The 72,089-nt window shown below is 44.0% G+C and overlaps 3 protein-coding genes across 4 annotated transcripts; 1 reads left to right on the top strand and 2 right to left on the bottom strand.

Annotated features, from left to right (window-relative positions):
• Positions 1-43,958: 43,958 nt before the first annotated feature.
• LOC125550780 (uridine kinase-like protein 3) lies at positions 43,959-54,651 on the top strand. Of its 2 annotated transcripts, XM_048713869.2 has the most exons (16): positions 43,966-44,401; positions 44,994-45,176; positions 45,301-45,392; positions 45,621-45,690; positions 45,790-45,905; positions 46,278-46,374; positions 46,927-47,006; positions 47,217-47,411; positions 47,523-47,606; positions 47,679-47,739; positions 50,445-50,505; positions 50,877-50,970; positions 51,043-51,115; positions 53,570-53,652; positions 54,116-54,306; positions 54,448-54,651. In XM_048713869.2, the coding sequence occupies exons 2-16, from the start codon at positions 45,014-45,016 to the stop codon at positions 54,455-54,457; spliced, it is 1,470 nt and encodes a 489-aa protein (XP_048569826.1). In that variant the 5' UTR covers positions 43,966-44,401; positions 44,994-45,013; the 3' UTR covers positions 54,458-54,651. The 2 variants fall into 2 exon arrangements, with proteins under 2 accessions (XP_087373988.1, XP_048569826.1); XM_087517862.1 differs by lacking the exon at positions 54,448-54,651 and having other exon boundaries at positions 43,959-44,401; positions 54,116-54,310.
• Positions 54,652-55,738: 1,087 nt separating this feature from the next.
• Positions 55,739-59,000, bottom strand: LOC125550781 (uncharacterized). Its single transcript, XM_048713870.2, has 2 exons — positions 57,900-59,000; positions 55,739-56,269 (listed from the first exon to the last, which is right to left on the bottom strand). Exons 1-2 carry the CDS (start codon positions 58,829-58,831, stop codon positions 56,203-56,205), a joined length of 999 nt encoding a protein of 332 aa, XP_048569827.1. The 5' UTR covers positions 58,832-59,000; the 3' UTR covers positions 55,739-56,202.
• Positions 59,001-59,735: 735 nt separating this feature from the next.
• On the bottom strand, positions 59,736-60,616 carry LOC147974941 (uncharacterized). The gene is made up of 2 exons (XM_087520212.1): positions 59,973-60,616; positions 59,736-59,871 (listed from the first exon to the last, which is right to left on the bottom strand). The coding sequence occupies exons 1-2, from the start codon at positions 60,614-60,616 to the stop codon at positions 59,736-59,738; spliced, it is 780 nt and encodes a 259-aa protein (XP_087376338.1).
• Positions 60,617-72,089: the final 11,473 nt, after the last annotated feature.

Raw genomic sequence — 72,089 nt, 5'->3', positions numbered from 1 at the left:
TTTAAGCACATAGAGAGGAAACTTGATATTATTGCAATTCCTGCGAGCATATATTCCTCCCTCATAATAATTTTCAGTAGCATCATGAATGAATTCAACAATATAACCATCACATAAAGCATTCTTTTCATGATCTACAAGTATGCAAAGTTGACACTCTTCCAAAATAGTGGGATTAACATTAACTAAAGTCATGAACTCTCCAAACCCACTTTCATAATTATCACAATAAGATTCAACACCCTCCAAAATAGTGGGATCATTACTTCCTAAAGTTGACACTCTTACAAACCCACTTTCATCAATATAATCATCATAAATAGGAGGCATGCTATCATCAAAATAAATTTGCATATCAAAACTTGGGAGACTACAAATATCATATTCATTAAACATAGCATCCCCAAGCTTGGGACAAACATTAATTGCAGCAAATATATTTTCAAACTTTTGATTCTCATCAAACATAGCATCCCCAAGCTTGGGCCTTTTCATATCATAAGCATAATCACTCTCATCATTAATAGTATGCATAGCACCAATAGTATAACAATTATCATCATCACAATGAGTAATAGGAGCAACATCATTTGGGAGGGATACATTTTTACCTTTGCTTCTCCGTCTTTTCTTTTTCTTCTTCACATCATGCGTGGGGTTAATCCTCTTTTTGGAGCTCCTTATTAATGAGATTGGTTGAATAGGAGGCTCCTCCTCGTTACCTGAGTCATCATAAGAAATAATAGGAGAATATTGGGAAGTCTCTTCCCTTTCATTAGTATTCTCTTCATATTCTATTTGTTTTCTTGTCTTTATGTAATTGGCAATATAAGGATTTTCAATGCAATTCACCGCACAATACATAAAAATTTCTTCTAGATCAAAATCAAGAAATCTATCAAGATTAAATTTTGGAATACCCTCAGTTATACGTTTCATTTCTTCATACCCGAAAAGAAGACTAAGATCTTTATGGTGCTCAAGGGTAATCAAGTTATCACAATTTTTGGACATGATTTGATCATGAAACAAATAGCATTGGAGCTTTAAATGACCATGTTCATTGCAAAGTTCACAAGGATGGCGATAAATATTGAATATTTCAGCACAATCATCTAGCCTTTCTTGCAACCATTTAGTTTCCAAATACTTATGCCTCTTGCAAAATCTGTCTTCCCTATTTGGTGTGTGCTTGCGAGCTCTATGTATTCCACAAAAGTTGACATGCTTATAAGAGATATTTTCATCATGACTGGTCAATCATAATTAGTACCATGGATATTCAAGGAATTCATACTAACAACATTGCAATCATGCTCATCATTCAAAGATTTAGTGCCAAACATTCTAATGCATTCTTCTTCTAACACTTTGGCACAATTATCGGAATCCTTATTTTTCATGAAAGACATTAAAAAGATGAAGCATATGAGGTACCTCAATTCCATTTTTTTAGTTTTCTTTTATAGAATAAACTAGTGATAAAACAAGAAACAAAAAGATTCGATTGCAAGATCTAAAGATATACCTTCAAGCGCTAACCTCCCCGGCAACGGCGCCAGAAAAGAGCTTGATGTCTACTACACAACCTTATTCTTGTAGACGTTGTTGGGCCTCCAAGTGTAGAGGTTTGTAGGACAGCAGCAAATTTCCCTCAAGTGGATGACCTAAGGTTTATCAATCCGTGGGAGGCGTAGGATGAAGATGGTCTCTCTCAAACAACCCTGCAACCAAATAACAAAGAGTCTCTTGTGTCCCCAACACACCCAATACAATGGTAAATTGTATAGGTGCACTAGTTCGGCGAAGAGATGGTGATACAAGTGCAATATGGATAGTAGATAAAGGTTTTTGTAATCTGAAAATATAAAAAAAATCAAGGTAACTAATGATAAAAGTGAGCACAAATGGTATTGCAATGCTAGGAAACAAGGCCTAGGGTTCATACTTTCACTAGTGCAAGTTCTCTCAACAATAATAACATAATTGGATCATATAACTATCCCTCAACATGCAACAAAGAGTCACTCCAAAGTCACTAATAGCGAGAACAAACGAAGAGATTATTGTAGGGTACGAAACCACCTCAAAGTTATCCTTTCTGGTCGATCTATTCAAGAGTCCGTAGTAAAATAACATGAAGCTATTCTTTCCGTTCAATCTATCATAGAGTTCATACTGGAATAACACCTTAAGACACAAATCAACCAAAACCCTAATGTCACCTAGATACTCCAATGTCACCTCAAGTATCCGTGGGTATGATTATACGATATGCATCACACAATCTCAGATTCATCTATTCAACCAACACAAAGAACTTCAAAGAGTGCCTCAAAGTTTCTACCAGAGAGTCAAGACGAAAACGTGTGCCAACCCCAATGCATAAGTTCACGAGGTCACGGAACTGGCAAGTTGATCACCAAAACATACATCAAGTGGATCACGTGATATCCCATTGTCACCACAGATAAGCACATGCAAGACATACATCAAGTGTTCTCAAATCCTTAAAGACTCAAACCAATAAGATAACTTCAAAGGGAAAACTCAATTCATCACAAGAGAGTAGAGGGGGAGGAACATCATAAGATCCAAATATAATAGCAAAGCTCGCGATACATCAAGATCGTGCCGACTCAAGAACACAAGAGAGAGAGAGAGATCAAACACATAGCTACTGGTACATACCCTCAGCCCCGAGGGAGAACTACTCCCTCCTCGTCATGGAGAGCACCGGGATGATGAAGATGGCCACCGGAGAGGGATTCCCCCCTCCGACAGGGTGCCGAAACGGGTCTAGATTGGTTTTTTGTGGCTGCAGAGGCTTGCGGCGGCGGAACTCCCGGTCTAGGTTTATTTCTAGAAGTGTTGGGTTATATAAGAGGTGTTGGAGTCGGGAACAAGGCAGGTGGGTCTCCGGGCTGTCCACGAGGCAAGGGGCGCGCCCCCCACCCTCGTGGGCAGCCCGAGAGTCTTCTGTCCCAGTTCTTTTACTTCCTGGCATTTTTTTGGTCCAAAAATAAGTTCCATGAAGTTTCAGGTCAATTGGACTCCGTTTGGTTTTCCTTTTATGTGATACTCAAAAACAACGAAAAAACACAAACTGGCACTGGGCTCTAGGTTAATAGGTTAGTCCCAAAAATCATATAAAATAGCATATAAATGCATATAAAACATCCAAGGTTGATAATATAATAGCATGGAACAAACAAAAATTATAGATACGTTGGAGACGTATCAAGAGGGGGTGGGGGAGGGGTGGGGGGCTTACAGAGAGGGGAGAGACGGTGGCGGGGAGGTGCTCGGCGACAGAGGTAGGGGCGGCGAGGGCGGGCTCTGATACGTCTCCAACGTATCTATAATTTTTGATTGTTCCATGCTATTATATATTCTGTTTTGGGTGTTTAATGGGCTTATTTATACACTTCTATATTATTTTTTTGGGACTAATTAACCGAAGGCCCAGCCCAAATTGTTGTTTTTTGCCTACACACATTGTTTCGTAGAAAAAGAATATCAAACGGAGTCCAAACGGAATGAAACCTTCGGGAGCATGATTTTTGGAACAAACGTGATCCAGAGGACTTGGAGTGGACGTCAAGCAACCAACGAGTAAGCCACGAGGTAGGGGGCGCGCCTACCCCCCTGGGCACGCCCTCCACCCTCGTGGGCCCCTCGTGGCTCCACCGACCTACTTCTTCCTCCTATATATACCTACGTACCCTGAAAACATCAGAGAGCACCACGAAACCTAATTCCACTGCCGCAACCTGTTGTACCCGTGAGATCCCATCTTGGGGCCTTTTCCGGTGCTCCGTCGAAGGGGGCATTGATCACGGAGGGCTTCTACATCAACACCATAGCCTATCCGATGATGTGTGAGTAGTTTACCTCAGACCTTCGGGTCCATAGTTATTAGCTAGATGGCTTCTTCTCTCTCTTTGGATCTCAATACAAAGTTCTCCTCGATTCTCTTGGAGATCTATTTGATGTAATTCTTTTTGCGGTGTGTTTGTCGAGATTCGATGAATTGTGAGTTTATGATCAAGATTATCTATGCACAATATTTGATTCTTCTCTAAAATATTTTATGCATGATTTAATGTCTTTGCAAGTCTCTTCGAATTATCAGTTTGGTTTGGCCTACTAGATTGATCTTTCTTGCAATGGGAGAAGTGCTTAGCTTTGGGTTCAATCTTGCGGTGCTCGATCCCAGTGACAGTAGGGGAAATGACACGTATTGTATTGTTGCCATCGAGGATAAAAAGATGGGGTTTATATCATATTGCATGAGTTTATCCCTCTACATCATGTCATCTTGCTTAAAGCGTTACTCCGTTCTTATGAACTTAATACTCTAGATGCATGCTGGACAGCGGTCGATGTGTGGAGTAATAGTAGTAGATGCAGGCAGGAGTTGGTCTACTTGTCACGGACGTGATGCCTATATACATGATCATACCTAGATATTCTCATAACTATGCTCAATTCTATCAATTGCTCGACAGTAATTTGTTCACCCACCGTAATACTTATGCTATGTTGAGAGAAGCCACTAGTGAAACCTATGGCCCCCGGGTCTATTTTCCATCATACAAGTTTCCAGTCTATTTTATTTTGCAATCTTTACTTTCAATTTATATCATAAAAATACCAAAAATATTTATCTTATTATTATTATCTCTATCATATCTCACTCTTGCAAGTGGTCGTGAAGGGATTGACAACCCCTTTATCGCGTTGGTTGCGAGGTTCTTATTTGTTTGTGTAGGTACGAGGTGACTCGCGCGTGGTCTCCTACTGGATTGATACCATGGTTCTCAAAAACTGAGGGAAATACTTACGCTGCTTTGCTGCATCACCCTTTTCTCTTCAAGGGAAAACCAATGCATGCTCAAGAGGTAGCAGGCTCGAGATCGGGAGGCGGCGGTCCTGGGCGGGCTCGGGTGGCAACGGTGAGGTCGAGGGTGGCGGCGGTGAGGTCGAGAGCGGCGGCGATGAGGGCAGGCTCGGGCTCGGGCGGCGGCGATCAGGGCAGGCTCGGGCTCAGGCGGCGGCGACAGAGGAGGTAGGGGAACAGGGGGAGAGGGGAAAGGAGGACTTAGCAAAATTTTGAGCCTGCGGGTGGTTAAGTAGAACTAGCAGTAGCGCTTTTTCAGAAATGCGCTATAGCTAAGTTAGCTATAGCGCGTTTTAGCAAAACACGCTACTGCTATAGGAAGAAGTTGTTTCTTTTGTTTATCCTAATATTTTCTTTTTTCATTTCTCTGTTTCCTACTTCTTTCATTTTCATTTACTTTTCTATTTTCTATTTTTCTTTTCTTTCTTAGCAGTAGCGCTCTACGCAGGAAACGCGCTGCAACAACGACCATAGTGGTAGCGCGCTTTGCGCGGAACCGCTACTACTATTCCTAGCCTACCGCCAACATGGTGGGATTTATAATGGTAGCACTTTTTGCTGCACACGCGCTACTGCTATAGTTGTAGCTATAGCGCGCTTTCCTGGAACGCGCTACTACAAAGTAGCAGCAGCGCCCTATTTTAACCAGCGCTACTGCTATACCTCTGTGTATAGGATTTTCCCTACTAGTGTACTCTTCATCTGAAAGGTCCGCAACATAATACGTTGCAGCCCGAAACGGGTCAGCACATGGAATATGCTAGTAATATAACACCGTAGTGCAATTAACATGTAATAGCTATAACTATATGCATATTTGGCCGGTGGAGGCTCTACGGTTATTTTTGCACAAAGCTAGTTTTTCCCTACAACAAAGAATTATATTTTATTTAACTATAAAGTTTGTTGAAAACATTGAGAATGGTAACCCCATCTCAATCCCAAATTAATAATCATTAACCCAACAAGTTAATTAAGTAAAGTGATGAGATCAACATAATAATTCAAGCACCAGATACTCAAGATGTCCATAACCGGGGACACAGCTAATCATGATCAGTTTGTACACTCTGCAGAGGTTTGCGCACTTTTCCCCACAAGACTCGATCTCCTCCGTTGAATTTCTCGCACTGCATGATGTTTGAGAAACGGATGACCGAGACACAGTCTTTCCGAAGAGGTCCCCTTAACCGATAGATAGGCCTGTACGCCTACAATCCCCTACATCTGCTAGCCCATCATGGAAAGGATTCCCACAACTTACTCAACTATGCTAGAGCCCATAATGGCATGTGGCTGCACACGGAAGTTTCTAGCTTGAATAATCTTATGATCCCTTTGAGCCTGGGTGACAAACCATAGGAAAAATCACACGGATACCCCGGGATTCTCCTTTGGACAGCACTGGATTACTCCAGGTGTCCACAAACCAATCCACCCGGATGTGTGTTAAAGTAGCCACCTTAAATAAACCCTTAGTTCATAATAATACTCACAACTGTCATGAATCACTCGAACCAAACCACGTCTACGAGCATAGCATAGCAGTATAAGCATAACGTAGAAGTAACTCCCATGGTTTGAATGAAAAGGGCAATAGGTACTACCTCAACAACTACTTCCCAATACCCACATGTTAAGCAGATCCTACTCATGCAATGTTTGAGGGTTGAGACTAATGCATAAAAACTAGGTAATAAGGGATATGATCAAAGTGTTACTTGCCTTGCTGACGATCTGAAAACCCTAGTGACTCGTAGTAGCACACTTCGTTCTCCGGAAACTCTATCGTAAACAAACAGTAACATACATAAGCACTCAAGCAATATATGCAAGGGTAAAACTCAAATGAAAAGATCCAACCTGAAAGTACAAGTGAAGAGCTTCGATTTGCAAAAAGATACAATCGAATCGGAGCTACGAAATACAAACTATGATCAAAGAAGTTCAAAAATCAAATCTGCTTGCAACCAAATTTTAAATTGTCAAAACCATGTTCAAGTTGGTTAACTAGAAAGAGGGGTTCGAGACGAAGAATTTGGCGTTGGTTTCACTGGATTTGGACAAGCGAGCAAAAAGTTGCGGAGGTTTGAAAATCAGGGGCTAATCTGCGATAAAAATAATTGTGAATAAGTCCCTGGCCGAAAATAAAATAAAAATAAAAAACTAAGGAATGAAGGTTCGTTACCAGAGGCTAACGAACGAAAACGTTCGTCGAAACGATCTAACCAGCAAGCATTCGCAAAATAACAAACCTAAAAAAACCGACCTAATTCGAAAAATCGAAAAAAAGCGAAAAGCGAATTGGATGGTTTTATACCGATCCAACGCGGCGGCGAGGTCAACGGCGGCGGCGACGACTCCGACGGAGTGGGCGAGGCGGGGCTCCGGCAAGTGGCGGCGCGGCGGCTTGCGGCAACGGCGCGCAGCGGGCGGCGGCAACGACGGCTGTGGCGGCGTGGCAAGTGGCGGGGCGCGGCGTGGCTCGGGAGGCGGCAGCTAGTGGGGTGAGGAGAGTGGGCGGCGGCGGCGAGTACTTGTAGGAGGGGGCTACTTGGGGAAGGGGGCGTCGGGTCGGGGTCGACCTCGGGAGGCGTGCCCCGGACGGATTCGAACGGCGGCGGCGGCGCGGACTCCTCGCGCGGTAGGGAGGTAGCGGTGTCAGGCGGGCTGGCCTGCTCGGCTGGGCTTCGGCCCAGTCGGGCGGGAAAGGATTTAAAAAAAATCGCCGGAAGAAAAAAAATCCTAATAAAATCTAAAAATGCCAAAAACAATTTTCACCATCTAAACCTATTATTTAGAATAAAGTGAACATTTTTCTAGCCTAAAAATGCAATTTCCAAAAAAATGCATATTTTTCTAATTCAAATAAAATCCAAATAAGATATAATTTGATTTTAAAAAATTTCCTCCAATATTCCTCTCTTTTCAAAGAAGTCATATTATCTTCTCTCTTTTAATTTAAATATTGGAAATAATTGGAGAGGAAAATATTAAAATCAAAATGATCCTCTTTTCAAATTTGAGAAAAATTCAAATATGAAAATTTGTGAAATCCCCAACTCTCTCCTTGGGTCCTTGAGTTGCTTAAGATTTCTAGGATCACAAACAAAAATGCAAGTAAAATATGATATGCATATGATGACCTATGTATAACATCCAAATTGAGAATTGGCATGTTACAAACCTACCCCCTTAAGATGAATCTCGCCCTCGAGATTCAGGTTGGCTAGAAAATAGGTGTGGGTGGTCTTTCCGTAGGTCTACTTCTCGCTCCCAGGTGACTTCATCCTCGGTATGGTGGCTCCACTAAACTTCGCAAAACTTAATAACCTTGTTGCGTGTAACTGGGTTGGCAAACTCGAGAATCTTCACAGGTTTCTCCTCGTAGTTCAGATCACTATCCAACTGAATTGCTTCTAGGGGCATTGTATCTCCTAGAGGAATATCAGCCATCTCTGCATGCCACTTCTTCAACTGGGAAACGTGAAACACAACGTGAACTCCTGATAATCCTTCGGGTAACTCCAATTTGTAGGAACTTCTCCCATACGTTTCAGAACTCGGTATGGTCCTAAAAATCTCGAGGCTAACTTTCCCTTAACTCCAAATCGTTTAACTCCTCGGAGTGGTGACACACGAAGATATGCTCGGTCTCCAATTTCATAGACTACCTCCTTTCGTTTAGTGTTGGCATAACTCTTTTGCCTGGACTGAGCTGCCTTCAGCCTATCTTGAATCAACTTGACCTTCTCTTCAGACTCCTTGATCAAATTTGGTCCAAACAAATGACAGTCTCCAACTTCATCCCACATTAACGGTGTCCTGCATCCCCTTCCATACAAGGCTTCAAAAGGGGCCATCTTCAAACTAGCCTGGTAACTGTTGTTGTAGGAGAACTCTGTGTAAGGCAAACTGTCATCCCAACTAGATCCATAATCTAACGCATAAGCTCTCAACATGTCCTCCAGAATCTGATTGACTCTCTCTGTCTGTCCATTGGTCTGCGGATGAAAGGTTGTACTGAACTCTAGCCTAGTACCCAAAGTCTGGTGCAGCTAATTCCAAAACTTCAAGGTAAAGTGTGTTCCTCTATCTGATAAGATGGTCCTCGGAACTCCATGCAGACATATGATCCTGGTCATATATATCTTGGCCAACTTCGTGCTTGTATAAGTGGTTTTCACTGGGATAAAGTGAGCTACGTTTGTCAAACGATCAACTACTACCCAGAATGAATCATATCCCGATCGGGTCCTGGGTAATCCGGTGATGAAATCCATGCCAAGTTTGTCCCACTTCCATTCTGGTATCGGCATAGACTGTAACAATCCTGCTGGCTTCTGATGTTCTGCCTTCACTCTTTGACATACATCACATACTGCTACATACTTGCTACCTCTTGAGCATGTGTTGGTTTTCCCTTGAAGAGGAAAGGGTGATGCAGCAAAGTAGCGTAAGTATTTCCCTTAGTTTTTGAGAACCAAGGTATCAATCCAGTAGGAGATTATATGCAAGTCGCCTAATACCTACACAAACGAACAAGAACCTCGCAACCAATGCGATAAAGGGGTTGTCAATCCCTTCACGGTCACTTACGAAAGTGGGATCTGATAGAGATAATAAGATAAATATTTTTGGTATTTTTATGATATAGATTGGAAAATAAAAATTGCAAAATAAACGGCGCCAGAAATAGCTAGTTGACAGGAGATTAATATAATGGAGAATAGACCCGGGGGCCATAGGTTTCACTAGTGGCTTCTCTCAAGATAGCAAATTATACGGTGGGTGAACAAATTACTGTCGGGCAATTGATAGAAAAGCGAATAATTATGAGAATATCTAGGCATGATCATGTATATAGGCACCACGTCCGCGACAAGTAGACCAAACCGATTCTGCATCTGCTACTATTATTCCACACATTGACCGCTATCCAGCATGCATCTAGAGTATTAAGTTCATAAGAATAGAGTAACGCATTAGGCAAGATGACATGATATAGAGGGATAAACTCAAGCAATATGATATAAACCCCATATTTTTATCCTCGATGGCAACAATAGAATACGTGCCTTGCTGCCCCTGTTGTCACTAGGAAAGGACACCGCAAGATTGAACCCAAAGCTAAGCACTTCTCCCATTGCAAGAAAGATCAATCTAGTAGGCCAAACCAAACTGATAATTCGAAGAGACTTGCAAAGACATTAAATCATGCATAAAATATTTTAGAGAAGAATCAAATATTGTGCATAGATAATCTTGATCATAAACTCACAATTCATCGAATCTCGACAAACACACCGCAAAAAGAATTACATCAAATAGATCTCCAAGAGAATCGAGGAGAACTTTGTATTGAGATCCAAAGAGAGAGAAGAAGCCATCTAGCTAATAACTATGGACCCAAAGGTCTGTCGGTAAACTACTCACACATCATCGGAGAGGCTATGGTGTTGATGTAGAAGCCCTCCGTGGTCGATTCCCCCTCCGGCGGAGCACCGGAAAAGGCGCCAAGATGGGATCTCACGGGTACAGAAGGTTGCGGCGGTGGAAATAGGGTTTCATGGTGCTCCTGGATGTTTTCGGGGTATATGGGTATATATAGGAGGAAGAAGTACGTCGGTGGAGCTACGAGGGGCCCACGAGGGTGGGGGCGCGCCTAGCCCCCCTAGGCGCGCCCTCCTGCCTCGTGGCCTCCTCGCTTCTTTCTTGACGTCCACTCCAAGTCTCCTAGATCACGTTTGTTCCAAAAATAACTCTCCCAAAGGTTTCATTCCATTTGGATTACGTTTGATATTCCTTTTTTGCGAAACACTGAAATAGGCAAAAAAACAACAATTTGCACTGGGCCTTTGGTTAGTAGGTTAGTCCCAAAAATAATATAAAAATGTAAATTAAAGCCCATTAAACATCCAAAACAGATAATATAATAGCATGGAGCAATCAAAAATTATAGATACGTTAGAGACGTATCAAGCATCCCCAAGCTTAATTCTTGCTCGTCCTCAAGTAGGTAAATGATAAAAACGGAATTTTTGATGTGGAATGCTACCTAGCATAATTCTCAATGTAATTTTCTTTATTGTGGCATGAATTTTCAGATCCGAAAGATTCAAGACAAAAGTTTAATATTGACATAAAAACAATAATACTTCGAGCATACTAACAAAGCAATTGTGTAGTCTTCTCAAAATAACATGGCCAAAGAAAGTTATCCCTACAAAATCATATAGTCTGGCTATGCTCTATCTTCACCACGCAAAGTATTTAAATCATGCATAACCCCGATGACAAGCCAAGCAATTGTTTCATACTTTTGATGTTCTCAAACTTTTTCAATCTTCACGCAATATATGAGCGTGAGCCATGGACATAGCACTATAGGTGGAATAGAATGGTGGTTGTGGAGAAGACAAAAAGGAGAAGATAGTCTCACATCAACTAGGCATATCAACGGGCTATGGAGATGCCCATCCATACATATCAATGTGAGTGAGTAGGGATTGCCATGCAACGGATGCACTAGAGCTATAAGTGTATGAAAGCTCAACAAAAAAACTAAGTGCGTGTGCATCCAACTCGCTTGCTCACGAAGACGTAGGGCATTTTGAGGAAGCCCATCATTGGAATATACAAGCCAAGTTCTATAATGTAAAATTCCCACTAGTATATGAAAGTGAAATCATAGGAGACTCTCTATCATAAAGATCATGGTGCTACTTTGAAGCACAAGTGTGGTAAAAGGATAGTAGCATTGTCCCTTCTCTCTTTTCTCTTTTTTTTATTTTTCTCTTTTTTAGTTTTTCGTCCGGAGTCTCATCCCGACTTGTGGGAAAATCATAGTCTCCATCATCCTTTCCTCACTTGGGACAATGCTCTAATAATGATGATCATCACACTTTTATTTACTTATAACTCAAAAAATTACAACTCGATACTAGAACAAAATATGACTCTATGTGAATGCCTACAGCGGTGTACCGGGATGTGCAATGAATCAAGAGTGACATGTATGAAAAAATTATGAACGGTGGCTTTGCCACAAATACGATGTCAACTACATGATCATGCAAAGCAATATGACAATGATGTAACGTGTCATAACGAACGGAACGGTGGTATGTTGCATGGCAATATATCTCGGAATGGCTATGGAAATGCCATAATAGGTAGGTATGGTGGCTGTTTTGAGGAAGATATAAGGTGGGTGTATGGTACCAGCGAAAGTTGCGTGGTACTTGAGAGGCTAGCAATGGTGGAAGGGTGAGAGTGCGTATAATCCATGGACTCAACATTAGTCATAAAGAACTCACATACTTATTGCAAAAATCTATTAATTATCGAAACAAAGTACTAAGCGCATGCTCCTAGGGGATAGATTGGTAGGAAAAGACCATCGCTCGTCCCCGACCACCACTCATAAGGAAGACAATCAATAAATAAATCATGCTCCGACTTCATTACATAACGGTTCACCATACGTGCATGCTACGGGAATCACAAACTTTAGAACAAGTATTTCTCAAATTCACAACTACTCAACTAGCATGACTCTAATATCACCATCTTCATATCTCAAAACAATTATCAAGTATCAAACTTCTCATAGTATTCAATGCACTTTTTATGATAGTTTTTATTATACCCATCATGGATGCCTGTCATATTAGGACTAATTTTATAGCCAAAGCAAATTACCATGCTGTTCTGAAAGACTCCCAAAATAATATAAGTGAGGCATGAGAGATCAATGATTTCTATAAAATAAAACCACCACCGTGCTCTAAAAAGATATAATTGAAGCACTAGAGCAAAATTATCTAGCTCAACGGATATAAGTGAAGCACATAGAGTATTTTAATAAATTCCAATTCATGTGTGTCTCTCCAAAAGGTGTGTACAGCAAGGATGATTGTGGTAAACTAAAAATCAAAGACTCAAATCATACAAGACGCTCCAAGCAAAACACATATCATGTGGTGAATAAAAATATAGCCTTAAGTAAAGTTACCGATAGACGAAGACGAAAGAGCGGATGCCTTTCGGGGCATCCCCAAGCTTAGGCTTTTGGTTGTCCTTGATTTTTACCTTGGGGTACCTTGGGCCTCCCCAAGCTTAGGCTATTGCCACTCCTTATTCCAAAATCCATCAAATCTTTACCCAAAACTTGAAAACTTCACAACACAAAACTCAATAGAAAATCTCATGAGCTCCGTTAATATAAGAAAACAAACCACCACTTCAAGGTACTGTAATGAACTCATTATTTATTTATATTGGTGTTAAACCTACTGTATTCTAACTTCTCTATGGTTCATACCCCCCCCCCCGATACTAGCCATATATTCATCAAAATAAGCAAACAACACATGAAAAATAGAATCTGTCAAAAACAGAACAATCTGTAGTAATATGTAGGTTTCAAATACTTATGTAACCCCAAAAATTTGAAATAAATTGTTGGACGTGAGGAATTTATATATTAATCATCTGCAAAAATAATCAACCTAATCGCACTCTCCAGTAAAAAATGGCATCAAAGCTCATGAGCGCTAAAGTTTCTCTTTTTTACAGCAAGATCGCAAAGACTTCCCCCAAGTCCTCCCAAAGGTTCTTCTTGGCACAGACACTAATGAAAAGCATAAAACCACATCTAAACAGAAGCTAGATGAATTATTTATACTAAACAGGAACAAAAAACAAGAAACAAAAATAAAATTGGGTTGTCTCCCAACAAGCGCTATTGTTTGACGAGGCATAAAAACAAGAATAGATCTAGGTGTTGCCATGCTAATGATAAGGTAAATCACGAAAAATCATCTCATACTCCCTACGTTCAGCAGCAAGCTTTCTTTCTGGCAAGCAAAAGTAATCAAAAGGGCTAAATTTAATGGGACAAAAGTCCCCAAGATCAAGCTCGGGAGGTATTGGTTCCTCCTTTGGCCCCTCATATTGCACAACCAATTCATCATTATAAGCATTTTTTGGCAAAAAGTCATGAGCCTTTGTTAAAGGGAAAAACCTACCCATTGTTCTGGATAGAAAAATTATCATTAAGTTCAGAGATCCTGTCAACAAGAGCATCGGTAGGAACCTTCTTTCTAAGGTTTTCGTTAAAAGCAACATGATCTAAAGATCGTAAGTGCATTATGTCTTCTTGATAAAAAAAGGATTGCTTCTATGGGAGGACGGCCGGCATCCACCCTATAATGCGCAAAAATTTCATTGGCCTCTTTTATTATAAATCTGAACTCATGAGCTAAAAAGATGGTAGCTGCTCGCTTAACAGAAGAATGCTCAATATTAGAAAATTCTAGAAAGATCCTCTCTATGCAAGGATGCATATGGATAAATTGTCTTTCAAGTTCAACCACAAGCAAAGATATAGCATCCGCAAGACTACTAGTTTTATGAAGAATAGACCCGCTCATGGTGGGCAAAGCACCGACACAAGTAAAGAAATCTTGAATAACTCCTTTTCCAATAATATTACCACTACCAATCCGAAACTTTTTAGTGTGTAAAATGGTAAGTTCTTTATGAGGATTGTCAAAAGCATCAAAGTTTTCCATGTTATTACCACTATCCTTATCAATGATAACCTCCCCAATTTCAGACATGATGGCAGCAAATTGCACAAAGAACAGGCACACAAAAGGCAAGAAAAAGAGCAAACGAAGACGAGGTGAGCGAAGAAGAGGGCGAATAAAACGGCAAGGGTGAAGTGGGGAGATGAAAATGAGAGGCAAATGGAAAATAATGTAATGCGAGGGATAAGAGTTTGTGATGGGTACTTGGTATGTCTTGACTTGTGCATAGATCTCCCCAGCAACGGCGCCAGAAATGGCCTGTTGCTGGGAGATCAAATCTTGACTTGACTTGGTGCAACCTCCCCGACAACGGCGCCAAAAATCCTTCTTGCTACCTCTTGAGCATGCGTTGGTTTTACCTTGAAGAGGAAAGGGTGATGCAGCAAAGTAGCGTTAGTATTCCCTCAGTTTTTGGGAACCAAGGTATCAATCCAGTAGAAGATTACACGCAAGTCGCCTAATACCTGCACAAACAAACAAGAACCTCACAACCAACGCGATAAAGGGGTTGTCAATCCCTTCAAGGTCACTTACGAAAGTGAGATCTGATAGAGATAATAAGATAAATATTTTTGGTATTTTTATGATATAGATTGGAAAATAAAAATTGCAAAATAAACGGCGCTAGAAATAGCTAGTTGACGGGAGATTAATATAATGGAGAATAGACCCGGGGGCCATAGGTTTCACTAGTGGCTTCTCTCAAGATAGCGAATTCTACGGTGTGTGAACAAATTACTGTCGAGCAATTGATATAAAAGCGAATAATCATGAGAATATCTAGGCATGATCATGTATATAAGCATCACGTCCATGACAAGTAGACCGAAACGATTCTGCATCTACTACTATTACTTCACACATCGACCGCTATCCAACATGCATCTAGAGTATTAAGTTCATAAGAACAGAGTAACGCATTAGGCAAGATGACATGATGTAGAGGGACAAACTCAAGCAATATGATATAAACCCCATCTTTTTATCCTCGATGGCAACAATACAATATGTGCCTTGCTGCCCCTCCTATCACTAGGAAAGGACACCGCAAGATTGAACCCAAAGCTAAGCACTTCTCCCATTGCAAGAAAGATCAATCTAGTAGGCCAAACCAAACTGATAATTCTAAGAGACTTGAAAAGATATTAAATCATGCATAAAAGATTTCAGAGAAGAATCAAATATTGTTCATAGATAATCTTGATCATAAACCCACAATTCATCGGATCTCGACAAACACACCGCAAAAAGAATTACATCGAATAGATCTCCAAGAGAATCGAGGAGAACTTTGTATTGAGATCCAAAGAGAGAGAAGAAGCCATCTAGCTAATAACTATGGACCCGAAGGTCTGTGGTAAACTACTCACACATCATCGGAGAGGCTATGGTGTTGATGTAGAAGCCCTCCGTGATCGATTCCTCCTCCGGCGGAGCACCGGAAAAGGCCCCAAGATGGGATCTCACGGGTGCAGAAGGTTGCGGTGGTGGAAATAGGGTTTCGTGGTGCTCCTGGATGTTTTCGGGGTATATGGGTATATATAGGAGGAAGAAGTGCGTCGGTGGAGCTGTGAGGGGCCCACGAGGGTGGGGGCGCGCCCTTCTGCCTCGTGGCCTCCTCGCTTCTTTCTTGGCGTCCACTCCAAGTCTCTTGGATCACATTTGTTCCAAAAATAACTCTCCCGAAGGTTTTATTCCGTTTGGATTCCGTTTGATATTCCTTTTCTGCGAAACACTGAAATAGGCAAAAAATAGCAATTTGCACTGGGCCTTTGGTTAGTAGGTTAGTCCCAAAAATAATATAAAAAGGTAAATTAAATCCCATTAAACATCCAAAACAGATAATATAATAGCATGGAACAATCAAAAATTATAGATACATTGGAGACGTATCAATACACGGCAATATCCTTCTTCGTACCTATCCACCAGAAATGTTCTTTCAAATCCAAATACATCTTGGTGTTTCCTGGGTGAATCGAGTATGGCGAGTCATGAGCTTCCTGAAGTATTAACTTCCTGATCTCCGCATTATTGGGCACATATACACGATCCTCAAACCATAAAGTCTCGTGCTCATCCTCATGAAAACACTTGGCTTTTCCTTTGCTCATCTTCTCCTTTATCTCAGCAATTTCCTTATCAACTTTCTGAGCTTTTCAAATCTTCCCCAATAATGTAGACTGTACCTCCATTGCTGCAACAAACCTCTTGGAACTATCTCCAAACGAAGTTCCTTGAGATCGTCTACTAACTGAGGAAATATGCCCTAGAGGCAGTAATAAAGTTATTATTTATTTCCTTATATCATGATAAATGTTTATTATTCATGCTAGAATTGTATTAACCGGAAACGGAATACTTGTGTGAATACATAGACAAACAAAGTGTCACTAGTATGCCTCTACTTGACTAGCTCGTTAATCGAAGATGGTTATGTTTCCTAACCATAGACATGAGTTGTCATTTGATTAACGGGATCACATCATTAGGATAATGATGTGATTGACTTGACCCATTCCATTAGCTTAGCACCCGATCGTTTAGTATGTTGCTATTGCTTTCTTCATGACTTATACATGTTCCTATGACTATGAGATTATGCAACTCCCGTTTACCGGAGGAACACTTTGTGTGCCACCAAACATCACAACGTAACTGGGTGATTATAAAGGTGCTCTACAGTTGTCTCCGAAGGTACTTGTTGGGTTGGCGTATTTCGAGATTAGGATTTGTCACTCCGATTGTCGGAGAGGTATCTTTGGGCCCTCTCGGTAATGCACATCACTTAAGCCTTGCAAGCATTGCAACTAATGAGTTAGTTGCAGGACGATGTATTACGGAACGAGTAAAGAGACTTGCCGGTAACGAGATTGAACTAGGTATTGAGATACCAACGATCGAATCTCGCGCAAGTAACATACCGACGACAAAGGGAACAACATATGTTGTTATGCGGTCTGACCGATAAAGATCTTCGTAGAATATGTAGGAGCCAATATGAGCAACCAGGTTCCGCTATTGGTTATTGACCAGAGACGTGTCTTGGTCATGTCTACATTGTTCCCGAACCCGTAGGGTCCGCATGCTTAACGTTACGATGATAGTTTCATTATGAGTTTATATATTTTGATGTACCGGAGGTTGTTCAGAGTCCCGGATGTGATCACGGACTTGACGAGGAGTCTCGAAATGGTCGAGACATAAAGATCGATATATTGGACGACTATATTTGGACACCGGAAAGGTTCCGAGTGAGATTGGGACAATACCAGATCACCGGGAGGTTATCAGAACCCCCCCCCCCGGGAGGTATATGGGCCTTATTGGGCCTTAGTGGAAAGGAGGGGAAAGGAGAAAGGGAGGGGCGCCCCCCCCAAGCCCAATCCGAATTGGGAGGGGGGCCGGACCCCCCTTTCCTTCCTTCCTCCTTCCTCTTCCTTCCCTCTCCTACTCCTAATAGGAAAAGGGGGAGTCCTACTCCCGGTGGGAGTTGGACTCGCCCCCCTTGGGCGCGCCACCCTCCTTGGCCGGCCCCCTCCTCCACTCCTTTATATACGGGGGCAGGGGGGCACCCCAGACACACAACAATTGATCATTGATCTCTTAGCGGTGTGCAGTGCCCCCCTCCACCATAATCCTCGATAATATTGTAGCGGTGCTTAGGCGAAGCCCTGCGACGGTAGAACATCAAGATCGTCACCACGCCATCGTGCTGACGGAACTCATCCCCGACACTTTGCTGGATCGGAGTCCGGGGATCGTCATCGAGCTGAACGTGTGCAAAAACTCGGAGGTGCCGTAGTTTCGGTGCTTGATCGGTCGGGCCGTGAAGACGTACGACTACATCAACCGCGTTGTTATAATGCTTCCGCTTCCGGTCTACAAGGGTACATAGACAACACTCTTCCCTCTCGTTGTTGTGCATCACCATGATCTTGCGTGTGCGTAGGAATTTTTTTGAAATTACTACGTTCCCCAACAGTGGCATCCGAGCCTAGGTTTTATGTGTTGATGTTATATGCACGAGTAGAACACAAGTGAGTTGTGGGCGATATAAGTCATACTGCTTACCAGCATGTCATACTTTGGTTCGGCGGTATTGTTGGATGAAGCGGCCCGGACCGACATTACACGTACGCTTACGCAAGACTGGTTCTACCGATGTGCTTTGCACACAGGTGGCTGGCGGGTGTCAGTTTCTCCAACTTTAGTTGAACCGAGTGTGGCTACGCCCGGTCCTTGCGAAGGTTAAAACAGCATCAACTTGACAAACTATCATTGTGGTTTTGATGCGTAGGTAAGAGCAGTTCTTGCTAAGCCCGTAGCAGCCACGTAAAACTTGCAACAACAAAGTAGAGAACGTCTAACTTGTTTTTGCAGGGCATGTTGTGATGTGCTATGGTCAAGACATGATATAAGTTGTTGTATGAGATGATCATGTTTTGTTGAAGTTATCAGCAACTGGCAAAAGCCTTATGGTTGTCTCTCTATTGCATAAGATGCAAGCGCCAAATACTTGCTTTACTTTATCGCTATGCGATAGCAATAGTTGCAAGAGCAATAGTTGGCGAGACGACCATGTGATGACACATTGATATAGATCAAGATGATGGAGATCATGGTGTCATGCCGGTGACGAAGGAAATCATGACGATGCTTTGGAGATGGAGATCAAAGGCACAAGATGATGATGGCCATATCATGTCACATATTTTGATTGCATGTGATGTTTATCTTTTATGCATCTTATTTTGCTTAGTTCGACGGTAGCTTTATAAGGTGATTTCTCACTAAATTTCAAGATAAAAGTGTTCTCCCTGAGTATGCACCGTTGCCAAAGTTCGTCATGCCCAGACACCACGTGATGATCGGGTGTGATAAGCTCTGCGTCCATCTACAACGGGTGCAAGCCAGTTTTTGCACACGCAGAATACTCAGGTTAAACTTGACGAGCCTAGCATATGCGGATATGGCCTCGGAACACTGAGGCCGAAAGGTCGAGCATGAATCATATAGTAGATATGATCAACATATTGATGTTCACCATTGAAAGCTACTCCATTTCACGTGATGATCGGTTATGGTTTAGTTGATTTGGATCACGTGATCACTTAGAAGATTAGAGGGATGTCTTTCTAAGTGGGAGTTCTTAAGTAATATGATTAAATTGAACTTAGATTTATCATGAACTTAGTCCTGATAGTATTTTGCAAATTATGTTGTAGATCAATAGCTCGCGTTGTTGCTTCCCTATTTTATTTTGATATGTTCCTAGAGAAAACTAAGTTGAAAGATGTTAGTAGCAATGATGCGGATTGGATCCGTGATCTGAGGTTTATCCTCATTGTTGCACAGAAGAACTATGTCCTTGATGCACCGCTAGGTGACAAACCTATTGCAGGAGCAGATGGAGATGTTATGAACGTTTGGCTAGCTCAATATAATGACTACTTGATAGTTTAGTGCACCATGCTTAAACGGCTTAGAATCGGGACTTCAAAGACGTTTTGAACGTCATGGACCATATGAGATGTTCCAGGAGTTGAAGTTAATATTTCAAGCAAATACCCGAGTTGAGAGATATGAAGTCTCCAACAAGTTCTATAGCTAAAACATGGAGGAGAATAGCTCAATCAGTGAGCATGTGCTCAGATTGTCTGGGTACTACAATCGCTTGAATCAAGTGGGAGTTAATCTTCCAGATAAAATAGTGATTGACAGAATTCTCTAGTCACCATCACCAAGTTAGTAGAACTTCGTGATGAACTATAATATGCAAGGGATAACGGAAACGATTCCCAAGCTCTTCGTGATGCTGAAATCGACGAAGGTAGAAATCAAGAAAAGCATCAAGTGTTGATGGTAAACAAAACCACTAGTTTCAAGTAAAGGGGCAAAGGGAAGAAAGGGGAACTTCAAGAAGAACGGCAAACTAGTTGCTGCTCAAGTGAAAAAAAATCAAGTCTGGACCTAAGCCTGAAACTGAGTGCTTCTACTGCAAAGGGACTGGTCATTGGAAGCGGAACTACCCCAAGTAATTGGCAGATAAGAAGGATGGAAAAGTGAACATAGGTATATTTGATATACATGTTATTAATGTGTACTTTACTAGTGTTTATAGCAACCCCTCAGTATTTGATACTAGTTCAGTTGCTAAGAATAGTAACTAAAAACGGGAGTTGCAGAATGAACATAGACTAGTTAAGGGTGAAGTGACGATGTGTATTGGAAATGGTTCCAAGATTGATATGATCATCATCGCACACTCCCTATACTTTTGGGATTAGTGTTCAACCTAAAATAAATGTTATTTAGTGTTTGCGTCGAGCATGAATATGATTGGATCATGTTTATTGCAATACGGTTATTCATGTAAGTTAATAATTGTTGTTCTGTTTACATGAATAAAACCTTCTATGGTCATACACCCAATAAAAATGGTTTGTTGGATCTCGATCGTGGTAATACACATTTTCATAATATTGAAGCCAAAAGATGCAAAGTTAATAATGATAGTGTTGGAAATATGCCCTAGAGGCAATAATAAAAGCATTATTATTATATTTCCTTGTTCATGATAATTGTCTTTATTCATGCTATAATTGTGTTATCCGGAAATCGTAATACATGTGTGAATAATAGACACCAACATGTCCCTAGTAAGCCTCTAGTTGACTAGCTCGTTGATCAATAGATAGTCATGGTTTCCTGACTATGGACATTGGATGTCATTGATAACGAGATCACATCATTAGGAGAATGATGTGATGGACAAGACCCAATCCTAAACATAGCATAAGATCGTATAGTTCGTTTGCTAGAGTTTTTCCAATGTCAAGTATCTTTTCCTTAGACCATGAGATCGTGTAACTCCCGGATACCGTAGGAGTGCTTTGGGTGTACCAAACGTCACAACGTAACTGGGTGACTATAAAGGTATACTACGGGTATCTCCGAAAGTGTTTGTTGGGTTGACACGGATCAAGACTGGGATTTGTCACTCCGTATGACGGAGAGGTATCACTGGGCCCACTCGGTAATGCATCATCGTTATGAGCTCAAAGTGACCAAGTGTCTGGTCACGGGATCATGCATTATGGTACGAGTAAAGTGACTTGCCGGTAACGAGATTGAACGAGGTATTGGGATACCGACGATCGAATCTCGGGCAAGTAACATACCGATTGACGAAGGGAATTGTATACGGGATTGATTGAATCCTCGACATCGTGGTTCATCCGATGAGATCATTGAGGAGCATGTGGGAGCCAACATGGGTATCCAGATCCCACTGTTGGTTATTGGTCGGAGAGTCATCTCGGTCATGTCTACATGTCTCCCGAACCCGTAGGGTCTACACACTTAAGGTTCGGTGACGCTAGGGTTGTAGGGATATGCATATGCAGTAACCCGAATGTTGTTCGGAGTCCCGGATGAGATCCCGGACGTCACGAGGAGTTCCAGAATGGTCCGGAGGTAAAGAATTATATATAGGAAGTGCTATTTCGGCCGTCGGGACAAGTTTCGGGGTCACCGGTATTGTACCGGGACCACCGGAAGGGTCCCGGGGGTCCACCGGGTGGGGCCACCTGCCCCGGGGGGCCACATGGGCTGTAGGGGTGTGCGCCTTGGCCTATATGGGCCAAGGGCACCAGCCCCAAGAGGCCCATGCGCCAAGAGATAAGAAAAGGAAGAGTCCTAAAAGGGGAAGGCACCTCCTAGGTGCCTTGGGGAGGAGGGACTCCTCCCTTGGCTGCCGCCCCCCTAGGAGATTGCATCTCCTAGGGCCGGCGCCCCCCTAGGCTCCCTATATATAGTGGGGGAAGGAGGGCCTCTCACCCCACGCCTTTGGTGCCTCCCTCTCCCTCTCCAACACATCCTCCTCCTCCATAGAGCTTGGCAAAGCCCTGCCGGAGTACTGCAGCTCCATCACCACCACGCCGTCGTGCTGCTGCTGGAGCCATCTTCCTCAACTTCTCCTTCCCCCTTGCTGGATCAAGAAGAAGGAGACGTCACGCTGATCGTACGTGTGTTGAACGCGGAGGTGCCGTCCGTTTGGCGCTAGGATCTCCGGTGATTTGGATCACGTCGAGTACGCCTTCCTCATCCCCGTTCTTTGAACGCTTCCGCGCGTGATCTACAAAGGTATGTAGATGCAATCCGATCACTCGTTGCTAGATGAACTCCTAGATGGATCTTGGTGAAACCGTAGGAAATTTTTTTTTGTTTTCTGCAACGTTCCCCAACAGATAGTGCAACTTATTTGTGGCACTGCCGTTTAGGTCATATCGGTGTAAACCGCATGAAGAAAATCCATGCTGATGGGCTTTTGGAATCACTTGATTATGAATCATTTGATGCTTGCGAACCATGCCTCATGGGCAAGATGACTAAGACTCTGTTCTCCAGAACATTGGAGCGAGCAACAGATTTATTAGAAATCATACATACTGATGTATGTGGTCCGATGAATATTGAGGCTCACGGCAGGTATCATTATTTTCTGATCTTCACAGATGATTTGAGCAGATATGAGTATATCTACTTGATGAAACACAAGTCTAAAACATTTGAAAAGTTCAAAAGAATTTCAGAGTGAAGTGGAGAATCATCGTAATAAAAATAAAAGTTTCTACGATATGATCGCAGAAGTAAAATATTTGAGTTACGAGTTTGGCCTTCAGTTAAAACAATGTGAAATAGTTTCACTACTCACGCCACCCAGAACACCACAGCGTAATGGTGTGTCCGAACGTTGTAATCGTACTTTACTTGATATGGTGCGATCTATGATGTCTCTTACAAATTTACCGCTATCGTTTTGGGGTTATGCATTAGAGACGGCTACATTCACATTAAATAGGGCACCATCTAAATCCGTGGAGATGACACCATATGAACTATGGTTTGGCGAGAAACCTCAGCTGTCGTTTCTTAAAGTTTGGGACTGCGATGCTTATGTGAAAAAGTTTTCAACATATAAGCTCGAACCCAAATCGAAGAAGTAAATCTTCATAGGATACCCAAAAGAAACTGTTGGGTACACCTTCTATCACAGATCCAAAGGCAAGATATTCGTTGCTGAGAATGGATCCTTTCTAGAGAAGGAGTTTCTCTCGAAAGAAATGAGTGGGAGGAAAATGGAACTTGATAAGGTAATTGTACCTTCTCCCGAATTGGAAAATAGTTCATCACATAAATCAGTTCCAGTGATGTCTGCACCAACAAGAGAGGAAGTTAATGATGATGATCATGAAACTTCAGATCAAGTTACTACAGAACTTCGTAGATCAACCAGAGTGAGATCCGCACCAGAGTGGTACGATAATCCTGTTATGGAGGTCATGTTACTTGACCATGACGAACTTGCGAACTATGAGGAAGCGATGATGAGCCCAGATTCCGTGAAATGGCTTGAGGCCATAAAATCTGAGATGAGATCCATGTATGAGAACAAAGTATGGACTTTGATTGACTTGCCCAATGATCGGCGAGCCATTGAGATTAAATGGATCTTCAAGATGAAGACGGACGCTGATAGTAGTGCTACTATCTACAAAGCTAGAATTGTCGCAAAAAGGTTTTCGACAAGTTCAAGGTGTTGACTATGATGAGAGTTTCTCACTCGTAGCTATGCTTACGTCTGTCTGAATCATGTTAGCAATTGCCGCATTTTATGAAATCTGGCAAATAGATAAACAAAACTGCATTCCTTAATGGATTTATTAAAGAAGAGTTGTATATGATGCAACCAGAAGGTTTTGTCAATCCTAAATGTACTAACGAAATATGCAAGCTCCAGCGATCCATTTATGGACTGGTGCAAGCATCTCGGAGTTGTAATATACGCTTTGATAAGTTGATCAAAGCATATAGTTTTATACAGACTTGTGGTGAAGCCTGTATTTACAAGAAAGTGAGTGGGAGCACTACAGCATTTCTGATAAGTATATGTGTATGACATATTGTTGATCGGAAATAATGTAGAATTATTCTGCAAAGCATGAAGGAATATTTGAAAGGAGTTTTTCAAAGAAAGACCTTGGTGAAGCTGCTTACATATTGAGCATCAAGATCTATAGAGATAGATCAAGATGCTTGATAAGTTTTTCAATGAGTACATACCTTGACAAGATTTTGAAGTAATTCAAAATGGAACAGTCAAAGAAGAAGTTCTTGCCTATGTTACAAGGTGTGAAGTTGAGTAAGACTCAAAACCCGACCACGACAGAAGATAGAGAGAGAATGAAAGTCATTCCCTATGCCTTAGCCATAGGTTCTATAAAGTATGCCATGCTGTGTACCAGACCTATTGTATACCCTGCCCTGAGTTTGGCAAGGGAGTACAATAGTGATCTAGGAGTAGATCACTGGACATTGGTCAAAATTATCCTTAGTGGAATAAGGATATGTTTCTCGATTATGGAAGTGATAAAAGGTTCGTCGTAAAGGGTTACGTCGATGCAAATTTTGACACTGATCCAGATGACTCTAAATCTCAATCTGGATACATATTGAAAGTGGGAGCAATTAGCTAGAGTAGCTGTTGGAAATATGCCCTAGAGGCAACAATAAATTGGTTATTATTATATTTCCTTGTTCATGATAATAGTTTATTATCCATGCTAGAATTGTATTGATAGGAAACTCAGATACATGTGTGGATACATAGACGACACCATGTCCCTAGTAAGCCTCTAGTTGACTAGCTCGTTGATCAATAGATGGTTATGGTTTCCTGACCATGGACATTGGATGTCGTTGATAACGGGATCACATCATTAGGAGAATGATGTGATGGACAAGACCCAATCCTAAGCCTAGCACAAGATCATGTAGTTCGTATGCTAAAGCTTTTCTAATGTCAAGTATCATTTCCTTAGACCATGAGATTGTGCAACTCCCTGATACCGTAGGAGTGCTTTGGGTGTGCCAAACGTCACAACGTAATTGGGTGGCTATAAAGGTACACTACAGGTATCTCCGAAAGTGTCTGTTGGGTTGGCACGAATCGAGACTAGGATTTGTCACTCCGTGTAAACGGAGAGGTATCTCTGGGCCCACTCGGTAGGACATCATCATAATGTGCATAATGTGATCAAGGAGTTGATCACGGGATGATGTGTTACGGAACGAGTAAAGAGACTTGCCGGTAACGAGATTGAACAAGGTATCGGGATACCGACGATCGAATCTCGGGCAAGTATTGTACCGCTAGACAAAGGGAATTGTATACGGGATTGATTAAGTCCTTGACATCGTGGTTCATCCGATGAGATCATCGTGGAACATGTGGGAGCCAACATGGGTATCCAGATCCCGCTATTGGTTATTGACCGGAGAGTCATCTCGGTCATGTCTGCATGTCTCCCGAACCCGTAGGGTCTACACACTTAAGGTTCGATGACGCTAGGGTTATAGGGAAAGTATGTACGCGGTTACCGAATGTTGTTCGGAGTCCCGGATGAGATCCCGGACGTCATGAGGAGTTCCGGAATGGTCCGGAGGTAAAGATTTATATATGGGAAGTCCTGTTTTGGTCACTGGAAAAGTTTCGGGTTTTATCGGTAACGTACCGGGACCACCGGGAGGGTCCCGGGGGTCCACCAAGTGGGGCCACAAGCCCCGGAGGGCTGCATGGACCAAGTGTGGGAGGGGACCAGCCCAGGTGGGCTGGTGCGCCCCCCCCCCCCCCCACAAGGGCCCAAGGCGCCTAAAGGGGAGGAGGGGGGCAAACCCTAAGGGCAGATGGGCCTTAGGGCCCATGCCTGGTGCGCCTCCCTCTCCCCCTCCCCTTGGCCGCCCCCTAGATGGGATCTAGGGGCTTCCGCCACCCCTAGGGAGGGAACCCTAGGTGGGGGCGCAGCCCCTCCCCTCCCCCCATATATACTTGAGGTTTGGGGCTGCCCAACACATGTGAATTCTCTCCCTGTTGGTGCAGCCCTACCCCTCTCCCTCCTCGTCTCTCGTAGTGCTTGGCGAAGCCCTTCTGGAGTCTCGCGCTCCTCCACCACCACCACGCCATCGTGCTTCTGCTGGATGGAGTCTTCCCCAACCTCTCCTTCTCTCCTTGCTGGATCAAGGCGTAGGAGACGTCACCGGGCTGTACGTGTGTTGAACGCGGAGGTGCCGTCCGTTCGGCACTAGGATCATCGGTGATTTGGATCACGATGAGTACGACTCCCTCAACCCCGTTCACTTGAACGCTTCCGCTTAGCAATCTACAAGGGTATGTAGATGCACTCTTCTTCCCCTCGTTGCTAGATTACTCCATAGATTGATCTTGGTGATCCATAGAAAATTTTGAATTTCTGCTATGTTCTCCAGCAGTGGCATCATGAGCTATATCTATGCGTAGTTACTATGCACGAGTAGAACACAAAGTAGTTGTGGGCGTCGATATTGTCAATTTACTTTCCGTTACTAGTCTTATCTTGATTCGGTGGCATCGTGGGATGAAGCGGCCCGGACCGACCTTACACGTACTCTTACGTGAGATTGGTTCCACCGACTGACATGCACTAGTTGCATAAGGTGGATAGCGGGTGTCTGTCTCTCCCACTTTAGTCGGATCGGATTCGATGAAAAGGGTCCTTATGAAGGGTAAATAGCAATTGGCATATCACGTTGTGGTTTTTTGCGTAGCTAAGAAACGTTCTTGCTAGAAACCCATAGCAGCCACATAAAACATGCAAACAACAATTAGAGGACGTCTAACTTATTTTTGCAGGGTATGCTATGTGATGTGATATGGCCAAGAAGAATGTGATGAATGATATGTGATGTATGAGATTGATCATGTTCTTGTAATAGGAATCACGACTTGCATGTCGATGAGTATGACAACCGGCAAGAGCCATAGGAGTTGTCTTTATTTATTGTATGACCTGCGTGTCATTGAACAACGCCATGTAATTACTTTACTTTATTGCTAACCGGTAGCCATAGTAGTAGAAGTAATAGTTGGCGAGCAACTTCATGGAGACACGATGATGGAGATCATGATGATGGAGATCATGGTGTCATGCCGGTGACAAGATGATCATGGAGCCCCAAGATGGAGATCAAAGGAGCTATATGATATTGGCCATATCATGTCACTATTATTTGATTGCATGTGATGTTTATCATGTTTTTGCATCTTGTTTACTTAGAACGACGGTAGTAAATAAGATGATCCCTCATAATAATTTCAAGAAAGTGTTCCCCCTAACTGTGCACCGTTGCGATAGTTCATTGTTTCGAAGCACCACGTGATGATCGGGTGTGATAGATTCCAACGTTCACATACAACGGGTGTAAGACAGATTTACACATGCAAACACTTAGGTTGACTTGATGAGCCTAGCATGTACAGACATGGCCTCGGAACACAGAAGACAGAAAGGTCGAACATGAGTCGTATAGAAGATACGATCAACATGAAGATGTTCACCGATGTTGACTAGTCCGTCTCACGTGATGATCGGACACGGCCTAGTTGACTCGGATCATGTAATCACTTAGATGACTAGAGGGATGTCTATCTGAGTGGGAGTTCATAAGATGAACTTAATTATCCTGAACATAGTCAAAAGGTCTTCGCAAATTATGTCGTAGCTCGCGCTTCAGTTCTACTGTTTAGATATGTTCCTAGAGAAAATTTAGTTGAAAGTTGATAGTAGCAATTATGCGGACTAGGTCCGTAAACTAAGGATTGTCCTCATTGCTTCATAGAAGGCTTATGTCCTTAATGCACCGCTCAGTGTGCTGAACCTCGAACGTTGTCTGTGGATGTTGCGAACATCTGACATACACATTTTGATAACTACGTGATAGTTCAGTTAAACGGTTTAGAGTTGAGGCATCGAAGACAGTTTTGAAACGTCGCGAAACATATGAGATGTTTCGAGGGCTGAAATTGGGATTTCAAGCTCGTGCCCACGTCAAGAGGTATAAGACCTCCGATGATTTTCTTAGCCTGCAAACTAAGGGAGAAAAGCTCAATTGTTGAGCTTGTGCTCAGATTGTCTGAGTACAACAATCATTTGAATCGAGTGGGAGTTGATCTTCCAGATGAGATAGTGATGTTTCTCCGAAGTCATTACCACCAAGCTGTTAGAGCTTCATGATGAACTATAATATATCGGGGACATATATGATGATCCTTGAGATATTCACGATGTTTGACACCACAAAAGTAGAAATCAAGAAGGAGCATCAATTGTTGATGGTTGGTGAAACCACTAGTTTCAAGAAGGGCAAGGGCAAGAAGGGATACTTCATGAAACGGCAAATCAGCTGCTGCTCTAGTGAAGAAACCCAAGGTTGAACCCAAACCCGAGACTAAGTGCTTCTGTAATAAGGGGAACAGCCACTGGAGCAGAATTACCCTAGATACTTGGTAGATAAGAAGGCTGGCAAGGTCGATAGAAGTATATTGGATATACATTGTGTTAATGTGTACTTTACTAGTACTCCTAGTAGCACCATGGTATTAGATACCGGTTCGGTTGCTAAGTGTTAGTAAACTCGAAATAAAAGGCTACGGAGTAAACGGAGACTAGCTAAAGGTGAGCTGGCGATATGTGTTGGAAGTTTTTCCCAAGCTTGATGTGATCAAGCATCGCACGCTCCCTCTACCATCGAGATTGGTGTTTGCGTTGAGTATAGACATGATTGGATTATGTCTATCGCAATACGGTTATTCATTTAAGGAGAATAATGGTTACTCTATTTATTTGAATAATACCTTCAATGGTCTTGCACCGAATGGTTTATTGAATCTCGATCGTAGTGATACACATGTTCATGCCAAAAGATATAAGATAGTAATGATAGTACCACCTACTTGTGGCACTGCCACGTAAGTCATATCGGTATAAAACGCATGAAGAAGCTCCATGTTGATGGATCTTTGGGCTCACTCGTTTTTGAAAAGTTTGAGACATGCGAACCATGTCTATTGGTGTATATGCATGAAGAAACTCCATGCAAATGGACCGTTTGGACTCACTTGATTTTGAATCACTTGAGACATGCAAATCATACCACATGGGCAAGATGACCGAAAGCCTCGTTTTCAGTAAAATGGAACTAGAAAGCAACATGTTGGAAGTAATACATTTTGATGTGTGCAGTCCAATGAGTGCTGAGGCGTGTAGTGGATATCGTTATGTTATTACTTCACAGATGATTTGAGTAGATGTTGAGTATATTTACTTGATGAATCACGAGTCTGGATTATTGAAAGGTTCAAGTAATTTTAGGGTGAAGGTGAGAGATCATCGTGACAAGAGGATAAAATGTCTATGATATGATCATAGAGATGAATATCTGAATTACGAGTTTGGCACAGAATTAAGACATTGTGGAAATTGTTTCACAACTAATACAGCCTGGAACACCATAGTGTGATGGTGTGTCCGAACATCATAACTGCACCCTATTGGATATGATGCATACCATGATGTCTCTTATCGAATTACCACAATAGTTTATGGGTTAGGCATTAGAGACAACCACATTCACTTTAAATAGGGCACAACATAATTCCGATGAGATGACACCGTATGAACTATGGTTTAGAGAAACCTAAGCTGTCATTTCTTAAAAGTTTGGGGCTGCAACGCTTATGTGAAAAAAGTTTCAAGCTGATAAGCTCGAACCCAAAGCGGATAAATGCATCTTCATAGGACACCCAAAAACAGTTGGGTATACCTCCTGTCTCAAATTCGAAAGCAATAAGGGATTGTTTCTAGAATCGGGTCCTTTCTCGAGGAAAAGTTTCTCTCGAAAGAATTGAGTGGGAGGATGGTGGAGACTTGATGAGGTTATTGAACCGTCTCTTCAACTAGTGTGTGACAGGGCACAGGGAGTTGTTCCTATGGCACCTACACCAATTGAAGTAGAAGCTTATGGTAGTGATCATGAAACTTCAGATCAAGTCACTACTAAACCTCGTGGGATGACAAGGATGCGTACTACTTCAGAGTGGTACGTAATCCTATCTTGGAAGTCATGTTGCTAGACAACAATGAACCTACGAGCTATGGAGAAGCGATGGTGGGCCTGGATTCCAAAATGGCTCGAGGCCATATAATCCGAGAGAGGATCCATATATGAAAACAAAGTGTAGACTTTGGAAGAACTACTTGATGGTCATAAGGCTGTTAGGTACATATGGATTTTAAAAGGAAGACGGACAATGATGGTAAGTATCACCATTAAGAAAGCTCGACTTATCGTTAAGATGTTTTCTGACAAGTTTAAGGAGTTGACTACAATGAGACTTTCTCACTCGTAGCGATGCTAAGAGTCTGTTGGAATTGTATTAGCGATTACTGCATTATTTATGAAATCTTGCAGATAGGATGTCAAAACATTGTTTCCTCGATGTTTTCTTGAGGAAAGGTTGTATGTGATACAATCGGAAGGTTTTGTCAATCCTGAAAGATGCTAACAAGTATGCAAAGCTCCAGCAATCCTTCTAAGGACTGGAGTAAGCATCTCGGAGTTGGAATGTATGCTTTGATGAGATGATCAAAGTTTTTGGGTGTATACAAAGTTTATGAGAAACTTGTATTTCCAAAGAAGTGAGTGGGAGCACTATAGAATTTCTGATGAGTATATGTTGTTGATCAGAAATGACGTAGAATTTCTGGAAAGCATATAGGGTTATTTGGAAAGTGTTTTTCAATGGAAAGCCTGGATTAAGCTACTTGAACATTGAGCATCAAGATCTATAAGGATAGATCAAAACGCTTAATGGTACTTTCAAATGAGCACATACCTTGACATGATCTTGAAGGTGTTCAGGATGGATCAGTCAAAGAAGGAGTTCTTGCCTGAGTTGTAAGGTATGAAGTTAAGACTTAAAGCTCGACCACGGCAGAAGAAAGAGGAAGGACGAAGGTCGTCCCCTATGCTTTTGTCATAGGCTCTATACGGTATGCCATGCTGAGTACCGCACCTGATGTGTGCCTTGCCACATATCTGGCAAGAGGGTACAAAGGTAATCTAGGAGTAGATCACCAGATAGCGGTCTAAATTATCCTTAGAGGAATAAGGATATGTTTCTCGGTTATGGAGGTGATAAAGAGTTCGACGTAAAGAGTTACGTCGATGCAAGCTTAACACCTATCCGGATAGCTCTGAGTAGAGATACCGGATACGTATAATGGAGCAACAATTTAGAATAGCTCCAAGTAGAACAGTTATTTGAAATGGCTCCAAATGTAGCGTAGTAGTTGCATCTACAAGATGACATAGAAATTTGCGAAGTACATACGAATCTGAATGCTGCAGATCCGTTGACTGAAACCTCTCTCACAAGCATAACATGATCAAACCCAGAACTCTTGGGTGTTAGTCACATGGGGATGTGACCTTGAGTGTTAATCACATATCAATGTGAACTGGATTATTGACTCTAGTGCAAGTGGGAGACTGTTGGAAATATGCCCTAGAGGCAATAATAAATTGGTTATTATTATATTTCCTTGTTCATGACAATCGTTTATTATCCATGCTAGAATTGTATTGATAAGAAACTCAGATACATGTGTGGATACATAGACGACACCATGTCCCTAGTAAGCCTCTAGTTGACTAGCTCGTTGATCAATAGATGGTTACGGTTTCCTAACCATGGACATTGGATGTCGTTGATAACGGGATCACATCATTAGGAGAATGATGTGATGGACAAGACCCAATCCTAAGCCTAGCACAAGATCATGTAGTTCGTATGCTAAAGCTTTTCTAATGTCAAGTATCATTTCCTTAGACCATGAGATTGTGCAACTCCCGGATACCGTAGGAGTGCTTTGGGTGTGCCAAACGTCACAACGTGACTAGGTGGCTATAAAGGTACACTATAGGTATCTCCGAAAGTGTCTGTTGGGTTGGCACGAATCGAGACTAGGATTTGTCACTCCGTGTAAACGGAGAGGTATCTCTGGGCCCACTCGGTAGGACATCATCATAATGTGCACAATGTGATCAAGGAGTTGATCACGGGATGATGTGTTATGGAACGAGTAAAGAGACTTGCCGGTAACGAGATTGAACAAGGTATCGGGATACCGACGATCGAATCTCGGGCAAGTATCGTACCGCTAGACAAAGGGAATTGTATACGGGATTGATTAAGTCCTTGACATCGTGGTTCATCCGATGAGATCATCGTGGAACATGTGGGAGCCAACATGGGTATCCAGATCCCGTTGTTGGTTATTGACCGGAGAGTCATCTCGGTCATGTCTGCATGTCTCCCGAACCCGTAGGGTCTACACACTTAAGGTTCGATGACGCTAGGGTTATAGGGAAAGTATGTACGCGGTTACCGAATGTTGTTCGGAGTCCCGGACGTCACGAGGAGTTCCGGAATGGTCCGGAGGTAAAGATTTATATATGGGAAGTCCTGTTTTGGTCACCGGAAAAGTTTCGGGTTTTATCGGTAACATACCGGGACCACCGGGAGGGTCCCGGGGGTCCACCAAGTGGGGCCACAAGCCCCGGAGGGCTGCATGGGCCAAGTGTGGGAGGGGACCAGCCCCAGGTGGGCTGGTGCGCCCCCCCACAAGGGCCCAAGGCACCTAAAGGGGAGGAGGGGGGCAAACCCTAAGGGCAGATGGGCCTTAGGGCCCATGCCTGGTGCGCCTCCCTCTCCCCCTCCCCTTGGCCGCCCCCTAGATGGGATCTAGGGGCTGCTGCCACCCCTAGGGAGGGAACCCTAGGTGGGGGCGCAGCCCCTCCCCTCCCCCTATATATACTTGAGGTTTGGGGCTGCCCAACACATGTGAATTCTCTCCCTGTTGGTGCAGCCCTACCCCTCTCCCTCCTCGTCTCTCGTAGTGCTTGGTGAAGCCCTGCTGGAGTCCCGCGCTCCTCCATCACCACCACGCCATCGTGCTGCTGCTGGATGGAGTCTTCCCCAACCTCTCCTTCTCCCCTTGCTGGATCAAGGCGTAGGAGACGTCACCGGGCTGTACGTGTGTTGAACGCGGAGGTGCCGTCCGTTCGGCACTAGGATCATCGGTGATTTGGATCACGACGAGTACGACTCCATCAACCCCGTTCACTTGAACGCTTCCGCTTAGCGATCTACAAGGGTATGTAGATGCACTCTTCTTCCCCTCGTTGCTAGATTACTCCATAGATTGATCTTGGTGATCCGTAGAAAATTTTGAATTTCTGCTACGTTCTCCAACAGTAGCTCTGTGCAGAGCACTGTTGACATAAAATTTGCAAAATACTTACGAATCTGAATGTGGCAGACCCATTGACTAAACTTCTCTCACAAGCAAAACATGATCACACCTCAGTACTCTTTGGGTGTTAATCACACAGCGATGTGAACTAGATTATTGACTCTAGTAAACCCTTTGGGTGTTGGTCACATGTCGATGTGAACTATAGGTGTTAATCACATGGTGATGTGAACTATTGGTGTTAAATCACATGGAGATGTGAACTAGATTATTGACTCTAGTGCAAGTGGGAGACTGAAGGAAATATGCCCTAGAGGCAATAATAAAGTTATTATTTATTTCCTTATATCATGATAAATGTTTATTATTCATGCTAGAATTGTATTAACCGGAAACGGAATACTTGTGTGAATACATAGACAAACAAAGTGTCACTAGTATGCCTCTACTTGACTAGCTCGTTAATTGAAGATGGTTATGTTTCCTAACCATAGACATGAGTTGTCATTTGATTAACGGGATCACATCATTAGGAGAATGATGTGATTGACTTGACCCATTCCATTAGCTTAGCACCCGATCGTTTAGTATGTTGTTATTGCTTTCTTCATGACTTATACATGTTCCTATGACTATGAGATTATGCAACTCCCATTTACCGGAGGAACACTTTGTGTGCCACCAAACGTCACAACGTAACTGGGTGATTATAAAGGTGCTCTACAGGTGTCTCCGAAGGTACTTGTTGGGTTGGCGTATTTCGAGATTAGGATTTGTCACTCCGATTGTCGGAGAGGTATCTCTGGGCCCTCTCGGTAATGCACATCACTTAAGCCTTGCAAGCATTGCAACCAATGAGTTAGTTGCAGGATGATGTATTACGGAACGAGTAAAGAGACTTGCCGGTAACGAGATTGAACTAGGTATTGAGATACCGACGATCGAATCTCGGGCAAGTAACATACCGATGACAAAGGGAACAACGTATGTTGTTATGCGGTCTGACCGATAAAGATCTTCGTAGAATATGTAGGAGCCAATATGAGCATCCAGGTTCCGCTATTGGTTATTGACCGGAGATGTGTCTCGGTCATGTATACATTGTTCTCGAACCCGTAGGGTCCGCACGCTTAACGTTACGATGACAGTTTCATTATGAGTTTATATATTTTGATGTACCGAAGGTTGTTTGGAGTCCCGGATGTGATCACGGACTTGACGAGGAGTCTCGAAATGGTCGAGACATAAAGATCGATATATTGGACGACTATATTTGGACACCGGAAAGGTTCTGGGTGAGATTGGGACAATACCGGATCGGTTATCGGAACCCCCCCGGGAGGTATATGGGCCTTATTGGGCCTTAGTGGAAAGGAGCAAGGGAGGGGGCGCCCCCCAAGCCCAATCCTAATTGGGAGGGGGGCCGGCCCCCCTTTCCTCCCTCCCTCCTTCCTCTTCCTTCCCTCTCCTGCTCCTAATAGGAAAAGGGGGAGTCCTACTCCCGGTGGGAGTTGGACTCCCCCCCTTGGGCGCGCCACCCTCCTTGGCCGGCCCCCTCCTCCACTCCTTTATATACGGGGGCAGGGGGGCACCCCAGACACACAACAATTGATCATTGATCTCTTAGCCGTGTGCGGTGCCCCCCTCCACCATAATCCTCGATAATATTGTAGCGGTGCTTAGGCGAAGCCCTGCGATGGTAGAACATCAAGATCGTCACCACGCCGTCGTGCTGACGGAACTCATCCTCGACACTTTGCTGGATCGGAGTCCAGGGATCGTCATCGAGCTGAACGTGTGCAAAAACTCGGAGGTGCCGTAGTTTCGGTGCTTGATCGGTCGGGCCGTGAAGACGTACGACTACATCAACCGCGTTGTTATAACGCTTCCGCTTCCGGTCTATGAGGGTACGTAGACAACACTCTCCCCTCTCGTTGCTGTGCATCACCATGATCTTGCGTGTGCGTAGGAATTTTTTTGAAATTACTACGTTCCCCAACACTAACTCCTGCAGTAATCCTCCGCTTACGAGGGTATTTACTTAACTCCTGCGGCTCAAAGCGTCTGCTACGACATTGGCCTTTCCTAGGTGATAGTGTAGCTTCATATCATAATCCTTTATGAGCTCCAACCATCTCCTTTGCCTGAGATTCAACTCCTTCTGCGTGAAAATGTACTTCAAACTCTTGTGATCTGTGTATACATCACAATAGTTTCCAATAAGAAAATGTCTCCAGGTCTTGAGCGCATGTACTACGGCTGCTAACTCCAAATCATGCGTGACATAATTCAACTCATGAGGTCGAAGCTGACGTGAGGCGTATGAAACAACTCTTTCGTCCTGCATCAGTACACCTCCAAGTCCCAAGCAAGAAGCATCGCAATACACTTGGAAATCCTTGCGTATATCCGGAAGAATCAACACTGGGGCTGTAACCAAACATTTCTTCAACTCCTAAAAACTGGCCTCACAATCCTTGGTCCATTTGAACTTGGTGTCCTTCAACAACTCCGTCATGGGTTTCGCAATCTTGGAAAAATTCTCAATGAACCTCCTGTAATATCCTGCGAGTCCCAGAAAACTGCGGATCTCTCCAACTGAGGTGAGTGCCAACCACTCAGTGACAGACTGAACCTTGGTAAGGTCTACGGCTATACCTTCTCCTGATATAACATGTCCAAGAAATCCAACTTCCTTCAACCAAAACTCACACTTGCTGAACTTGGCATACAACTGGTGTTCCCCGAGCTTCTCGAGAACTAAGCGCAAGTGTTTCTTGTGTTCCTCTTCATTCTTCGAATACACCAAAATATCATCAATGAACACCACAACAAACTTATCCAAAAACTCCATGAACACCTTGTTCATCATGCTCATAAAAATAGGCAGGGGCATTAGTCAATCCAAAAGACATGACAGTGTAGTCATATAGCCTGTACCTTGTGGTAAAAGTTGTCTTAGGTCTATCATGTTCCCGAATCTTCAACTGGTGGTAACCTGATCGAAGATCGATCTTGGAGAATACTTCAGCTCCTTGCAACTGGTCAAACAAATCATTGATCATCGGTAGTGGGTACTTATTCTTGATCGTTACTTCATTCAACGCCCGATAATCAACAACCATTCTCAAAGATCCATCCCTCTTCTCAACTAAGAGCACTGGGGCTTCCCACGATGATGAACTTGGTCAGATGTAACCTTTCTCTAATAACTCCTTAATCTGCTTCTTAATTTCCTCTAGATCATTTGCGGGCACCCGATACGGTCTCTTCGATATTGGTCTGGTGCCTGGCAACAGCTCAATCAAAAACTCTATGTCTTGATCTGGCGGCATGCCTGGTAGTTCCTCTGGAAATACGTCCGGGTAATCCTTCACAACAGACACTTCTTCCTGAACAACTCCCGAGAGGGAATTTACTTGGGTCCTCCTTGGCGCATGCCTAGACACATACTTGATCCTTTTTCCCTCCGGGGTGGTGAGTAAAATTAACTTACTAGCACAATCGATATTTCCTCCATACATGGATATCCAATCCATGCCTAATATCATATTCAATCCGTGTGACTCCAAAATTATCAGGTCTGAGGGGAAAACATGCCTACCTATGGTCAATGGCATCTGAAAACATCCACTGCTTGAAATATATTCCGCTCCAAGTGAGCTTACTAACATAGGTGTCTTAAGAACTTTGGTGGTCAACTTATATTTATCCATAAATCCCCTTGATATGTATGACTTAATCAAAAACTTACCTATAACTGCATCAGGTTGTTCTTCAACCTCCTCCACGTTAACGTGGTTCACTTGTCCTCTGATGAAAGGGTTGGGATTCTTCCCAGAGTTTCCATTTCCGTTGCCATTCTTCAACTCTAAGCAATCATTGGCGTAATGTCCAGTCTTTCCGCACTTGTAACAGGTAACATGGCTCAGGTCCTTCTTGGCGGGCATTGCTGGAGTGGAACGGTTCTGGCTGCTACTTCCCCCATTCCCGTTTCCATTCTTAGGCCCACTGTGGTTATGTGAGCTTCCTCCATTGTGAGTATGGCCTCCATGATTATGGGTGTAACCTTTGGAGTTAGGGGTAAAGCGAGGCTTCTGCTGAGCTCCAGAATTGTACTTCCCCTGTCCATACTTCCGTGTGCGGTTCTCTATCTGCTGCTGTTTGCTTTCAATCATAAGGGCCTTGTCTACCAACTCCTGGTAGTTAGTAAATGTTGCCACCATCAACTGCATACTCATTTCATCATTCAGCCCTTCCATAAACTTCTCCTGCTTCGCAGCATCTGTGGCCACATCATCTGGGGCATAGCGAGCTAACTTGCTAAACTCATCCACATACTGCCCCACAGTACGATTTCCCTGGCGTAAGTTGCAAAACTCACACTTCTTCATATTCATTGCTCTTGTAGAGACATGGGTTGTGCGGAAAGCTTGCTGAAATTGATCCCATGTGACATTGGCTATGGGAAAAGTGGCTGTGTAATTCTCTCACCAAGAGGTTGCGGGTCCATCCAATTGGTGTGCGACAAAACGCACCTTCTCAGCATATGTGCAACCCACGGTGGTCAGCTCCCTTCCAATCCCGCGGAGCCATTCATCAGCAACAATCAGCTCAGTGCTACTGGAAAACACCTGCGGATTCAACCTCAAAAAACAGGCTAAGTTGTCAACTGGAGGAGGTGGTGGTGGGTTGTTATTGTTGTTGTTGTTGCCTTGGTTCTGGACTAGCAACTGCATCAAGGCATTCTGCTACTGGATCAACTAAGTAAGCTCCGGTGGGAAGACAAATCCGGGGTCACGTCTCAGAGGCATCTGATAGGTTTAGAGGGGAGAGATTAGGATAGAGTGAGGTCTAAGGAGAAAATTGAAGGAAATATGCCCTAGAGGCAATAATAATGTTATTATTTTATTTTCTTATATCATGATAAATGTTTATTATTCATGCTAGAATTGTATTATCCGGAAACATAATACTTGTGTGAATACATAGACAAACTAAACGTCACTAGTATGCCTCTACTTGACTAGCTCATTAATCAAAGATGGTTATGTTTCCTAACCATAGACATGTGTTGTCATTTGATTAACGGGATCACATTATTAGGAGAATGATGTGATTGACATGACCCATTCCATTAGCTTAGCACCCGATCGTTTAGTATGTTGCTATTGCTTTCTTCATGACTTATACATGTTCCTATGACTATGAGATTATGCAACTCCCGTTTGCCGGAGGAACACTTTGTGTGCTACCAAACTTCACAACATAACTGGGTGATTATAAAGGAGCTCTGCAGGTGTCTCCAAAGGTAAATGTTGGGTTGGCGTATTTCGAGATTAGGATTTGTCACTCCGATTGTCGGAGAGGTATCTTTGGGCCCTCTCGGTAATGCACATCACATAAGCCTTGCAAGCATTGCAGCTAATGAGTTGGTTGCGAGATGATGTATTACGAAATGAGTAGAGACTTGCCGGTAACGAGATTGAACTAGGTATTGAGATACCGACGATCGAATCTCGGGCAAGTAACATACCGATGACAAAGGGAACAACGTATGTTGTTATGCGGTCTGACCGATAAAGATCTTCGTAGAATATGTGGGAGCTAATATGAGCATCCAGGTTCCGCTATTGGTTATTGACCGGAGACATGTCTCGGTCATGTCTACATTGTTCTCGAACCCGTAGGGTCCGCACGCTTAAGGTTTCGATGACAGATATATTATGAGTTTATGAGTTTTGATGTACCGAAGTTAGTTCGGAGTCCCGGATGTGATCACGGACATAACGAGGAGTCTCGAAATGGTTGAGACATAAAGATTGATATATTGGACGACTATATTCGGATACCAGAAGTGTTTCGGGTGATTTCGGAGAAAACTGGAGAGCCGGAGGGTTACCGGAACCCTACCAGGAGAAGTAATGGGCCATATGGGCCTTAGTGGAGAGAGAGAAGGGCGCCAGGGTGGGCCGCGTGCCTCCTCCCCCCCTTAGTCCGAATTGGACTAGGAGAAGGGGGGCGGCGCCCCCCTTTCCTTCTCCCTCCCCACCTCTTGCCCCCTCCTAGTAGGAGTCCTACTCCTACTAGGAGGAGGACTCCTCCTGGCGCGCCTATAGGGGTCGGCCGGCCTCCTCCCCTTGCTCCTTTATATACGGGGGCAGGGGGCAGCCCTAGACACACAAGTTGATCCTCGTGATCGTTACGACTACATCAACCGCGTTGTGCTAACGCTTCCGCTGTCGGTCTACAAGGGTACGTAGATCACACTCTCCCCTCGTTGCTATGCATCACCATGATCTTGCGTGTGCGTAGGAATTTTTTTTGAAATTACTACGTTCCCCAACAAAAATCACTACCCATATGCACATGAGACAAACACACAATCATAATCACACCACTCAATGCAAACAAGGGCATACAATCGATCTAGCTACCGTTACAAAATACTCGGACTATTCTATATATGTGGAGGAATACTACTGATAATATGGTGGTCGACTAGAAATTTTGATTGAAAGAAGACTCCATGATATCTGCTCCAGCTTCGTCTTCATAGTCATCATTACTATCGGGGTTGGAGTCGGTGTCGTCGATGATGATGTAGTCTTTGGGATGGTCTTCACCTCCTGGCGCAGGGTCTCTCAGGAATATTCCTAGTTTTTCCTTCAGGTCTTCATTCTTCTCCAGTAGTACTGCAATTTCCTCTTCATATCCATCGCGCGTAGACTTGAGTTCTTCTTCTAGCTCCATGTTCTTGGTCATTAATTTCTTCAGGTCTATCATGCTGGCGCACATCTGGTTCTCCTGATGACGGATGTGTTGGTTTAACTCCTGGATGTAGGCTGCAATGGACTTGTCCCTCCTGGTGTAGATAATCTCCCATTGCTCATCTCGGCGTCCACATATCTGGTATATGGTGTCCTTAAGATCCTTGTGGTAAACTTCGCCGATGCATCCCATGGCGATGTGAGCTGCCATGCTCTTTCCTAGACACCAGGTTGGTGCATCAAAGGAAAACTCTATGTGCTCCGTAACTAGAGTGAAAGTCCTTCCTGGAACATGTACTCGAACTGTCCAATGCTCTTCTTTCGGTAGAGTGGCAGTGTAGGTCCCGGTGAAGCCCAGTATTATGATGTTCAGGTATCTAGTGGCCTCCTTCAAGTGTCGTCCAAAAGGTGTATCTTCATTCGGTTGAGCAAACTTGTTCATTGGGTCCGCCATCTATAGAGTAAAAGGTGGAGAAGAGTCAGAAATGGGTAGAGAAGAGGGTCCTATGGCTTATCTTAGTGGTCACGTCCTACAGTCAGCGTGTACTCTGATACCATCTTGTAGCGATCCGACCTTAAATGGTCAAATCTCTGTGCATAAGTGTCATCCCTGGATCGGTAATGCTGACACACACAGTACTCGAGGATTTATAATAGAGTTCAATCGCAGACTTATTACATCGAATGTCTCAAAAGAGAACTTATTACAATAATATGGCTGAAGGCCGTCTAAAATAACATAACAACGGAAGGCTTCGAAGGTAAATGAGTCCATCAACTCCAACGTCATAGCTGAGTGCACGACAACAACCTAGCGCACCTTACTCTTCGTCTGAAAAGTTTGCAACATAAGACGTTGCAGCCCGAAACGGGTCAGCACATGGAATATGTTGGTAATATAACACCGTAGAGCAATTAACATGTAACAACTATAACTATATGCATATTTGGCTGGTGGAGGCTCTATGGTTATTTTTGCAGAAAGCTAGTTTTTCCCTACAACAAAGGAATATATTTTATTTAACTATAAAGTTTGTTGAAAACATTGAGAATGGTAACCCCATCTCAATCCCAAATTAATAATTATTAACCCAATAAGTTAATTAAGTACAATGATGAGATCAACATAATAATTCAAGCACCAGATACTCAAGATGTCCATAACCGGGGACACGGCTAATCATGATCAGTTTGTACACTCTACAGAGGTTTGCACACTTTTCCCCACAAGACTCGATCTCCTCCGTTGAATTTGTCGCACTGCATGATGTTTGAGAAACGGATGACCGAGACACAGTCTTTCCGAAGAGGTCCCCTTAATCGATAGATAGGCCTGTACACCTACAATCCCCTACATCTGCTAGCCCATCATGGAAAGGATTCCCACAACTTACTCAACTATGCCAGAGCCCATAATGGCATGTGGCTGCACACGGAAGTTTCTAGCATGAATAATCTTATGATCCCTTTGAGCCTGGGTGACAAACCATAGGAAAAATCACACGGATACCCCGGGATTCTCCTTTGGACAGCACTGGATTACTCCAGGTGTCCACAAACCAATCCACCCGGATGTGTGTTAAAGTAGCCACCTTAAATAAACCCTTAGTTCATAATAATACTCACAACTGTCATGAATCACTCGAACCAAACCACGTCTACGAGCATATCATAGCAGTATAAGCATAACGTAGAAGTAACTCCCATGGTTTGAGTGAAAAGGGCAATAGGTACTACCTCAACAACTACTTCCCAATACCCACATGTTAAGCAGATCCTACTCATGCAATGTTTGAGGGTTGAGACTAATGCATAAAAACTGGGTAATAAGGGATATGATCAAAGTGTTACTTGCCTTGCTGACGATCTGAAAACCCTAGTGACTCGTAGTAGCACACTTCGTTCTCCGGAAACTCTATCGTAAACAAACAGTAACATAGACAAGCACTCAAGCAATAGATGCAAGGGTAAAACTCGAATGAAAAGATCCAACCTGAAAGTACAAGTGAAGAGCTTCGATTTGCAAAAAGATACAATCGAATCGGAGCTACGAAACGCAAACTACGATCAAAGAAGTTCAAAAATCAAATCTGCTTGCAACCAAATTTTAAATTGTCAAAACCATGTTCAAGTTGGTTAAATAGAAAGAGGGGTTCAAGACGAAGAATTTGGCGTTGGTTTCACTGGATATGGACGGGCGAGCAAAAAGTTGCGGAGGTTTCAAAATCAGGGGCTAATCTGCGATGAAAATAATCACAAATAGGTCCCTGGCTGAAAATAAATAAATAAAAAGCTACGGAACGAACGTTCGTTACCAGAGGCTAACGAACGAAAACGTTCGTCGAAACGATCCAACCAGCGAGCGTTCGCAAAATAACAAACCTAAAAAAAACCGGCCTAATCCGAAAAACCGAAAAAATCGAAAAACGAACCGGGCGGTTTTATACCGATCCAACTCGGCGGCGAGGTCAACGGCGGCGGCGGCGACTCCGGCGGCGTGGGCGAGGCGGGGCTCCGACAAGACGGCAAGTGGCGACGCGGCGGCTTGCGGCAACGACGGGTAGCAGGCAGCGGCGCGGCAAATGGCGGGGCACGGTGCGGCTCGGGAGGCGGAGGCGTCAGCGGCTGGTGGGGTGATGGGAGGGGGCGGCGGCGGCGGGTACTTATAGGAGGGGGGCTGCTTGGGGAAGGGGGCGCCGGGTCGGGGCCGGCCTCGCGAGGCGTGCCCCGGCCGGATTCGAACGGCGGCGGCGACGCGGACTCCTCGCGTAGGAGGGAGGCGGCTGCGTCAGGCGGGCCGGCCTGCTCGGCTGGGCTTCGGCCCAGTCGGGCAGGAAAGAATTATTTTTAAAAAATAATTTCGCCCAAAGAAAAAAAATGCCAAAAACAATTTTCACCATCTAAACCTATTATTTAGAACAAAGTGAACATTTTTCTGGCCTAAAAATGCAATTTTTAAAAAATTGCCTCTCTTTTTGAAGAAGTCATATTATCTTCTTTCTTTTAATTTAAATATTGAAAATAATTGAAGAGAAAAATATTAAAATCAAAATAATCATTTTTTTTCATTTGAGAACAATTCAAATATGAAAATTTATGAAATCCCCAACTCTCTCCTTAGGTCCTTGAGTTGTTTAATATTTCTAGGATTACAACAAAAAATGCAAGTAAAATATGATATGCATATGATGACCTATGTATAACATCCAAATTGAAAATTGGAATGTTACACCGGGCTACCTCCCAAGCCCCACGCCAGCGCTGGTGCAAACACCTTCGCAACGACGAAAACCGTGGGCACAAATCCACCATGAAGATGCCGTCACCACCACACCATTGTTAGTTGAACAGACTAAAAAAACTTAAAAAAAATCAACACGCGTGAAATCCGACGACCTCTTTCATCACCAACAACCAAGGTCGTCGGAAGACGGCGACGAAGGAAGACGGCCTGACGGCTGCGGTGAGATCACGAAAAGGAACAAACGGACGATCGTCTAGATCCAGCACACATCTCATTCAGGGGCTCATTTTCCCGAATTTGTTTTCCACCGAACATACTCCGTATTTTCCCGTGAAAATATCTCACGTATAACATGGAATCTCTTCTCGATAGGTTATTAAAAACGCGCAGCAGAATCTAAGTTCCCCTCGTCACCACTGTTCTTGTCCCTGCGCCAGCCAAATACCCCTCCTCCTCCTCTCCGATCTCCCCACCAAATCCCGCCGCGAAGACGCCTGTTCTTTCCGGGCTCCCCGATTCCCGCCGGCGGCGGCGCGACCCCGACCCGGCGAGCCAGGCCTCCCTCCACCGGCGGAGCCTTCCCTCGTCGAGCGGCGCCGCGCCCCCGCCCCCGCCCTCACTCGACTGGCGCCGCACTGACGCGGCGCGGAGATCCGTCTGCCCGGGCTCGCATTGGGTTTGTTCTCCTCTGGGTAAGTAGCTCTGGATTGCTTCCAGGGGTTGTTCCACGAGTTCGCCTCGATCTCCGGGATCTTTTCGTTCCCGTCGCCGCGTGCAGTAGAGCCCAACCGTTCCCGTCCCTCGTTCATTTCTTTGCGGATTTGTGCGCTGGCGTGGTCCCCTAATAATCTAATCCGTCCGTTCATGGCGCCCCAGTGATCTAATTAATCGTTGGCAGATCTGTCATTGCGGTATGTGCCCTCGGCGGTAGGTGTGGGCGCATCGGCGTTTGAATTATTTTTTAATCTGGAAAATTGCGTTTGATCTTTGTGCCTATCTTGCTACGAATCAGTTAGTTCCTGTTCATATGATTGTGTGAATAAGCTGGCTGAATTGTTCGTAACACCGGGTAACTGTCGGATAGCAGGCTGGCGTTTCTTGTGGTAATAGATCGGTTGAAACTCTTGAGAGTTTAGCAAAACATTCGTCCCTGGTTAAAAAAGTCCATTATAGTGTGAAGCCTCCATTTCTTATGATTTGTGAGCACATGTCTGTTTGCTGTTTCTAGTTGTCACCTTCTGCAAATTTGGATGACCTCCATGTTTGACATCCCGGTGACTGTAGGTTTGTTGAACAGTAACACTATGGGATCGTACTCGACAAGCGAAGTGCTTAATGCTGCCGCGGTTGGCGTCCATCATCCAGCACTCCGTTTGCACGAGCTGGACCTGAAAGGTTCCATGTCGGCGGAGGAACTACCGACGACGTCAGGCCTGGAGAATGGACACCAGGCACCATTTGTTATTGGTTAGTGGTCTATGGGTTCTGCTCTCTCTATTTGCTGGCGGAAATTCAGTAAACTGTAGTTGCTTACATAGTACAACCTTTCTACCCCCAAATGCGCCTCACCATAATTTTGTTTGTGTTGAAGGTGTTGCTGGAGGTGCATCTTCAGGTAAAAGTACTGTTTGCAAAATGATCATCGATCAGCTATGCGATCAGCGTGTAGTTGTTGTTACTCAGGTTTGTGTATTACAGCTCTGACTGCGCTTCTTGTGATATTACGACTATCCATTTTTTCTTATAACAAAGTCACTAATAGTTCATTTTTTTTGGTTTATAAATGTGTAGTGTCCTCAATTATGCATTCAGTTTTTTATTTATCCACTTCCCCTTGCTAGATATTTTATTGTCACCATACGCTGTGTACAATCTTGCAAGCAATAAGAATGTTGATCTCAAATGTTGCAGGAGTCATTTTATTACGGACTGTCTGATGAGGAACTGGTCCATGTTCATGATTATAACTTTGATCATCCAGGTATAACACATGTTTCATGAGAACGTAATGTCTTTTTGTGCCATTCACAGGAGATGTGCTCTGACTTTGTTACTGCTGCTGCTCCTTTCCTAATTTCAGATGCATTTGATACGGATTTACTACTCTCTTGTATGGAAAAATTGAAACATGGTAAAGCTGTTGACATTCCAAGCTACGACTTCAAAACACATAAGAGCATCTCATGTGCAAGAAAGGTAATTTTATACATATGGTGCTATTCATACTCACCTGGTAGGATGAGGCTCTCCCAGTCCTGTGCTTTATGAGACTTCGGACTATGAAATTAGGTTTGTAATCAATATTTGCAGATCGTACTGAAATTTTGTAGTCTCTCCAGAATAATTTCCTCCCAAAACTATTATGTAAAATATGTAGTGCCGTAAGTGTTAGCTCACACACTCTGTGCAAGCACCTTATTTCATAACATAGAGTTCATCTTGAAATGTTCTCTCCAAGAAGTTAATTTATTGCTGAGTGCTTATAAATATCGTACGCCACTTATTCATATCTGTACGACTGTACCACTTTATTTATGAGAGCATCCCTACTTTTGTGACTGTTGTCAGGTTAATCCTTCAGATGTAATAATTTTGGAAGGAATTCTACTTTTCCATGATTCACGTGTCCGGGATCTAATGAACATGAAGATCTTCGTTGATACAGGTACTGATATTTGCATCCTAAGCTGATCTTGCTCTATCAGTCTCTTTTATGCCTTGCAACATCCAACTGTGGCTCATGGCCAGGACATTTAGTTTCACATTCATGTTTTTCATGTGGAATGTCAATATTTCATAATATTTAATGGCACACATGTGTTCCTCTCCTGGTCCATTCAATTTGGAAATTTAGTATAAATTATCATTAATTTCTTATCAATTTACAATAAATTTTGAGTAATTTCTTGTTTATTTTCATATACAACGTACTTAAGGTTTTGCAGTAGTTGGCATATTTAATAAGAAGCAGTCGTTATTAACACCATAAATATCTCCAAGGGCATGCTGCACAAACTGCAGCAATGTGCATAATCAAGGCTAGCACTTCGTTGCAGTAAATGATAAATTCGAGAGATTTGTTGTCCAGCATTTAGTTCAGTCACCTACTTTGAATTCTCTATCAGTAGAGCTTTTTTTTACGCAAACAGTTTCTTTGTAACCCTATCCATTCCATCCTGTTAGTTTATCATGTATTGTTTTTGCATTTTTCTTTCAGATGCTGATGTGCGATTAACAAGGAGGATCCGTCGTGATACCATTGAGAAGGGTAGAGATATTATAGCTGTGTTAGATCAGGTTGCTTAGCCTCAGATATCACCATTTTCCTTGTCTATAATATGTTACTGGTATTGTGTTTAGCAACATTCAGCACACTAATTACAACAAATTTTCTTGTAAGTTTACAAGTTTACTTGAATTAAGGTGTCACAAAAGTGTCTATGCTAACTACACATGTTCTGTACATTTATTTCATTTTTGGAATTTCATGCAACTTTTTTTTGGCAGTACTCGAAGTTTGTAAAGACAGCTTTTGAAGACTTCATTCTCCCCACAAAGAAGTATGCTGATATTATCATCCCACGAGGCGCAGATAACAGTGTGGCAATTGACCTAATCGTTCAGCATATTCGCACTAAACTTGGTCAAAATGATCTATGTAAAATACACCCAAATTTATATGTTATTCAGACTACTTACCAGGTATCTAATGTGCTTACCTTTTGATGTCTCCATAATAAACTGCATGTGTATTGCAAGTCTCTATTTTGTATGGTGCATAACTATTTGGATCTTAATGCTTCTTTCCTTCAGATACGAGGCATGCACACAATAATACGAGATGCTGCCACTACGACACACGATTTCATATTTTATGCTGATCGGTTAATTCGATTGGTTAGTATGTACAAGCATGTGAACATTTTTCTTCTGTATGAGTCGTGTCTTGAATTTCACTGTGTAAAATAGGTTGTCGAGCATGGCCTTGGTCATCTTCCTTTCAGGGAAAAGCAGGTCATTACTCCAACTGGTAAGTAGTATAGCATGGTGGTCTTTCCCATGTACTTTTGTAGTGTATGCAAGTTGCCTCTTCAAATGCATTTTGGATTTACTCACTGCAAGTTTGCATACGTACTGAAGTTTGCATACGTACTGAATTTCTAGAAATACATCATTGGATAAGTTCTGTCATAATAGTTTTCCATCTAATTCAAGTACGCATTATTTGGAGTATCCTGTACTTGCTTGCAGTCATTAATTTCATCTATTAACTTCCATTGTGATCATTTTCTTAAGTGCATTTCTTGTTTGTTTTTATTATGCAGTGAGTATATGTTTTCGCCACGTAGCTAAAATTCGTGTCAAGCATTTAGTTAGTTGAGAGTTTTTGGAACTACTCATGATTTGTTTATCCATTTATCTTTGAGCAATGGAAAAACACCTAAGAGCATCTCCAATAGATGGTCCAAATTTTGGCGGTCCAAAACCGGAGATGTAAAATTTGGACCGCCAAAAAGTGCATTTTGGAGCTCCGAAAAACGCTCAACTCCAACAGATGGTCCAAATTGATGCTCCAAAAGAGCAACTCCAATAGATGGTCCAAACCAAAGATGTAAAAATCTGAAAACGGCCGCACGGCTGCTGCCAGCCACTGTTCAGCCGCGGTTTTGCCTTGAAATAGCATCAAAAATTTGAAAATAAAGTGCATCATCATCATAGTTTCAATCAAAAGTGCATCACCATCATAGTATCAAATCCCTCTACCAAAAGAGCATCGTCTCAATCAAAGTTTTTTGCCCTAGAAATTGAAATGCACATGAATATTACTCATGCGGGTCATCAACACCACCGCGTTGTGAACCGTGGTACGATCATCACAACCACTTGGGTTCATGCGAGCAACGTTTGACAAGCAACCGGCCCACTTTTGGCATTCGGCGTTGATGGTGGACCAACGTTCGCGTAGAGAGTCGCTCAAACGGAAGTGACCACTTGTGTTGCGCTCATCGAAGTACTCCTTGATGCGTTGCCAATAGGTGTTCACCATTTGGTCGCTTCCAACGCTTGCATCTTGAGAGATTTTCTTCCAAGTGGTGCATATCAACACATCCTCCGCGGTGGTATAATTTCCACTTCTTCCCTTGACAACAAAGCCCTCATCATCCACATCAAGATTGTCATCATCATATTGGGTTTCATATTCTTGTGACGCATACATGTAATCATCATTTGCCACATTTGTCGCGTGCATGAAAGCTTCATCATCAAGATTACAATTGGACGCACAAACAATCAAGAACACATACAATTTGAAACAACAAACGAGAGCACAACCGGAAAATTTATACCTTTGCGACATTTCGTCGAACATGTTGGAGGCGGTGGCCGTCGGCGTGGCCACATCTTCCTCCACGGCCGGCGGTGGCGGCGGGGGAGGTTGAGGAATGGATGTGTGGCTGCTGGAGGAGGCCGCCGGCCGCACCGGTTGCGAGTCGTCGCCCCGAGCCGCCGCGGCCGCCTTGGAGACCTTCACCGTCCGCGTAAAACTATCGGTCGGGTTGCGGCTGCGGTTGGCCGGCCGTTTTCCGCCGCCTCGTCCCTTCGCCGGCTTCGCCGCCGGCGCGGTGGCGGGCGGGGGGCGGCGGCATGGCAGCGGTTGCGGGCGAGATGGCAGCGGCGGCGGCCACGTGGGTCAGCCCACCGGCTGCGGCGGCGGTGGAGAAGGCGGCCGGGCGGGTTGTGGCGGGCGGACGGGCGCGGGCGGGCGGGAAAGGAAAGGAACTGGCGGTTGGGCGTTCGCGGGCGGCGGCTGGTTTTGGACCAGATGCACCTCGTGATGTAAATTTGCACCGCGAGGTGTTGTATTTTACATCACGAGGAGGCCGCGGTCCAATTTTTTTTACATATGGACCGTCTGTTGGAGCAGCGTTTTTTGCCCCAGACGGTCCAAAAGTTAGGTATTTTTACATTTGGACCGTCTATTGGAGATGCTCTAATACCGACAAAAAACAACTTCAGCTCTACAGAAATGCTAGGATATCAATCTAGTATAACCATGGCTGAAGAAGCTCCGGGCCATCTCCTGGTCATATTGGAGGAGCTCCTTCTGGGCCATCTCCTGATTTAATCCTGTGCCTTGCAATTGCTTCTTTGAAGCTGCCTTTTAAAATGCACCTCATTGGGAATTTAGTACCACATAAGATTCGTCATTTTCCATTCTCTGCGCAGAAGGTGCACCATTGCTTATTGGCTACAAGGATATCTTAGTTGTAACAGGGATCCAGGCTGACCAAATCCTCTAACCCCCCTGATGGGCGATGCCTCTCAGTTTCTTGTAGAAATATTTGACTTCAAAGTAACCACATTGCTCGCATCTCTCAGCTCATGTAATACTTATCCTAGATATCAACCAACTAGATTGCTGAAATGTGGCAAGTCTTGATATCTTATCTTAATCTGAAATGACTTAAATACTTAGCCGGCGATTTATCATCCCTGTTTAGCAAATGATTGCTTACACGCAGTTCCATGGTTTTGGCATTTATGGGAGAACAACGGTATGGTTGCTAGTTGTTACAAACATGCATACTACTAGCTCGTACAGGGACAATAGTTTATCCATCTCCATAATTCCTTTTTCTTCTAATAATACTGTCTGCTGGAGTTACTTGCATGTGTATTCTCTCCTGTTAGTAGTTCATATGTTTGTCCTTATGCACTTTCTTATGCATGCAGGATCTGTTTACACTGGTGTGGATTTCTCAAAAAGTTTATGTGGGATATCAGTGATTAGGAGGTACCAACTCTTCCAAAATATTTTAACCATTGCTTTGTTGAGGCTCAAAATGACCGAACAACTTTGGCACTCACACAGAGACAAAAGTTCCTTAATACGTATACCTGGGACAGTCTGTGCAAAACAATGCAATTGTAGTTTATGAATGCTCCAGACTATTATGCTGGGAACTCAGTTTTCAGTCTCCTTTAGCTTTGCTATATGGGTTTGAGCCTTCATTCATAGGTGAATTATCAATTAAACATGCTTTATTAAACCACTTATGGTCTGTATTTCAGTCCATTATTATAAGGCATCTATGAACAAAACATGTGATACAACTTTGAATGAAACATCATTGTGTTAGTGATTCGTCACAAATTGTGTTCCAGTGGCGAAAGTATGGAGAATGCTCTGCGGGCATGCTGTAAAGGTATAAAGATTGGGAAGATTCTTATTCACAGGGAAGGAGATGATGGGAAACAGGTTTGGTTTAATCCACTTTTGCATTATATGCTAGGCGTGTCAAGTTACTAAGTTTTATAACTGTCCTCACAGCTCATCTATCACAATTTACCCAAAGATATCGCAAAAAGGCATGTTCTGTTGCTGGACCCCATATTGGGAACAGGTTTGTTGATATTTCATACATATTTGTCTACTGCAGCACACATTTTTTCACGTGAATGAATTATGAAACTATAAATTCTTTCTCTCTCTCTCTCTCTCTCTCTCGGTACCCTTCCTGTTGAAGTGTTAGCACTCATCTTGTTTTTGTAAAGCACTTTGAGTAGGAAACTTGTGTTTGTTACTCCACAGGAGTAGTAAATACGTAGTACTCCATCACGTGAATGAAGTAACAAACAAGATGTTATTTCATGTTATTTTATTTCACATGATGATTTCACGTGATAGATAAATAACACATATTTTTCATGTCATTTCACGTGAATGAAGTATTATTTTTCATGTTATTTCGTTTATCTTCTCACGTGGATGAAGTAACAAACAATGGTTGCGTGGAAGCTTGCTATCCATGTACCAGAACCATGAGTTGGTCACGAGATCTTATGGGTTTCACCTCTAGCCTACCCCACCTTGTTTGGGACTAGAGCATCTCCAATAGATGGTCCAAATTTTGGCGGTCCAAAACCGGAGATGTAAAATTTGGACCGTCAAAAAGTGCGTTTTGGGGCTCCGAAAAAAGCTCAACTCCAATAGATGGTCCAAATTGATGGTCCAAAAGAGCAACTCCAATAGATGGTCCAAAATGAAGATGTAAAACGACATACTACTAGTCCATTCAACATAGTTCAAACATCAAATTCAACATAGTTTCATACATCAACTTCAACATAGTTTCATACATCAACTTCAACTACTAGATAAACTACTCCGAGAACTACTAGATAAACTACTCATCGGAGCTACGGAACTGCTCCCAGAACTCCTCCTTCGTCGGGTCGTCGCACCCCTCCTCCTCCTCCTCCTCCAAGAAGTCTGCCCAGTCCTCCTCGGAAGAGGACTCGATGGGGATCACCGTCGAGGGACCGGCCTCATCCTCCTTCGGCCCCTTCTTCTTCTGCTCCGCCTCACGCTTCCAGTAGTACTCCATCTCGGCCTGGACGTACTTCGGATGCTCCCGAGCAAACCTCGCCATCGTCTCCTCATCGGTCTCGCCAGCACTGACGACAACCGCCGGCTTCTTCGTCTTCTTCTTCTTCGTCGTGATCTCCTTCATGTTGATGCCCTGCGGCACAAGCATCTCCGCTTCCGCCTGACTCTTGATCTCTGGAAAGTTGAGGTGCGACCGAGGCCTCTCGGCACGCCACACCGCCACGTCGTAGGCACGCGCGGCCTCGTGGGCGGAGGGGTACGTGCCGATCCACCAACGCCTTCCGGCGTCGGTGAACTCCACACCCTAGTTGCCGGAGGGCTTCTGCCTCACACCGAAGAAGCCCGACTTGCCCTTCGGCGTCTTCTTCGGCGCCATCGGGAGCGGCGTGCGGCCGGGGCGGTGGCGGACGGAGCCGGGCGGGGCGGTAATGCGGGGCGGCGGTGGCGGACGGAGCAGGGCGGATCTGCGGGGCGGCGGCGGCGTGCGGGGCGTAGTTGGGGGGCGGCGGTGGCGGAGCTGCGGGGCGGCGGTTGGCGGGTTGCGGGGCAGCGTGGAAACAGCGGCGGGCGGGGCGGCGTGGAAACAACGGCGGGGGGCGGGGCGGCGCCGGATCTGATGTGGGCGGCGTGCGGCGGGGCGGCGGACGGGCGGGAACGGAAATGAAGTGGCGGTTGGGTGTTCGCGGGCGGCGGCTGGTTTTGGACCAGATGCATCTCGTGATGTATATTTGCATCGCGAGGTGTTGCATTTTACATCACGAGGAGGCTGCGGTCCAATTTTTTTTTGCATATGGACCGTCTGTTGGAGCAGCGTTTTTTGCCCCAGACGGTCCAAAAGTTAGTTATTTTTACATTTGGACCATCTATTGGAGATGCTCTAAAGGCTTTGTTGTTGTTGTTGTTGTTGTTGTTGTTGTTGTTGTTGTTGTTGTTGTTGTTGTTGTTGTTGTTGTTGTTGTTGTTGTTCTCTGGTGCTGTTCTCAGTGTGTACTTTGTCTTGAGAGTCAATATATACCTTGTTGACCCTGTCTTGAGAGTCAATATATACCTTGTTGACCCTGTCTTGAGAGTTGAGAGTGTACACTTTACATATTTATGCACGAGCACATGCTTGAAGTGAAAGCATAATTTTTAAGTCAAGAATTAATGGCCTGATTGGCTAAAGATAGCACTCCAAGATTTGTGAAGTTGATCGCTCACCCTCTCTCCTCCAACTTGAATTACCTCTTCCTCCTATAAGAATAAATTCATGTACTATTTTGATTGGCTGAAAGTATTTTTGAAAAATATAAGTTTTCTGTATTTCTAGTAAGTAGCATGCATCAATTGATTCCCCGTAACTCCGAGTCCTCCTATCTTTTGTTTCAGTTGTGTCACTGAGGGAAGGAGATTGGTCAATTAAGCACACGTGCTCAACTACTGGATGTTAATCCCATCTAATCATCTTTTCCCTTTTGATCATTGCCAGGAAATTCAGCTGTTCAAGCTATCTCTCTTCTCTTGGAGAAGCGTGTACAAGAAGCAAATATTATATTCCTCAATCTTATATCAGTATGTCTTCTGAAGTCTGGAGTATCTTTCTTTTCCTTTATTTGAGTATATCAGACATCTTGAATTCTTTTATACATTGCACAAGCAATTAGGTCTCTACAGGTGCTAGTTAATGACTATCTCTAGTGCAATTGCCAACCTTTTATATTGGCTCTGCGGACTATTGAGCAGAACAACGATGATGGCTAGAAACTGGTTTAGTGGGTGGTTCTCACTTCTGTTGCTGGCCTTTGGCTCTTTTCACTTTGTATTGACTGCTGGTTATGGTTTCAATGTACTAAAGCCGACTCTGGAGAAGAAATATGTTATTTTCAGAGACATATCATGTCATCAAGTGCAGTCTGGTTAAATTTCTCATTGTCGACATGATAGCGTTGTTGACTTGCGCATTACATTTGCAGTTAGTACATTAGTAGGTGAAGAGCAGATAACTCACCACTGAAACTGTTTGCTGTTATCCCAGGCTCCCCAAGGGGTGCATGTAGTCAGCAAGAGATTCCCAAGGGTCAAGATTGTGACATCAGAGATCGAGCTTGGTCTGAATGATGATTTCCGTGTCATCCCTGGGATGGGTGAGTTTGGGGATAGATACTTTGGAACAGATGATTATCAGTCATCAACGCCCTTCTTCGCAGATGACAAAAACCGTGTAGGGTGAGTTTGATGTTTCTTTTGCTGTCGACTGTTTTAGGTCATTTATCAGATCCAAGCTTTTATCACTTTACCGGTGCGTCTGTGCATATCTCATCACCTGTCATGCTAAGAGTTAACCATTTCCCTCTTGAAACTGTGCAGGCTTTTGTGAGAATTGCCCACACATGCCACCTCCTGCCTATGGCATTATTCAAATTCTTTTTGAGAAATTTTATTTTTATATTCCTAAACTCTCGGATGTCAGTACTGTTATGTTCACTAGCGGAAACTGTATATCATGAGAACGTTCCAAACGGACATTCACTTGACATAAATGGCACAATATCATATTTTTCATGCACCCAATACCAATCTCTTCTCCAGGCTCTGTTCACAGATTATTCTGTTTGATATACTAGCTTGTAATGTTTTTCACCTCTTCCCCATGATTTTGTTATGAAATACGGCGACTCTTAACTTTTGCTTCTGCTTCTTTTTCTGAACACAGTACAGACGCAAGCGCTCATAAATATGCGCATACACTCTCGCCTATCAATGCACACATGCACATCTTACCTCTATGAGCATCTTCGAGAGATTGAGCCGGCATATCATCTTAAGATTTATGAAGTCATCGCACCGGCATATCATGAGATTTACAAAGTCATTGTATGCGCCTTGTCGTTGATGGGAACGTCTTCCCTCATTGAAAGCGCATTGCCGAAATTTTTGAAATAAATCTGAGAATAATGCGAGCACCAGAATTTGAACTCTGATGGGTTGGGATATCACTGTCCCTCTAACTATCCAACCATAGGTTGGTTCGCAACTTTTGCTTTTGCTTCTATCATGACTGAACTCAGGCATGCTTACCATCTTGAAAGCTATTTTAGCAAAATATTAGCCATAAGGCACATTACGTCGAGTTCTTCGAAAAAAGTTTCTCCTTAAGAGTAGAAAATTTGGTGATAGTTTTTGAAAGATTGCTCATGTGATATACTTTACCATGTTACTTGAGGATATTTGCAACTGAAGATATAGATTTGCTATATTCCGTGTATGGTAAATTTTTGGTTCATGATGCTCGTGTATTTGCTACTGCACTCCCAGCGCAACCATAAACCAGTAATGTTTCTTAACTCAAAAGGCAGGTAAATGGAAATAACAACTTAAAAGTTCCTTATCATCTGAGCTATGATTACAATCCTAAACGGCTAGATTCTGCTTGGGTCCACGCACTAGATCAATAACTAATCTCTCCATCCACCCTGTTTAATAAAAAAGAGACCAATCTCCTCTTTCCGCTCTCCGTTTCATTTGAACAAATCATAAGTCCAACAAAAGGCGTTCGTATTTTAACCAGTGGATATCTGATGGGATCTTGGCATTGATCTTTTGGCCATTTGGTAAGTCATATGTCAAGAGAGGCAGGCCCACGAAAGGAGAAGAAAACTAAACAAGTGCCATGGAGCATCATCATCCTCCACACTTATCTGTGAATCGTTTGTTTCTGTTTGACTACTACAGACAAAAAACAAAAAAAGGACTATAAAAACATGTACAAACAAGGGATAGTACAAGCTAGAGATGTGACTGTCTGAGAGAATACAACATATATTCCTCCAAAATAAAGAGAAAGAAGCACAACACATGTGACAAAGTCAAGACTTCAGTGCTACCATTGTTGGATCTCATCTGCCCTCTCCATGGGCAAGATGTATCCACCTGTCCTGTGCACGGGCAGTGGTCACATCATGATCTTGCACCAGTTTATAGGCATGCACGTCGAGTCCTTTTGCTTCCATTCCATGAGCTCCATTTCTGTGCATGCATGAGCAGGTGTGCAGCGATTGTCGTTAGGATCGCCATGCCGGTGTTCATATTAGCTGATCGCGTGGTCTTGGCAATTGCCTAGTTTTATTCCTGGATGACCCCATTTTTGCCCTTGTTTGCCCCGAAGAAACCATAGCACCCGATTCTCTTTCTGCACCAGCACAAACGGGAGTCTGTTAGAGCATGAATGAATAATAATGTAGTTTGGTATGATCAAGGTCATGTCATGAGCTGAGTTATTAGATATATGCTCTAATCTCTTAGTGGGGAGATGATGATTAAATTAGCCGTTGCTTAGTAGGGCATAAAGCATTTGTGCAATGATTGGGATTCAGGTGAGAAGACGCTGGACTTGTGTTTTTTCAAAAAGGAACAAGAGCCAAAGTTGGCAATAGGAAGAAAGGCCCAGGAGATCCGTTTGATCATAAATTAGGTGTGATTGGATCCCATGTGACTTTGGCCTAATACCAAACCTATACAACGAACCTACAAAGGTGTGTCACAATTCAGACACAATGAAGCAAAATCAGCAATCAATTAGATTATATGGGTAAATATGACAAGCCACACTTTTTTATTAGGACCAATTCTTTTGGGTGACCGACAGCCCCTACTCAGCTTATACGTAATTAGTACTCCCTCCGTAAAGAAATATAAAAGCGTTTAGATCATCATTTTAGTGATCTAAACGCTTTTATATTTTTTTTTACAGAGGGAGTAGGCTTCTAGAATAAAATTTAAGGTTGGACTGTCAGAATAAGTTGGGTATGTGACAACTTATTTCTGCAACCACCCATAAGCCCAGAAGAACTGGCCCTTAGTAATGTCATGCCCGGAGTTCAAAAGAGAGCAAGCAAGCCTTTTTAGATCACCCCGAGTGTGCGCCCTTTTGTGTTCCTTCAAGGCTTGTTCAGCTGTGTCCTCAGCAGTAACCCTTTGTATAATGTCTGTACTAGACCTTTGTGTGTGTGTGTGTGTTTGAACCTTGTTGGATGTTTGGCTCGGGCCGTTGTTTTATAATATAAAGTGGGGCGAAAGCCTTTTTCGATAAAAAGAGCAAGCAAATCTGAACGGTTCATTAGACAGTACAAATATTTCAACAGCCCACGACCAAACAAATAGCCTTTTCTTGTACTAGGTACAATCTAAAAATGAAATATACCGGGGTTGGTAACAAATTACAAATATTTCAGCTCCTGTCGGTTGCTAAAAGGAAGTAACAAATGAGAAAGCAGAGAGAAGACTTGGAAAATTGAACATGTGAAGTCATGGCTCCTTGTGCCCAATAAGGCTGCCGGATACAATGAATTGACTGCTAAGTTGGGTCTGTGATGAAACAAGATGGACTTCAAACCACGACCTATCTTTGCCGTGTTGACCGATCTGCCCCAAACAAGTGTCATGACTTCACACTGAACTTCCAGAAGGAAGGCACACTTAAATTTTGGCCTTTCACTAGCAGCCTATACTGTAAAATTTTCACATTGACGTGTTTGCTGACACATGCTTACATCTGATAGTAATATTTTACCATTTCTGAATCTGAACTAAGATTTTTTTTGTGTGTGTGTTCTTCTTCCAAAATTATGTTATAGAAACTGGTAAATTCATATCTGGACAAGAACAACTAAGTAACTACACCATAAACACAAGTAATTTATTAAAAAAATGTTATTATTATTTTGCACAAAAGATGAATGAAGAACAAAGTTGGTAGATTTTTTTATCACCGATCCAGAAGTAAAAATCAGTTCTAAGGAAGCAAGTAGAAAAAAGTTTACCTGCTCCTACTCCTGGTCGGAGCTTTTGGATCGCTGCCGCCATTTCCATTTCCAATTCCAATTCCACTGTTCCTGCTGGCGCTGCTGTTGCTGCTGCCGCTGCTGCTGCCCGCCTGGCTGAACTCGCTCTTCTTCCACCACTCCTCCTCCTCCTCCTTCTTCCCCTGCTTCTTCTTCTTCTTCGTCTTGGTCTTCTTCCTGCCGTCCTTGGCGGGGGCGACCGCGGCGGGCTTGGGCGACACCTTCTTCTTCCGGCCGCCGGAGAGCGGCAGGAAGAGCTTGATGAGCAGGCCGGTGTCCAGGCTCACGCTGCGCTCCATGCTCCGGCTTCGCGTCCTCCCCATCGTCCTCTGCTTTCTTACCTTCCCCTGTTTCTTGCCACCGCTGTCGCTCGGTTTCTTGGCCTCGTCGTTGTCTATGGCTGCCGCAGGGACGTCCTTCTTCGGCTCGCCGCCTCCTCGTTCTTGCATAGCGACGGCGTACGGTTGGGTCGGGGGTGGCGGTGGTGGTGGTGGAGGAGGAGGCAGCGGGGATGGCCGGGACTCGACGATGTCGCGGAGAGAGAGCTCGTAGGCGGCCTCGGGGAGGCCGCGGACGAGGTCGAGCATCTCGCGGCGGTAGCCGGCGATGGCCTGCGCGCGCGACGGGGAGCTCCCGGCGGAGGCCGGGTAGAGCCGGTCGTGGTGGTGGTCCTGCTCACGGTGCGCCCAGAGCTGCGGCGACGGCGTGCCGGAGCCGGAGCCGGACTCGGGCGAGCCTTGCCCCGACGCCTGCAGCCAGCGGAAGTCCTCCTCCCCCGCGCGCGGCGCCATCGGGTTCGCCGTCGCCGCCACCGGCGGCCGGGGAGGCAGCGCGCCCCGCGACGGCGACGGCGTCGGCGAGTCCCCCGCGAAGCTGAACTCCTGCCTCCGATGCACCGACCGCCTCGCCATGAGAGAGAGGTGGAGAGAGCGGTGTGGAAAGGGATGGAGGGGCGAGTACGTGGGTACGGGGTTTGCTTGCTCGCGGCGAGCCTTTTGCGGGCTTTAAAGGCTCCGTTGAAGTGGTGGTGAATTACGGCGTAGGTGTGCTCGGCGCCAACAGCACGCACCGCTGCTCGCAGTGAATGCCGACGGGACACTGGCTTTAAAGGTCGTTGCGGCCGTTGCACGGCCCAGCTTTGCCAGTTGCCACGGTGATACGGTTAAGCAAGTCTAAGGGCATCCGGCTCAAAAAAAAAAAAGTCTAAGGGCGTCTTCAACGAAACCTGCAAAAAACAACCCGCATCCGGCCACGAACAAGAGATCAGTCCACGGCCATAGATGTGAGAGGTCGACATCCAATCGTAGCCGCATACATCCGGTTTTTTGAATTTTTTTCTCCAATCCGCACGATCAAATAGTTGCATGCAAAGGGCACGCAAGTTCAAATAGCCACATGCAACACTAGTTCAAAATTTAAAAAGTTTAAATATTTACATCCCAATATTGTTGCCCCCTTTCACCGTCCACTGATACTTAATCAGATTTTCCTTGAGCTGCTCTTGAGTTGATCGGTATGTTGATGCATTTGAATAAACTCCTCAAATGTGGCTGGATTCTGGTCCGAAAGTTGGATAGGATCATACATGTTCTCAAATTCTAGAGCCGCGGCAGCATTGTCACCCTCATTCTTTATGATCATGTTGTACATGATCACACAACATGTCATCACCTCCCACAAGGTCTCCGGATCCCATTGTTTTGCAGGTCCATGAACAACTACAAAACGGGCCTAAAAAACTCCAAATGCCCTCTCAACATCCTTTCTAGCTGCTTCTTGTCTTTGGGCAAAATGAGCCTTTTTCACAAAGGTAGCTCATGAAGGATAGATACCGTCGACCAAATAGTAGTCCATGTTGTACTCATGTCCATTGACAATATAGTGAGCTTTTCCTTCAATCAGCCTCGCAAACAACGGCGATCGTTGCAGCACATTGATGTCATTGTGAGACCTGAGCATGCCAAAGAAAGCGTGCAAATCCAAAAATCGTGTGATGCAACTGCTTCAAGAATGATGGTGGGCTTCTTAACATGCCCCTGATATTGCCCTTACAAAGCCTTCGGGCAATTCTTCCATTTCCAATGCATGTAGTCAAGAGATCCAAGCAAACCTGGCCACCCTCTTGCTTCTGAGATTGCCAGGAGTCTCTCGGTGTCTGCCACAATTGGTTCTCTTAGGTACTGAGGTCCGAACACCTCAACCACGGTAGTTGCAAACCTGATCATGGCATCCCCACATGTGCTCTCGGACATCCGTAGGTACTCGTCCCACGAATCAGCGACCGTGCCATATGCAAGCATCCGGAGTGCGTCCGTGCACTTTTGGTAACTAGAGAAGCCAATCGTTTCCACGGCATCCTTCTTCATTATGAAGTAGTCATCGTAGGATTGGATGCCATGGTGCAAACGATCGAAGACAGTCTTGCTCATCCGTAAACGTCGGCGAAAATGGTCAGCGAGTAGTGCATCGGGGGCAAAGTAGTCGGCCATCAGTGTCAAATGCCCGCGCACCCTGTTGCAGTTGAGCACTCGATGACCCTTGATCGAGCCCTTGAAATTGAAAACATGATCCTCCGCACGCTCCGCGTCTTCAAGGACCGCCCGCATCATCGCCGTCTCATCGGAGTACTCCTCGTCTGATGAGCCGCCGGAGGACTCAACATACTGTTCGTATATGTACTCCAAATCGGAATCCATTGCTACAAACAAGAAGAGACAACTGTTTTCAGCTCCGACGATTATCGGACAGTTGCCGGGTATGGTAGAGGATGGTACATATGGCAGGGCGGTCGGAGGACAGGGGGTTGAACGGAGACGGAGGAGAAGCGGCGGGGAGCCCTGCTGGATTGCAGGAGGTGACGGAGACGCATATTTCTGGTAGGGGTGTGGCGTGGTGGATGGGGTGGTGGAGCGGCGACGACAAGAAGAAAGAAAGAAGGAAGGAGAGAAAATGGGGAGGATGGAGTCGTGGGGTCCAGGAAGGGTTTTGGGTCGGCCTGTGGTGTCGGATTCGTATGTTTCGCGTGTCCGGACTCCCGCACACTTTCCTCACTTTCGTCTTCATTTTGCGGGAGAAATCACGTCCGAACCGTCCCGCGGACCGATACATGACCGCATTGGGTAGCTTCCGCGGTTCGGACAACATGGTCCGGATGGTTGCAGAAAGTTTACGGGCCTGCCTTGGAGATTCCCATACATAATTAGCAAATCCGAGCCCATATACATTCGTGGATGTGCCCCGACGCACCCATGGCAGCACTGGGCACGTCCTCATTTGTCCTCCTCCACAACCACACTCCTCATATCTTAGCACCTAACTCCATGCACGTTTATCATATAATGCAAATTCATCACAAATTCAACGATAAAAAGCAAACCACAATTCATTACATGCCAAAATAAAATTGAATAGCTCATACATAGATTAGCAAGAGACGAATAAATCAATGACTTCAGTTGTCGTTGTCATTGATCCTCTTTTACATGCGGACCAACCACTTCTTTCCTTCATCATCCAAGAGGTTGATGCCCTGCAATGTGATCCTGAACTCTGCATCTCTCACAAGCCTCAACTTCTCTCTCAAGCTTAAATCCTAGGTGAGTTATTTTTCTCGCTGATGGTCGGCGGTGACACCTTCGCCGCCTTCCAAGTGTTGCCTAGGTGATTTATTTTTCTCGCCTTTTATCTCTTTTTTCTTTTGTCCATTGAATTGAACCGAGTCAATTAAATTGAAGATGAAGAGACCTAGAGAGATGATCTTCGAGGACTCTTCGTCATCGAAGGAGGAAGAAGATGACGATGACTTTGAAAATGGCCGTTAGCATGATCTTCAGTGATGATATTCAGTGGTTGAGGAGAGGATCACAGTTCAGCCTCATACTCCTCAACCGTAATAGAGCGTAGGGCCATGCCAAGATTATGAGAGATTATTTTGACCCTAATCCAACCTATCTGGAGAAGTATTTTCGCAAATGATTTTGGATGTACACAAGTCTCTTTCTCACCATTGCAATTGCCATGGAGAAGCATGATGATTGGTTCAAGCTCAGGAGGAATGCATGCAGAGAGACGAATGTGAGCCCTTTGATGAAGTGTATCGCGACTGCTCGAGTGCTAGCCGACGGGTGTTCGGCCGATGACATTGAGGACCTTGTCTGCATTGGAGAAGATACAATCTTTGAGGCCATTCAAAGTTTTGGGAAAAACATTTTTTTACCCCGTTAAGTTTTGGGGATCGATTAGAAACAACTATTTTTTAAGGAGTAAAAATACTCCTCTAAAGGATACTCGTCCGTTTACTCCTCTAAATTTAAGGGGATCAAATAGAGTTGATCTTAGGACATCTCTAGCTGAAGCATTATAATTTTGCCCCTTATATGCCTTCTTAAACTATAACTCCTTATACTTATGTTTGGGAGTTAAAAAATATGGTTCCTGGCCCAAGTTTTAAATTTAACTCCCTAGAAAAGTTCACACAAATTTAAACATCAATAGCTCAAATTGATTCAAATTACATTACATAACATGGATATATCACAATTCGGTTAAAACTACATTGCTAAGATGGATCTAAAGTAATCCATTCAAAAATAAAACTAAGAAATCTAGTCAGAGTCGGAGTCTTTTCGGGCAGTATCTTCTCCAAATCCACACCGCCAGGCAGAGTCGGAGTCCGAAGCTCTAGACGAAAGGTTGATCACTTCTAGTCCCCTCCTCCCCCACCCACGGAAGCCGGAGTCTTTTTCGGCCAGGATCATCTCCCAATCCATATAGTTTGGAAGTACACTTATGCATACCGAAAGTCAAAAGTCATGTGAAATAAAAAATAGAAAATAATATTTGTTTTCCCTGAGAAAATATAGATAGTTAGGAGGAAAAATGGGAGAAACCAAGAAATTTGGTATCATGTACTCCCTCTGTGAAGTAATATAAGATCGTTTAGATCACTACTTTAGTGATCTAAATAATTTTATATTAGTTTATAGAGGAGTATAAGAGATTTATACATATTTTTAGAAATAAACAATCAAAACATTATTTCATATGCATCCACTTTTCATGGATCTTGATTTTCATGAATGATTATATGTAAATCAATTGTCCTTGTCTTTTAAATACATTTGTCAACCTATCTATTGTTTTTTTTGATTTCCAGGTTTTCTAGGATACTCTAGTACTTTACTCTTGAGGTTCTAATATACTGGTGATTTTTTTTTTTGGAATATACTGGTGATTAACTCCAATATTTTTGAGTCGGTGCTTTTAATAAATGATGATGTGGAAAATATCAGCCATTTATGATCCACGTGTTGGCACACAATGTCAAAATCACGCCATTTTATTGCAAAACCTCTTTGGCATAGTCGAGGGGACATGTGTCATAGGCTCATAATAATGGAAAGTAGGATTCTTTATGTTAAGGTTGAGGGACATAGGCGCATATGCTCCCAGGATAAACAGTAAAGTTGAAACAAACAGAAAACAAAATTAAAACTTCTATTTTTTACACACGTTCATGTTAGTGTCTTAAAAATGCAAAAAGAAAAAACACAACTTATTTTTTGTAAGACAGGTCGCAATACTTGTGTTTTCCCCATAATATTTGTAACGGAAACATTAACGTCCACACGTATGGGCGTTCCCTAACTTGCCCACACGTCTGAATCGTCGTTCACTGTCTTTTGCACGAATCTTGACATAAAAAGATGGATTTGATGTGCCACATAGGACGAGGCTGGTGTGTGGGCGTTGGAGAGTTTCACGCCCGCACCATGCTGTTTGCCAGCTGCGCTGTGTGGGCGAACTAGTTTCTGCCCATACAGCCACCACCTAGTTCATGCGTATGTGGGCGAACTGCTTTTCGCCCACACGACACTCATACGTTGTGGACGACAATTGCAGTTACGCGAACGTGGCAACTAGGTAAACACACATGGCAACTGTGATTCTTTGCTAGACGGCAACTGCAGTTGCATGTACGTGGCAACCAGATAAACACACATGACAACTGTGATTAACAATACATGTCAATTATGGTTGGGCCACACGTGGCAACTAGGTAAACACACATGACAATTACTATTTAACTATATGTGGCAAGTAGTTAATCACACACGACAACTACGGTTTGATTACATGCCGCAACTACCAGAAATTAGACATGGCAACTATAGTTAACCAAAACAGATAGAGTTGCCATGCTTTTACAACTACACTTGCCATCCCGGATAACTACATTTGCCAACCAGGATGACAACTAAATTGTCATCCCGCGGGGTACCTAACGTAGCTGCGCCAGGATGTGTGGGCATTTTTGCTTCATGGCACACACACGAGGTGAAGATGAGTAGTACTTGTTGGGCGTGTTACACGAAGTAGCCGCGCCCACACGTGTAGGCAACTCTTAAGTCTGCCCACACACAGCGCGTGTGGGCTGCCTCCTGCTCACACCACACACGGTGTGTGGGTGCATGTCAAATATACAACACGTGTGACGGTTATCGGCGTCCTATTTGCAAACAATCGAAGGACATAAATACGCACATCTTTATTTCTTTGACATTAAAAAAAGAGCTGAGCATAGGAAGAATTATGATTTTTTTTGTCATGCATACGCATATGCTCCCGGGAGCTAAACTGAATATCCGAGGGGCGGTATATAGACTTTACTAAAAGTCGGGGACCGGGATGACATAGGGTGAAACATCAAATATTCCTTTCATTACAAAATATAGATTATAGTGTACACAAATACTGTTGTCGCCTTTTTTCAGGGTGAAATACTCCTGTTGCCTTGGGAAATTGCTAAAAAAAGTATATGATGAAATGAAACTAATTACAAACAAAACAAGAAATAAACAAATTACATCGGAATATAAAAGCTCCATCTTTTAAACTTTTGGATTTTGTTCTAAATATAATTTTCTTTGCCGTTTCTCTACTTGTGTACCGAATTTAACACAGAAAAATTGAGATGACGTTTTCTTAGCTAGGATCGAAAAAGTCAAAGTCTTCTAGATAGACTCATAAGAGTGATTACTACGTGCACGTAGGTGGCTGAGGTGCCACCAGGTGTCTAGAACGTAACGGCTTGAGGAAAAACGGGCAACAAATTCCCGTCGGGGACGACAGGTTTCTTTTTCCATTGGATTCTGTATCATTCATAATCTTTGCTTTCACTCCACAGCGATTGCACTACGGCGGTTTTCAGTGACAAAAGACAGAGAAAAATGGGTGCTCACCTGAAAGAAACGAGCTATTCAGTGCCGACGAAATGGCTTTGTGCGTGCTTTATGTGTCAAGTGGGCAGATGTGGATTATGTTATTGTTGGATGACTTTTATTTTCTAGCCGTGTACACGCACAGTTCGTTGGTTCACACATCACGCGTATAGGCTTATTATTTGCCAATGTATGTCGGCTCACACACCATCCAGCCATCCACAGTGTACACCTACAATTGCTCCTGGTACTTTGAAAGGTCAAAACGTTTCTAGGTACAACCAAGTTTATGTAAAATTATATCAACATCTACAATACCAAATAAAGAAAATAGGACAATGTAGTTCATGACGATTCTAAGCCTAATTATACCACTCTAGTACTGTAGTTACTAAAAATTTGCTCATCTCCAACACTGACTCTCAAAGTATTTTGTCATCCAGCGGTCCTCATCAGTCCGTTTGGCGATTCAGACACATTTGTTTTCCGTGCCCGCTCGCTTTCCCGCCTGAAGCCAGGTGGGGAAAGAAGGCATGTCGACGGAGCCGACACGTCCGCGGCCAGCGAGGAAGATCATGGGAGGCCGCCACCGCCATCGCGTCGCCGGGTTACACAACCAGTGTCTTGCCCAGTGAGCGGGGGCGTATACCACGGTGACCGTTTTCGCCCGCCCAAAAATCAACCCTGTCCGAGCAACACAGAAGGGAAGGGAGGCTATTCTTCTCCTCTTGCTGAAGCATAACCCTCCAGGGCATCCTACATTCCGATGAGCAGGCTGCCGGACATAAGGAAAACATGTCGTGGGAGTGGCGATCCACCGCGGCCAGCCGTAGACTAGTTTTACCGCAGCGCGGTATAATTTAGTTAAAATATGCCCGAAATATAAGTGTCTTCGTCTTGTTTGAATGAAAATTATTGGGTTTGCATGTACTTCGTCCGGTTTGTTTGAAGCCAATTTGAAATGTATGCGGATAATTTTGGATGGCCGACTTCCGCATCCATGTCCGCAGTCTGCCCCCCCTCCCCGTCCGCGAACGGATGCGTTGTCCGGTTTTCGGGTCCGTGTTGGAGATGCCTTAAACTTAGCTAAACATAGAGAAGCTTGACTTTTCGGAAAATTAATACAATTTCTTTTTGCGGGCGAAAAATTTAATATAACTTTTTGCAACGGAGCGAGTATATAAAAATGCCAAAGCATGCGTCAAGATCTGTTTTGCATGCTTATGTGTACCGGCAAAATTCAATGAAGATGACACCGTCATTTTTTCTTTCTCAAATACGCCTAGATGGCGTATCATTGTATTGATAGGGGGAAACTGAGAGAAAGTACAGGGAAGGCACCACAACGACGTACACAAGATTGGCGACGTTGTGATGGCGCAAGGAGCAGAAGACAGAGGGTTGCTCAGCCTCCAAAGATTAAGTTCAGGTTACAGATAGTCATGTGTTCATTCCTCTAGCTCCTGCCATGGCCCAAGAGCGAGCTTCATCCTTGATTGCGACAATTAGTGAAGGAAGGGAAGGCGCGATTTTGTCGAAGATGACGGCATTCCGGTGCCGCCAGAGGGACCATGCCACAAGAGAGGCCACGGTGTCCAGGCCTCGCCGCCTCGGTGCCGGAGTGTCTAGAAGGCCAGTGGAGAGCCAATCGAAGAAGCCGACGGTGCCATCCGGGATGGCCGAGGTCGGGGAGCACCAGGAAAGAATGGCATGCCACGCCGCTCGCGCGAAGACACATCCCACAGGGATGTGGTGTAGAGTCTCGGGCTCCTACAAGCAAAGCACGCATGACAGCTCGTGGGGCAAGCCACGCCGCGCGAGGCGATCGGCGGACCAGCAATGGTTAAGGGAGGCCAGCCAGACGAAGAACTGCACCGAGGTCGTGGCATTGGTTTGCCAGGCAAGATGCCCGGTGGGCAATGATACGTCTCCGTCGTATCTACTTTTCCAAACACTTTTGCCCTTATTTTGGACTCTAATTTGTATGATTTGAATGGAACTAACCCGGACTGACGCTGTTTTCAGCAGAATTGCCATGATGTTGTTTTATGTGCATAAAACAAAAGTTCTCGGAATGACCTGAAACTCCACGGAATATCTTACAATAAATAATAAAAAATCCTTGCCAAAGATGAAGACCAGGGGGCCCACACCCTTGCCACGAGGGTGGGGGGCGCCCCCCCTAGGGCGCGCCCCCTACCTCGTGGGCCCCCTGGAGACCTCCCGACTCCAACTCCAACTCTATATAACTGCTTTTGGGGAGAAAAAATAGGAGAGAAGAAAGCATCGCGTTTTACGATACGGAGCCGCCGCCAAGCCCTAAAACCTCCCGGGAGGGTTGATCTGGAGTCCGTTCGGGGCTCCGGAGAGGGGGATTCGTCACCGTCATCATCATCAACCATCCTCCATCACCAATTTCATGATGCTCACCGCCGTGCGTGAGTAATTCCATCATAGGCTTGCTGGACGGTGATGGGTTGGATGAGATTTATCATGTAATCGAGTTAGTTCTATTAAGGTTTGATCCCTAGTATCCACTATGTTCTGAGATTGATATTGCTATGACTTTGCTATGCTTAATGCTTGTCACTAGGGCCCGAGTGCCATGATTTCAGATCTGAACCTATTATGTTTTCATCAATATATGAGAGTTCTAGATCCTATCTTGCAAGTCTATAGTCACCTATTATGTGTTATGATCTGTTAACCCCGAAGTGACAATAATCGGGATACTTACCGGTGATGACCGTAGTTTGAGGAGTTCATGTATTCACTATGTGCTAATGCTTTGTTCCGGTTCTCTATTAAAAGGAGGCCTTAATATCCCTTAGTTTCCATTAGGACCCCGCTGCCACGGGAGGGTAGGACAAAAGATGTCATGCAAGTTCTTTTCCATAAGCACGTATGACTATATTCGGAATACATGCCTACATTACATTGACGAATTGGAGCTAGTTCTGTGTCACCCTATGTTATGACTGTTACATGATGAACCACATCCGGCATAATTATCCATCATTGATCCGATGCCTACGAGCTTTCCATATACTGGTTTACGCTTATTTACTTTCCCGTTGCTATTGTTACAATCACTACAAAATACCAAAAATATTACTTTGCTTTCATTACTCTTTTGTTACCGATACCATCACTATCATATTACTTTACTACTAAACAGTTCGCTGCAGATACTAAGTTCCTAGGTGTGGTTGAATTGACAACTCAGCTGCTAATACTTGAGAATATTCTTTGGCTCCCCTTGCGTCGAATCAATAAATTTGGGTTGAATACTCTACCCTCGAAAGCTGTTGCGATCCCCTATACTTGTGGGTTATCAGGCAAGGAAGTGGAGCCGTGGAAGAGAGCGGTGTAGCAGTAAGAGGCCGAGTAGGACCCATTTTCTGTCCATCCCCAGCGGATCAAGTCAGGCTGAGGGAGGAGCTCAACGTGCTATAGGCGGATCCAAAGGCTAGCATACTCCATGGTGGCCGCCTGTCCCAGGGCTCCCTAGATGTCATCGATCTAACGATGATCTGCAAGAGCAGCCGCCACCGTGCGGGAGTTGCGAGCTCTGTGAGGCACGGGATGTTGGAAATATGCCCTAGAGGCAATAATAAAAAGCATTATTATTATATTTCCTTGTTCATGATAATTGTCTTTATTCATGCTATAATTATGTTATCAGGAAATCGTAATACATGTGTGAATAATAGACACCAACATGTCCCTAGTAAGCCTCTAGTTGACTAGCTTGTTGATCAATAGATAGTCATGGTTTCCTGACTATGGACATTGGATGTCATTGATAACGAGATCACATCATTAGGAGAATGATGTGATGGACAAGACCCAATCCTAAACATAGCATAAGATCGTATAGTTCGTTTGCTAGAGTTTTTCCAATGTCAAGTATCCTTTCCTTAGACCATGAGATCATGTAACTCCCGGATACCGTAGGAGTGCTTTGGGTGTACCAAACGTCACAACGTAACTGGGTGACTATAAAGGTATACTACGGGTATCTCCGAAAGTGTCTGTTGGGTTGACACGGATCAAGACTGGGATTTGTCACTCCGTATGACGGAGAGGTATCACTGGGCCCACTCGGCAATACATCATCATTATGAGCTCAAAGTGACCAAGTGTCTGGTCACGGGATCATGCATTACGGTACGAGTAAAGTGACTTGCCGGTAACAAGATTGAACAAGGTATTGGGATACCGACGATCGAATCTCGGGCAAGTAGCATACCGATTGACAAAGGGAATTGTATACGGGGTTGCTTGAGTCCTCGACATCGTGGTTCATCCGATGAGATCATCGAGGAGAATGTGGGAGCCAACATGGGTATCCAGATCCCGCTGTTGGTTATTGACCGGAGAGCGATCTCGGTCATGTCTACATGTCTCCCGAACCCGTAGGGTCTACACACTTAAGGTTCGGTAACGCTAGGGTTGTAGGGATATGTATATGCAGTAACCCGAATGTTGTTCGGAGTCCTGGATGAGATCCCGGACGTCACGAGGAGTTCCGGAATGGTCCGGAGGTAAAGAATTATATATAGGAAGTGCTATTTCTGCCGTCGGGACAAGTTTCGGGGTCACCGGTATTGTACCGGGACCACCGGGTGGGGCCACCTGCCCCGGGGGGCCACATGGGCTGTAGGGGTGTGCGCCTTGGCCTATATGGGCCAAGGGCACCAGCCCCAAGAGGCCCATGCGCCAAGAGATAAGGAAAGGAAGAGTCCTAAAGGGGGAAGGCACCTCCTAGGTGCCTTGGGGAGGAGGGATTCCTCCCTTGGCCGCCGCCCCCTAGGAGATTGCATCTCCTAGGGCCGGCGCCCCCCCCTTGGCTCCCTATATATAGTGGGGGAAGGAGGGCCTCTCAAACCACGCCTTTGGTGCCTCCCTCTCCCTCTCTAACACATCCTCCTCCTCCATAGTGCTTGGCGAAGCCCTGCCGGAGTACTGCAGCTCCACCACCATCACGCCATCGTGCTGCTGCTGGAGCCATCTTCCTCAACCTCTCCTTCCCCTTGCTAGATCAAGAAGGAGGAGACGTTACGCTGACCGTATGTGTGTTGAACGCGGAGGTGCCGTCCGTTCGGCGCTAGGATCTCCGGTGATTTGGATCACGTCGAGTACGACTTCCTCATCCCCATTCTTTGAACGCTTCCGCGCGTGATCTACAAAGGTATGTAGATGCAATCCAATCACTCGTTGCTAGATGAACTCCTAGATGGATCTTGGTGAAACCGTAGGAAATTTTTTGTTTTCTGCAACGTTCCCCAACAGTGGTATCAGAGCTATGTCTATGCGTAGTTCTCTTGCACGAGTAGAACACAATTTGTTGTGGGCGTTGATGTTGTCAACTTTCTTGCCGCTACTAGTCTTATCTTGCTTCAACGGTATTGTGGGATGAAGCGGCCCGGACCAACCTTACATGTACGCTTACGTGAGACCGGTTCCACCGACTAACATGCACAAGTTGCATAAGGTGGCTGGCGGGTGTCTATCTCTCCCACTTTAGTTGGAGCGGATTCGATGAAAAGGGTCCTTATGAAGGGTAAATAGAAATTGACAAATCACGTTGTGGCTTTCACGTAGGTAAGAAAACGTTCTTGCTAGAACCCTTTTGCAGCCACGTAAAACTTGCAACAACAATTAGAGGACGTCTAACTTGTTTTTGCAGCAAGTGTTCTGCGATATGATATGGCCAAAGTTGTGATGAATGATGAATGATATATATGTGATGTATGAGATGTTCATGCCATTGTAATAGGAATCATGACTTGCATGTCGATGAGTATGACAACCGGCAGGAGCCATAGGAGTTGTCTTTATTTTTTGTATGACCTGCGTGTCATTGAGAAACGCCATGTAAATTACTTTACTTTATTGCTAAACGCGTTAGCCGTAGTAGTAGAAGTAATAGTTGGCGAGAAACTTCATGGAGACACGATGATGGAGATCATGATGATGGAGATCATGGTGTCATGCCGGTGACAAGATGATCATGGAGCCCCAAGATGGAGATCAAAGGAGCTATGTGATATTGGCCATATCATGTCACTATTATTATTTGATTGCATGTGATGTTTATCATGTTTTTGCATCTTGTTTGCTTAGAACGACGGTAGTAAATAAGATGATCCCTCATAATAATTTCAAGAAAGTGTTCCCCCTAACTGTGCACCGTTGCGACAGTTCATTGTTTCGAAGCACCACGTGATGATCGGGTGTGATAGATTCCAATGTTCACATACAACGGGTGTAAGACAGATTTACACATGCAAACACTTAGGTTGACTTGACGAGCCTAGCATGTATAGACATGGCCTCGGAACACAGAAGACCAAAAGGTCGAGCATGAGTCGTATAGAAGATACGATCAACATGAAGATGTTCACCAATATTAACTAGTCCGTCTCACGTGATGATCGGACACGGCCTAGTTAACTCGGATCATGTTATACTTAGATTACAGGAGGGATGTCTATCTAAGTGGGAGTTCATTGAATAATTTGATTATATGAACTTAATTATCATGAACTTAGTCTAAATTTTTTACAATATGTCTTGTAGATCAAATGGCCAATGTAGTCCTCAACTTCAACGCGTTCCTAGAGAAAACCAAGCTGAAAGACGATGGCAGCAACTACACGGACTGGGTTCGGAACCTGAGGATCATCCTCATAGCTGCCAAGAAAGATTATGTCCTACAAGCACCGCTGGGTGACGCACCTGTTCTCCCTACAGAACAAGACGTTATGAACGCTTGGCAGGCACGTACCGATGACTACTCCCTCGTTCAGTGCGGCATGCTTTACAGCTTAGAGCCGGGGCTCCAAAAGCGTTTTGAGAGACACGGAGCATATGAGATGTTCGAAGAGCTGAAAATGGTTTTGCAAGCTCATGCCCGGGTCGAGAGATATCAAGTCTCCGACAA

Source organism: Triticum urartu, chromosome 4A, assembly GCF_056163025.1.
Source record: "Triticum urartu cultivar PI428250 chromosome 4A, HENAU_Tu73, whole genome shotgun sequence".
Classification (NCBI taxonomy): Eukaryota; Viridiplantae; Streptophyta; class Magnoliopsida; order Poales; family Poaceae; genus Triticum; species Triticum urartu.
The sequence above is the reverse complement of the archived record's forward strand: the minus strand, read 5'-3'. Positions and strand labels throughout refer to the sequence as shown.

Coding starts and splice junctions, on each gene's coding strand:
- LOC125550780 (XM_048713869.2), top strand. CDS start 45,014: ATGGGATCGTACTCGACAAGCGAAGTGCTTAATGCTGCCGCGGTTGGC. Junction 45,393..45,620: donor GTGTAGTTGTTGTTACTCAG/GTTTGTGTATTA, acceptor CAAATGTTGCAG/GAGTCATTTTATTACGGACT. Junction 47,740..50,444: donor GCAGGTCATTACTCCAACTG/GTAAGTAGTATA, acceptor TTATGCATGCAG/GATCTGTTTACACTGGTGTG.
- LOC125550781 (XM_048713870.2), bottom strand. CDS start 58,831: ATGGCGAGGCGGTCGGTGCATCGGAGGCAGGAGTTCAGCTTCGCGGGG. Junction 56,270..57,899: donor CCGACCAGGAGTAGGAGCAG/GTAAACTTTTTT, acceptor GTGCTGGTGCAG/AAAGAGAATCGGGTGCTATG.
- LOC147974941 (XM_087520212.1), bottom strand. CDS start 60,616: ATGGATTCCGATTTGGAGTACATATACGAACAGTATGTTGAGTCCTCC. Junction 59,872..59,972: donor AAGAATTGCCCGAAGGCTTT/GTAAGGGCAATA, acceptor TGGCATGCTCAG/GTCTCACAATGACATCAATG.